This window comes from Manihot esculenta, chromosome 1 (genome assembly GCF_001659605.2).
Source record: "Manihot esculenta cultivar AM560-2 chromosome 1, M.esculenta_v8, whole genome shotgun sequence".
NCBI classification, from domain to species: domain Eukaryota; kingdom Viridiplantae; phylum Streptophyta; class Magnoliopsida; order Malpighiales; family Euphorbiaceae; genus Manihot; species Manihot esculenta.
The window spans coordinates 515632-587720 of NC_035161.2; positions in this window are offsets into that span (position 1 = coordinate 515632).

Here is a 72089-nt window from a genome sequence, read left to right on the forward strand (position 1 = left end):
CAGAGTTCAGATTTGACAGTGAGGGGATTCTTCATCACGGGAAGAGACTGTGTGTACCAGATGACAGCAGTTTAAAGGAGGACATTATGAGAGAAGCTCATAATGCTAGATATAGCATTCACCCTAGAGCCACCAAGATGTATCAAGATTTGAGAAGAGTGTATTGGTGGCCGGCCATGAAGAGAGAAATAGCACAGTTTGTGTCAGCCTGCGAGGTTTGTCAAAGGGTGAAGCTAGAGCATCAGAAGCCGGCTGGAATGCTTAACCCGCTACCGATTCCAGAGTGGAAATGGGAGAATATAGCTATGGATTTTGTAGTGGGGTTACCGGCGACGTCCAACAGGCTAGACTCCATCTGGGTGATTGTGGATAGACTCACTAAATCTGCTCACTTCATTCCAGTCAGGAGTAACTACTCTGTGGACAAGTTAGCGCAGGTGTATGTGGAGGAGATAGTAAGGTTGCATGGAGTTCCTGTGTCGATAGTATCAGATAGAGGACCCCAGTTCACCTCCAGATTTTGGCGGAGTCTGCAAGAAGCTATGGGCACAAGGTTAGATTTTAGCACTGCTTTCCATCCACAAACGGACGGACAGTCAGAGAGGACCATCCAGACCATAGAGGATATGCTCAGAATGTGTGTTTTGGACTTTGGCGGTTCTTGGAGGCAGCATCTACCTCTGGTGGAGTTTGCCTACAATAATAGCCATCATGCCAGTATAGGGATGGCTCCTTATGAAGCTCTGTATGGGAGGAAGTGCAGAACGCCAGTTTGCTGGGAAGAAGTAGGAGAGAAGGCTCTTGCAGGGCCAGAGCTAATAGAGGTTACCAACAAACTAGTGCCTATTATCAGAGAAAGGATCAGAACAGCTGTTAGCAGACAAAAGAGTTATGCAGATATCCGCAGGAAGCAGATAGAGTTCCAGGAGGGGGATATGGTATTGTTGAAGGTGTCTCCGATGAAGGGGGTGGTTCGCTTTGGGAAGAAGGGTAAACTAGCTCCGCGATACATCGGTCCCTTTGAGATATTGCAGAGAATCGGGAATGTGTCGTATAAGCTGGATTTACCTACTTCTATGGAAAGAATCCATCCGGTTTTCCATATTTCTATGCTACGGAAGTTCGTGTCAGATCCGGAAAAGGTTCTTAGTGAGCCTGATGTAGAGATCCTAGGAGATCTCACTTATGTGGAGCAGCCAGTGCGGATTCTTGACACTCAGATCAGAAGGTTAAGAAACAAGGAGATTTCGATGGTAAAAGTCTTGTGGAACCACCATAACCTGGAAGAGTGCACCTGGGAGACACGGGAGTCTATGCTCCAGTAGTATCCATATCTGTTTTAAGGTTAGTTTTCCCCTTTCTTTGTGTTTTTATGTGCTATTGTTTGAGGAACATTCGGGGACGAATGTTCTTAAGGGGGGAGAATGTAATACCCGGCTAGAGTTCAGCATCGGAATTCCTACCGTCCGGCGGAATTCGAGGTGTCGAAATTTTCTAGAAGGGTTGGGGTTATGTTTGCTACATGTTGTTTGAGAGTTTTGATGTTTTTAAGTGAAAAGGAAATGAGTTTTTGAAGGAAATGCACCAAGGCAGAAAAGCCAGGTTCGGCCGCCGAAGGTGGACTTTCGGCCGCCGAACTTGCATGGCTTTCGGTTTCACGTTTGGCCGCCGATGGTGGTCTGGCCAACCACCTATAAAGGGCCCTAGGTCGGTCAAAATGGATAGTTTGCTTTTCATTTTCCAGATCTAGGTGAGACCATGATCTTCCTTGGGTGAGTTTTGATGTTTTCTTAAATCTTTCATGGTTTTGATGGATTTTATGTGTTTTTGAAGTTTTTGAGCAAAAAGAGCAAAGTTTGGAAGTTTGGAGATTTTTGAGGAGATTTCTCTATAACTCCACGTTGGGATTGTTATTTCTCTTGTTTGGGAGAGGTAAGTGAAGATCCTAAACTTTCTTACTTGAGTTTTGAAGGTTTTATGGGAGTTTATGTTTAGATATGCATGTTTAGGGTTAGTGGAGATTTTTGATGATTTTGATGTTCAGGCATGTTTAAGTGTTATATATTATGTTTGTTGGAGTTTTAGGAGAGTTTTAGACCTCCTTATGCATAATATATGGTATGTGCTAGTTGGGAGTAGTTGCTATGCATGTTGGGTAAGTTTGGGGGAGATTTGCATGAAGCAGAGCAGGGTTCTGCCCTTCGGGCAAAAGCAGGTTTGGCCGCCGAAGGAAGTTTCGGCCGCCGAAGGAAGTTTCGGCCGCCGAACCCCTTGTGGAGGCAGTTTCAGCTGCCAAAACTTGCCCCTGAAAATTTGGACTTTCGTCTTTGGAGGCAAGGTTCGGCCGGCGAAAGTGCCGCCGAAGGTTGAGTTTCGTCTCTGGACGAGACTTTCAGCTGCCGAAGCTGCCGCTGAACATGCATGAGTTTCGTCTCTGGAGGGGACTTTCGGCCGCCGAACCTGCCGCCGAAAGTGCCCTGTCCAGCCTTCTTTTGCATGCTTTATGTGATTGTTTTAGGATCCTTTAGAGGGCTTTTGGGGGAGTTTTGTAGAGTTGCTCTAGAGTTAATTGAGTCCCTCATATGCGTCCACCTGTGTAGGAACGGACCAGAGGAATCAGAGAGATCAGCAGTGAGCACTGCTTCAGGACCTGCAGAGTCAGTATAGAGTCTATCAGAGGTGAGTGGAACTGAACTTAAATTTTTGATAAAGGATTATACATTTTTAGCATGTTTCATGCATCACGATATATATAGGACTGTTGCTGTAATACCCGGCTAGAGTCCGGCATCGGAATTCCTACCGTTCAGTGGAATTCGGGACGTTGGAATTATCTAGAAGGGTTAGGGTTATGTTTGCTACATGTATTTTTAAGAGTTTTAATGTTTTAAAGTGTTAAGGAAATGAGTTTTTGAAGGAAATGCACCAAGGCAGAAATGCCAGGTTCAGCCGTCGAAGGTAGACTTTCGGCCGCCGAACTTGCATGATATTCGGTTTCACGTTTGGCCGCCGAAGGTGGTTTGGCCAACCACCTATAAGAGGCCCTAGGTCCGTCAAATGGATAAGTTTTGCTTTCCATTTCTCCAGACCAGGTGAGACCATGATCTTCCTTGGATGAGTTTTTATGTTTTCTCAAATCTTTCAAGTTTTGATGGATTTTTTGTGTGTTTTTGAAGTTTTCGAGCAAAAAGAGCAAAGTTGGGAAGTTTGGACTTTGAGTGAGGATTTCCTCATAACTCCACGTTAGGATCGCCTAATCTCTTGTTTGGAAGAGGTAAGTGAAGATCCTGAACTTCCTTTCTTGAGTTTTGATGGATTTATGGGAGTTTATGTTTAGATATGCATGCTTAGGTTTAGTGGAGATTTTTGATGATTTTGATGTTCAGGCATGTTTGAGTGTTATATGTTATGTTTGTTGGAGTTTTAGGTGAGTTTTAGACTTCCTTATGCATGATATATGGTATGTGCTAGTTGGGAGTAGTTGCTATGCATGTTGAGTAAGTTTGGGGGGAGATTTGCATGAAGCAGAGCAGGGTTCTGCCCTTCGGGCAAAACCAGGTTCGGCCGCCGAAGGGAGTTTCGACCGTCGAACCCCCTTGTGGAGGCAGTTTTGGCTGCCAAAGCTTGCCCCTGAAAATTTGGACTTTCGTCTCTGGAGGCAAGGTTCGGTCGCCGAAAGTGCCGCCGAAGGTTGAGTTTCGTCTCTGGACGAGACTTTCGGCTGCCGAAGGTGCCGCCGAACATGCATGAGTTTCGTCTCTGGAGGGGACTTTCGGTCGCCGAACCTGTCGCCGAAAGTGCCCTGTCCAGCCTTCTTTTGCATGCTTTATGTGATTGTTTTAGGATCCTTTAGAGGGCTTTTGGGGGAGTTTTGTAGAGTTGTTCTAGAGTTAATTGAGTCCCTCATATGCGTCCACCTGTGTAGGAACGGACCAGAGGAATCAGAGAGATCAGCAGTGAGCACTGCTTCAGGACCTGCATAGTCAGTACAGAGTCTACCAGAGGTGAGTGGAACTAAACTTAAACTTTTGATAAAGGATTATACATTTTTAGCATGTTTCATGCATCACGATATATATAGGACTGTTGCATTAGTGTACACAAATGTGTTGCATTGCATTATCCTTGTACTTGGCATGGCTCCTTGTACATTGCGTATGTGCTGAATGGACATAGTAGGGATTCATTAGCCCTCCAGGAATGTTCTGGAACAGCCCTGCGGGGACCAGATACCTGGTACTACGGTACCCAGATGATGTGGAGTTCTGGAATAGCCCTGAGGGGACCAGACTCAGTTCGAGGGATTTCTGATCCGGCCATTCTGAGATGATGTGATTTACCTGTGGATGATGCATTTCATGAGATCATGTTTTATTGACATGTTTATTATGTTCTACTCACTGGGCTAGTATAGCTCACCCCCTCCACCACCACAGTTTTGCTGGTTCAGAGTCCAGAGAGAGACCACCTGGATACAAGAAGAGTTTAAGATTGTAATAGTGTAGTGTGGACATGTAAATATAAAGAGATAGTTAATATTGTACAGTGTATAGAGTTGTGCTTGACTTATTAGTTGTAATCCCTTTTATTTATACATGGTCAGTTTGTTTAAATGTTTTTTTCTATGAGATTTGAAAACCAAGCTTAACATTTTTTTATGAGTTGACCCGCCTAGAGATGTATGAGAACTCTAGTAGGGGTTTTATAGTACAGAGATAGTGTATGCACAGGTTGAGCCTTGGAGCAGAGAATAGTTTCAAATTTTTACAGAAAATGTATGATCATGTATGGGATTTCACAGGTACACAGACAGTATAGTAGGCTTACTACGGGTCCCGGCGACCTTAAGTCGATCTGGATCCTAGTGCCGGTAACAGTTCGGTTTCCGGGCTGTTATAGTTGCATTAGTGTACACAAATGTGTTGCATTGCATTATCCTTGTACTTGGCATGGCTCCTTGTACATTGCGTATGTGCTGAATGGACATAGTAGGGATTCATTAGCCCTCCAGGAAGGTTCTGGAACAGCCCTGCGGGGACCAGATACCTGGTACTACGGTACCCAGATGATGTGGAGTTCTGGAATAGCCTTGAGGGGACCAGACTCAATTCGAGGGATTTCTGATCCGTCCATTCTGAGATGATGTGATTTACCTGTGGATGATGCATTTCATGAGATCATGTTTTATTGACATGTTTATTATGTTCTACTCACTGGGCTACTATAGCTCACCCCCTCCACCACCACAGTTTTGCAGGTTCAGAGTCCAGAGAGAGACCACCTGGATACAAGAAGAGTTTAAGATTGTAATAGTGTAGTGTGGACATGTAAATATAAAGAGATAGTTAATATTGTACAGTGTATAGAATTGTGCTTGACTTATTAGTTGTAATCCCTTTTATTTATACATAGTCAGTTTGTTTAAATGTTTTTCTATGAGATTTGAAAACAAGGCTTAACATTTTTTTTATGAGTTGACCCGCCTAGAGATGTATGAGAACTCTTGTAGGGGTTTTATAGTACAGAGATAGTGTATGCACAGGTTGAGCCTTGGAGCAGAGAACAGTTTTAAATTTTTACAGAAAATGTATGATCATGTATGAGATTTCACAGGTACACAGACAGTATAGTAGGCTTACTACGGGTCCCGGCGACCTTAAGTCGATCTGGATCCTAGTGCCGGTAACAGTTCAGTTTCCGGGCTGTTACAACTCCAGTCAATCGTGCAGATCGACGAGTTCCTCTCATCCTATCTTCTGAAAAACAGCACACAATCACATAGAACATTAGCAACATATGGTTCATGTGGAAACATGTGAACCTGTATCACATACATAACATAAATATCATAGCATTTATGCACATGCATATCATCATGGCATATCACATCATCATTCAAGACAGGACTCTACATCCTATCCTAGTGGAGATGACTTTCCTATTGTGCTTGACCTTCTAGAACATCTATGAGCCCGACACTCTAGGTCCAATCATATGAACCTAGGGCTCTGATACCACTCTGTAACGACCCGGAAACCGGACCGCTACCGGCGCTAGGATCCAGGTCGGCTTAAGGCCGCCGGGACCCGTAGCAAGCTTAACATACATCCTGTATACCTGTTGAATCTCATACATGATCAAGCACAAATATAACCTGTAAAAATTTTTCATTTTCTCTTTCCAAGCATAACCTGTGCATGCATGTAATACCCGGCTAGACTCCGGTATCGGAATCCCTACCGTCCGGTGGGATCTCGGATGTCGGAGGCCTCTAGAAGGGTAAAATTATGTTTTTCTAAAATGTTTTCATGTATTTCATGTTTTAAGTAAGAAATTAAATGAGTTTTTGCATGAAATCAACCTAGGAGGAAGACCCAGGTTCGGCCGCCGAACCTTGAGATTCGGCCACCGAACATGTATGCCTTCGGGAGCACTTTAGGCCCCCGAAAACTTATGTGAGGGAAGTGAAGGTTCGGCCGCCGAACTTCATGTTCGGCCGCCGAACATTGCATGCATGCGGAGGCACGTTCGGCTCCTGAAAGTGGCCTGGCCAGCCGCTATAAAGGGGCCCCCATGTCCGAACGGGCGAGGTTTTCTCCCATTTTCGGTCAAGGTGAGCTCTCCGCCGTCCCTCAATGATTTTGAGCTTCTTCCTACTAGTTTTATTGATTTTAATAAGTTTTACAACTTGGTTTTGAAGATTTTAAGTTAAAAGAGCAAGTTTTGGAACTTGGAGATTTTGGAGCTCGATCTCTCCGTTCTCCAAGCTAGGATCGTTCTTCCTCTCGATCTTCAAGAGGTAAGCCCCAATCTACACTCCTTTTATGTTTTATGAAAGTTTTATGCTAGATTTGGGGTAGAAATGCATGTTTAAGTTCATGAGAAAGTTTATGTGTTTTTTTAGCAATGTATGTTGATTTGCTTGTGTTTAATGCCATGTGGCTGGGGTTTAGGATAGTTTGAGACCCCTATTTGCCTGTATGCTTGCTTGGGAGTGTTGTAGAATAGGTTTGTGGTTGATGTTTTGGATTTGGAGGCAAAAATGCGTGAGGAGCCGAGTTTCTGCCCTTTGGCAGAAACTCAGGTTCGGCCGCCGAACCCCCTTGTGGAGGCAGTTTCGGCTGCCGAAGCCTGCCCCCGAAAGAGGACTTTCGTCTCTGGAGGGCATTTTCGGCCGCCGAAAGTGCCGCCGAACCTGCATGACTTTCGGCTCTGGAGGCACTTTCGGCCGCCGAACCTGCCGCCGAAAGTGCCCTGTCCAGCCACTTCTTGCATGACTTCTATGATGTGTTTGAGGTGTTTTAGGGGGTTTTTGGAGAGTATTTTAGAGTCTTGTTTATGTTTGTTGGTCCCTCATTTGAGTCCACCTGTGTAGGTTCGGACTCGAGGAACCGAGACCCCCAGCAGTGAGTCAGCTGCTTCAGAGTCTCTTTAGAGCTAGCCAGAGGTGAGTGGAATAACCCTTTAATTTTTAAAGCAAATTAATGAAAGTTTTAGCATTATTCATGCATCATGAATGCCATGAGATATAATAGGTTGTTTGCATTAGAATTCACGAATATGTTGCATTGCATAAATTGCTGTTGTTGTGGATGAATGTTGAGTGATCCATTTAGCCCTTGTATATCATGATGACCCATGTAAGTCCAGGTGTGCCTGCTACGGCTCTACGCCCCTGGCACTATGACAGCCTATGGAAGTCCAGGTGTGCCTGCTACGGCTCTACGCCCCTGGCATAACTATGTAGTATAGGGGGCTAAATGGTGACAAGTTCATCCGTGTTGTGGAATGTTTGTGTTATGGCGCATACATGAAAGCATAAGTTTTAAATTAATGTTTATATTATTCTGCTCACTGGGCTCTAGTAGCTCACCCCACTCCCTTTATCCCCCAGGGTTGCAGGTACAGGATAGATCAGGAGGTCGGCTAGAGTGAAGCTATGTTATGTTGTAATAGATAGTAGTGGACATGAGATTAATGTCAAAGCATGTTTTATGGTTCATGTAATGTATAAAATGATGTAATGTTATATTGAGGATTAGAGTAGTGCTTGACCTATTATGTGGAGAATCCCTTTAATGTATGATTTTCAATGAGTAATGATGTTAATGATTATGTTTATCCAAGCTTTTTATGTATGATGATGATACCCCATTGGAGCATTTGATGAGGGCTCCAATGTGCGGTTTATGTATAGTAATGTGCATGCACAGGTTTTTCTTGGATAAAAGAAAGAAAATTTTTAAAGGTTTTGAATATATTGTTCATGTATGGGATTCCACAGGTTTTCAGGATGTATGTTGGCTTGCTACGGGTCCCGGCGGCCTTATGCCGATCTGGATCCTAGCGCCGGTAACGGGTCGGATTTCCGGATCGTTACAGAGTGGTATCAGAGCCCTAGGTTCATATGGTCGGACCTAGAGTGTTGGGCTCATAGATGTTCTAGAAGGTCAAGCACAATAGGAAAATCATGTCCACTAGGATAGGATATAGAGTCCTGTCTATATGATGATGCGATATGCCATGATGATATGCATGTGCATAAATGCTATGATGTGATGATATGTATGAGATGAGGGTTCATGTGTTTCCACATGAACCATATGATTGCTAATGATTTGTATGTGTTATGTGCTGTTTTTCAGAAGATAGAATGAGAGGAACTCGTCGATCTGCACGATTGACTGGAGTGCCACCTCAGGACGAGGGCATTGATGCCCGTCCTCCAGCATTGCCTAGGGCAATGTCCAGTAGGTCCAACAGAGACAGAGTAGCTAGAGACCCTAGAAGGTCTTTGGATCTGGGTAGAAGCAGATCAGTAAGGGGAACAGTGCAGGGAGGAATGTCTGAGGATATGGAAGTAGACCAGAGGATGGATGGCGGTCTTGGTGTGAGCATGCCAGAAGAGGGCATGGGAGAGTCTGAAGGAGGCACTCAGGCCTCGGGGTTTGTTCAGCCGCCCCACTACCCACCTTATTCACACCATCCAGGGTATTTGATGGGAGGTACGTCGGATTACCCTAGTTTTAGCCCTTACCCTTCACATATGCCATACCCACCTTACTACCCACCATACTCTCAGTACCCTATGTACCCACCTCCACCTCCCTATCCAGGTACAGCAAACCCTACCCCAGGGGATGTTGCACCTCCACCACCACCAGAACCCACTGTTCTAGAAACCCAAGTACCCAAACCTACCTCATCTGAAAGGAGTAAGGCCAAGATGACAGACTATATGAAGTTGGGTGCTCCTCAGTATGACACAGGTGATGACCCATTTGAATATCTGAGCAGGGTCAAGATGATCACAGATGAGATAGGGGCTGATGACAGCAGAGCCATTCAGATGGCTGGGTTTACATTAAAGTGCAAGAAGGCTCGGGACTGGTACAAGAACTATGTGAACCCGAGGGTGGATGGCATGTCCTGGGAAGAGTAAGCTCTAGGGAGCAGAAGATGATAGAATTTGAGCAGTTGAGGCAGACTGATGAGATGACTGTGGATGAGTACACAGACAGATTCCTGGAGTTGTTGCCATATTCTGGGCAGAACTTAGACACAGAGCAGAAGAAATCCAGAAGGTACATCATGAGGCTTCACTTCAGGTATTCCTCTTTGATACAGTCAGCAGAGAGGGAGAGCTTCCACACCATAGTGGATATGGCTCGGAGAATGGAGGCTAGTGCAATTATTGAGGGGAAGGTCAGACAGTCAGTGGCACAGCCTTCTGGTTCCAAGACCCCAGGTGGGGGAAAGATAGATCCCTCTTCTGTAGGTTCTGCAGCTTCTGGCAGTAAGAAGTGGGATAGAGGCCACAGGAAGTCCAAGAAGAATAAGTTCTGGAACAAGATCAAGTCAGGTCTGGGTTTAGGCAGTGGCTCGAGCTCAGGTGCAGAGGTTACAGCATGTATGAGGTGTGGGAGACCACACAAGGGAGTATGTCTGGCTGGGACAAACACATGTTTCAGATGCGGACAGTCAGGGCATTTGGCTCGGGATTGTCCTAAGGCAGTTTTTATGGCACCATCCCAGCAGACAGCTTTAGGTAGTGTGGCACAGCCAGCAGCTCCAGCCGCAACACAGGCCAGTGGCAGAGGCAGAGGGAGAGGGTCAGCCTCTTCATCAGCAGGATACATAGGTGAAGGTCCATCAGCCCCGGCAAGGATCTTCACTATGACTCAGCAGGAGGCCAACACATCCAACACCGTGGTGTCAGGTAATCTCATCATTGGTTGTTCTGATGTGTATGCCTTAATGGACCCGAGTGCATCTCATTCTTTTATTGCACCGAGAGCCGTGGAGAGGGTAGGATTGATGGTCTCTGGGTTAGAGTGTCCCCTATGGGTCAGTGGACCCAAGTGTGACCCGTCAGTGGCAGAGTCAGTTTGCCAGTGCAGTCCAGTCTTTATAGAGGGAAGATGCCTTTCCGCCGACCTTGTGGTTCTAGATTTGACAGATTTTGACGTCATTCTAGGGATGGATTGGTTATCTGCCCATGGTGCTACCTTGGACTGCAGAGACAAGGTAGTCAGGTTCAGAGATCAGGATGGGTCAGAGGTCGTCTTCAGAGGAGACAAGAGGGGTACACCTAGAGGTCTGATCTCAGCTCTTCAGGCTCGTAGGTTGCTTAGGAGGGGATGTCAGGGGTTTCTAGCTCATGTGAGGGAGCTAGATAGTCATGTCAGAGAGCCCGCCTCAGTGCCTGTGGTTAGGGAGTTTCCAGATGTCTTCCCAGATGAGCTGCCAGGTTTACCACCTGCTAGGGAGATAGAGTTCGAGATTGAGTTAATGCCCGGTACCAGACCGATCTCTATCCCTCCCTACAGGATGGCACCAGCTGAATTGAAAGAGTTGAAGGAACAGTTACAAGAGCTGGTAGATAAGGGTTTCATCCGACCGAGTACTTCACCTTGGGGTGCTCCGGTTTTGTTTGTGAGGAAGAAGGATGGATCCCTCAGACTTTGTATCGACTACAGACAGTTGAACAAGGTCACTACCAAGAACAAGTACCCATTGCCAAGGATCGATGATCTATTTGACCAGCTAGCAGGAGCAGGTTGTTTCTCCAAAATAGATCTGAGATCTGGGTACCATCAGTTGAGGATAAGGAATGAAGATGTGCCAAAGACAGCTTTCAGGACCAGGTATGGGCACTATGAGTTCCTTGTGATGCCATTCGGGTTGACCAACGCCCCTGCAGCATTCATGGACCTCATGAACAAAGTTTTCAGCCAGTATCTGGATCACTTCATTATTGTCTTCATAGACGATATCCTAGTGTATTCCAGGAATGCAGAGGAGCATGCCCATCACCTGAGGACAGTTTTGCAGACCTTGAGGGAGCATGGCTTATATGCCAAGTTCTCCAAGTGTGATTTTTGGCTTAGGAGCATTTCATTCTTGGGGCACGTGGTGTCAGAACAAGGTATTGAGGTAGACCCCAATAAGGTTGAGGCTGTAGCTAACTGGCCTAGACCCACTACTGTGACAGAGATCAAGAGCTTTCTGGGTTTGGCAGGTTACTACAGGAGGTTCGTTCAGGACTTCTCAAAGATTGCTGCTCCTATGACCAAGCTGACCAAGAAGAATCAGAAGTTTGTATGGACTGACCAGTGTGAGGAAAGTTTTGAGGAGCTTAAGAGGAGGTTGACTTCAGCACCGGTGTTAGCTCTGCCAAACAGTGATGATGACTTCTCAGTGTATTGTGATGCGTCCCGTGTGGGACTGGGTTGTGTGCTGATGCAGAATGAGAGGGTGATCGCTTATGCTTCTAGACAGCTGAAGAAGCATGAGTTAAATTACCCCACACATGACCTAGAGATGGCAGCGGTTATCTTTGCACTCAAGATATGGAGGCATTACCTTTATGGGGTAAGGTGTGAGATCTTCACAGATCATAAGAGCCTGCAGTACATCCTGAGTCAGAGAGAACTGAACTTGAGGCAGAGGAGATGGGTAGAACTGTTGAGTGACTATGATTGCAAGATTCAGTACCATCCGGGTAAGGCGAATGTGGTGGCAGACGCCTTAAGCCGGAAATCACTTGGCAGTTTATCCCACATTTCAGCAGAGAGGAGGCCGGTGGTGAAAGAATTCCATAGACTTATGAATGAGGGGTTACAGTTGGAGTTATCTGGCACAGGTGCTTTAGTGGCCCAGATGAGAGTGACACCCGTGTTTCTGGAGCAGGTGGCTCAGAAACAGCATGAGGACCCAGAGTTGGTCAAGATTGCCAGGACTGTTCAGTCAGGCCAGAGTGATGAGTTCAGTTTGATGATAAGGGGATCCTCCGCTACGGGAACAGATTGTGTGTGCCAGATGACATCGGTCTGAAGGGAGATATTATGGGAGAAGCCCATAATACTAGGTATAGTGTTCACCCTGGAGCCACCAAGATGTATCAGGATCTGAAGAGAGTGTATTGGTGGCCAGCTATGAAGAAGAATGTGGCACTGTTCGTGTCAGCATGCGATGTGTGTCAGAGGGTGAAACTAGAGCATCAGAAGCCGGCTGGAATGTTGAATCCACTACCGATTCCAGAGTGGAAATGGGAGAACATTGCTATGGACTTTGTAGTGGGACTACCGGCGACATACAACAGATTGGACTCAATATGGGTGATTGTGGACAGACTCACCAAATCTGCTCACTTCATCCCTGTTAGGAGTGGCTATTATGTGGATAAGTTGGCGCAGGTGTATGTGGATGAGATTGTAAGACTGCATGGGGTTCCTATTTCTATAGTGTCTGATAGAGGGCCCCAGTTCACCTCCAGGTTTTGGCGGAGTCTGCAGAACGCTATGGGTACCAGATTGGATTTCAGTACTGCCTTCCACCCACAGACAGATGGACAGTCAGAGAGGACCATCCAGACCATAGAGGATATGCTCAGAATGTATGTGCTAGATTTTAGCGGTTCTTGGAGGCAACATCTACCTTTGGTGGAGTTTGCCTACAATAACAGCTATCATGCTAGCATAGGGATGGCTCCATATGAGGCTTTCTATGGGAGGAAGTGCAGGTCACCTATCTGCTGGGAAGAAGTAGGAGAGAGGACCCTTGCAGGTCCAGAGTTATTAGAGCTTACCAGCAGGGTAGTGCCCATAATCAGAGAGAGAATCAAGACTGCTGCTAGCCGGCAGAAGAGTTATGCAGATATCCGCAGAAGGCAGCTAGAGTTTCAGGAGGGGGACTTGGTTTTGCTTAAGGTGTCTCCTATGAAAGGGGTGGTTCGGTTCGGGAAGAAGGGTAAGTTAGCTCCACGGTACATCGGTCCTTTTGAGGTCCTTCAGAAGGTCGGAAATGTGTCGTACAAGCTAGACTTGCCTGCTTCAATGGAGAGAATCCATCTGATTTTCCATGTTTCTCTATTACGAAAGTTCGTGTCAGATCCAAGAAAGGTTCTTAGTGAGCCTGATGTAGAGATCCATGAGGATCTCACCTATGTAGAGCAGCTAGTGCGGATCCTAGACACTCATATCAGAAAGCTGAGGAACAAGGAAATCCCGATGGTGAAAGTCCTTTGGAACCACCACAATATCGAAGAATGCACCTGGGAGACACGGGAGTCTATGCTCCAGCAATATCCCCATCTGTTCTGAGGTGAGTGTTAGTTGTTTCATGTGTTTGTATGTATGCTATGTTGTAAGTTATGATTGATGCCATGCTTTGTATGTTAGTTGAGGAACATTCGGGGATGAATGTTCTTAAGGGGGGGAGAATGTAATACCCGGCTAGACTCCGGTATCGGAATCCCTACCGTCCGGTGGGATCTCGGATGTCGGAGGCCTCTAGAAGGGTAAAATTATGTTTTTCTAAAATGTTTTCATGTATTTCATGTTTTAAGTAAGAAATTAAATGAGTTTTTGCATGAAATCAAACTAGGAGGAAGACCCAGGTTCGGCCGCCGAACCTTGAGATTCGGCCGCCGAACATGTATGCCTTCGGGAGCACTTTAGGCCCCCGAAAACTTATGTGAGGGAAGTGCAGGTTCGGCCGCCGAACTTCATGTTCGGCCGCCGAACATTGCATGCATGCGGAGGCACGTTCAGCTCCCGAAAGTGGTCTGGCCAGCCGCTATAAAGGGGCCCCCATGTCCGAACGGGCGAGGTTTTCTCCCATTTTCGGTCAAGGTGAGCTCTCCGCCGTCCCTCAATGGTTTTGAGCTTCTTCCTACTAGTTTTCTTGATTTTAATAAGTTTTACAACTTGGTTTTTGTAATACCCGGCTAGAGTCCGGCATCGGAATTCCTGTAGTCCGGTGGAATCTCGGGTGTTGAAACTCTCTAGAAGGGTAATACATATGTTTTCTAAGATGTTTTAAGTGTTTTAATGTTTTAAAAATTGTTAAAGAAATGAGTTTTTGAAAGAAAAGCACCTAAGGAGAAATAGCAAGTTCGGCCGCCGAAGGTGACTTTCGGCCGCCGAACCTTGCATGGTTTCGGCTTCACGTTTGGCCGCCGAAGGTGGTCTGGCCAGCCACCTTTAAATGGTCAAAGGTCGGTGATTTTGGATAAAGTTTCCATTTTCTCCACCAGAGGTGAGGCTCTGATTCTCTTTAGGAGATTTTCATGTTCTTCCTTAAATCTCTCAAAGTTTTGAAGAGTTTATGTTGGTTTTGAAGGTTTTGGCAAAGTTTTGAAGTTTGGAGCTTGGAGAGCTAGATCTTCACATCTCCACGTTAGGATCACTTGTCCTCAAGTTCTTTAGGAGGTAAGAGTTGATCCTAAGCTTCTTGGTTGATTTTTGAAGGTTTTATGGAAGTTGTATGGTTAGTATGCATGATTAGGTTTAGATGGGGTTTTTGGGAGATGTTGTGTTTAAGCAAGTTTGAGTGTTTTTTGATGTGTATGTTTAAGCTTTTAGGAGAGTTTTAGACCTCTTTATGCATGTTATATGGCATGTGATAGTTGGGAGTAGTTGATATGCATGTTGAGGATTTTTTTTGGGGGAAGTTTACATGAAGCAGAGTAAGTCTCTGCCCTTTGGAAAAGCCAGGTTCGGCCGCCGAAGCAAGGTTCGGCCGCCGAACCCCTTAGGGAGGCAGTTTCGGCTGCCAAAGCTTGCCTCCGAAAATTTGGACTTTCGTCTCTGGAGGCAAGGTTCGGCCGCCGAAAGTGCCGCCGAAGGTTGAGTTTCGTCTCTGGATGAGACTTTCGGCTGCCAAAGGTGCCCCCGAAGGACTTTCGGCCGCCGAAGCATGAAGTTCGGCAGCCGAAAGTAGGCGACTTTCGTCTCTGGACAGGACTTTCGGCCGCCGAACCTGCCGCCGAAGGTGCCCTGTCCAGCCTTCTTTTGCATGTTTTATGTGAATGTTCTGTGATCTTTTAGGGGGGTTTTTGGGGAGTTCTTAAGAGATGTTTTATGTTAGTTTAGTCCCTCATCTGGAGTCCACCTGTGTAGGTTCGGACTAGAGGAACCCAGGAGATCAGCAGAGATAGCTGCTAGTAGTTGTTCAGAGTCTTTCTGAGGTGAGTGGAAATGGATTTAAACGTATATTTAAATTCTTATAGCATAACCATGCATCATGAGCATTTATAGTAGGTTGATTGCACTAGTCTCATGAATCTTGTGCATTGCATAAAGAAAATGTAAAGGAGGTCATGACCTTTCCGTGAGAGGAAGGACGCTTGCGTGAACTCTTGGGGGAAGGACGCTTGCGTGAACCCCATACGGATAAAAGCCAAAGATAAGAAATGAATATGTTATGATACATGGCATGAAGCATGTTTTAATTTTCTACTCACTGGGCTAGTTTAGCTCACCCCTCTCCCCTCATCCCAGTCTTTGCAGGTTAGTCTCAGAGTTTAAAGAGAAAGCTACCAGGGTATGGAAGAACCATGTACACATGTAATAGTTAGAGTGGGCATGTAATCTTAAAGAGATTATTGTGGTTATATAATGTATAGACTTGTGCTTGACCAATGTAAGAATTGTAATCTTTAGTATACATGATCACTTGATGTAAATGTTTACTCTATGTATTGAAAATCAGGCTTAATATAGAATGAGATAGCCCACCTAGAGCATTGATGAGAGCTCTAGTAGGGGTTTACTGACCAGATATAGCATATGCACAGGTTAAGCCTCAGAACTAAGGAAAAGATTTTAATTTTTGCAGAAAATGTATGATCATGTATAAGTTTTCACAGGTACACAGACAGTATGACAGGCTTACTACGGGTCCCGGCGGCCTTAAGCCGATCTGGATCCTAGTGCCGGTAGCAGTTCGGTTTCCGGTCTGTTACAGTTTTGAAGATTTTAAGTTAAAAGAGCAAGTTTTGGAACTTGGAGATTTTGGAGCTCGATCTCTCCGTTCTCCAAGCTAGGATCGTTCTTCCTCTCGATCTTCAAGAGGTAAGCCCCGATCTACACTCCTTTTATGTTTTATGAAAGTTTTATGCTAGATTTGGGGTAGAAATGCATGTTTAAGTTCATGAGAAAGTTTATGTGTTTTTTGAGCAATGTATGTTGATTTGCTTGTGTTTAATGCCATGTGGCTGGGGTTTAGGATAGTTTGAGACTCCTATTTGCCTGTATGCTTGCTTGGGAGTGTTGTAGAACAGGTTTGTGGTTGATGTTTTGGATTTGGAGGCAAAAATGCGTGACGAGCCGAGTTTCTGCCCTTTGGCAGAAACTCAGGTTCGGCCGCCGAACCCCCTTGTGGAGGCAGTTTCGGCTACCGAAGCCTGCCCCCGAAAGAGGACTTTCGTCTCTGGAGGGCAGTTTCGGCCGTCGAAAGTGCCGCCGAACCTGCATGACTTTCGGCTCTGGAGGCACTTTCGGCTGCCGAACCTGCCGCCGAAAGTGCCCTGTCCAGCCACTTCTTGCATGACTTCTATGATGTGTTTGAGGTGTTTTAGGGGGTTTTTGGGGAGTATTTTAGAGTCTTGTTTATGTTTGTTGGTCCCTCATTTGAGTCCACCTGTGTAGGTTCGGACCCAAGGAACCGAGACCCCCAGCAGTGAGTCAGCTGCTTCAGAGTCTCTTCAGAGCTAGCCAGAGGTGAGTGGAATAACCCTTTAATTTTTAAAGCAAATTAATGAAAGTTTTAGCATGATTCATGCATCATGAATGCCATGAGATATAATAGGTTGTTTGCATTAGAATTCATGAATATGTTGCATTGCATAAATTGCTGTTGTTGTGGATGAATGTTGAGTGATTCATTTAGCCCTTGTATATCATGATGACCCATGTAAGTCGAGGTGTGCCTGCTACGGCTCTACGCCCCTGGCATAACTATGTAGTATAGGGGGCTAAATGGTGACAAGTTCATCCGTGTTGTGGAATGTTTGTGTTATGGCGCATACATGAAAGCATAAGTTTTAAATTAATGTCTATATTATTCTGCTCACTGGGCTCTAGTAGCTCACCCCACTCCCTTTATCCCCCAGGGTTGCAGGTACAGGATAGATCAGGAAGTCGGCTAGAGTGAAGCTATGTTATGTTGTAATAGATAGTAGTGGACATGAGATTAATGTCAAAGCATGTTTTATGGTTCATGTAATGTATAAAATGATGTAATGTTATATTGAGGATTAGAGTAGTGCTTGACCTATTATGTGGAGAATCCCTTTAATGTATGATTTTCAATGAGTAATGATGTTAATGATTATGTTTATCCAAGCTTTTTATGTATGATGATGATACCCCATTGGAGCATTTGATGAGGGCTCCAGTGTGCGGTTTATGTATAGTAATGTGCATGCACAGGTTTTGCTTGGATAAAAGAAAGAAAATTTTTACAGGTTTTGAATATATTGTTCATGTATGGGATTCCATAGGTTTTCAGGATGTATGTTGGCTTGCTACGGGTCCCGGCGGCCTTATGCCGATTTGGATCCTAGCGCCGGTAACGGGTCGGATTTCCGGGTCGTTACAATGCACAACTCATAACATAAACCACACACTGGAGCCCTCATCAAATGCTCTAATGGGGTATCATAATCATACAATATGCTTGGATAACATAAAACATCATTAAATTATTTACTAAAAGGGATCAACTCAACATACTAGGGTCAAGCACAACTCTATCCTCAATACATCATTACATTACTGTTCAAGACTAAATATTACATCAACATTATTCTCATGTCCACTTACTAACTATTACATACATAAACTTTACTCTTCTTGACTTCCTGGTCTAGCCCGAACCTGCAAACCTGGGGGTTAAGGGAGAGGGGTGAGCTACTAGAGCCCAGTGAGCAGAATAATACAAACATCATTTTAATATTCATGCTTTCATGAAATGCATCACATCATAACTATATCACATCAAGGATGAACTTGTCACCTATAGCCCTTGAAACTTTCCAATAATGCCAGGGGGCGTAGAATGGGCCTCCCTGGTCTTTCTCTTACTTAATATACATAACATAACTCTTTCCAATAGTGCCAGGGGGGCGTAAAATGGGCCTCCCTGGTCTTCCATACCATATACTCATAACTCATCATAGTGAGGGCTAAAGGATCATTCAACATTCATCCACAACAACAACATAGAATGCAATGCAACATATTCGTGATTTCTAATGCAAACACCCTAAATAACTCATGGCATTCATGATGCGTGGATCATGCTATTACTTTTATTATTTTACTTATAAATCATAAGGAATTATTCCACTCACCTCTGGCTAGCTTTGACCAAACACTGAAGCAGCTGACTCACTACTGGGGGCCTCGGTTCCTCGGGTCCGAACCTACACAGGTGGACTGAAATGAGGGACCAGACATACATAGACATGACTCTAAAATACTCCCCAAAAACCCCCTAAAACACCTTAGAACAATCCTAGAAATCATGCAAAGAAAGGCTGGACAGGGCACCTTCGGCGGCAGGTTCGGCGGCCGAAAGTCCCTCAAGAGCCGAAACTCATGCATGTTCGACGGCACCTTCGGCGGCCGAAATTGCCCTCCAGAGATGAAAGTCATCTTTTGGGGGCAGGCTTCGGCAGCCGAAAGCTGCCTCCATAAGAGGGTTCGGCAGCCGAAAGTCCCTTCGGCGGCTGAACCTGAGTTTCTGCCAAAGGGTAGAAACACAGCTTCCTTATGCACAAATGCCTCCCAAATCTCACAAACATGCACAAACCTATGCTACAACATGCATAAACACATACATTGGTTCATAGGGGTCTCAAACTATCCTAAACCCCAAATAAAACACATAAAACATATTCACACAACATACATTGTCCAAAAACACATAAACCTCCACATACCTCCTAACATGCATTTCTACCCATAAACTTGCATAAAAAACTTATTTAAAACACATAATGAGCTAAAGATCGACTCTTACCTCTTGAAGATCTAGAGTAGAGACGATCCTAACTCGGAGATGGGAGAAATCCACTCTTTGGTCTCCAAGCTCCAAAACTTGCTCTTTTGTTCAAAAATCTTCAAATCAACATAAAGCTTATTAAAACAAGAAAGATCGGGGGAAAATCATCAAAAACGAACCATGGAAGAGCAGGAACTCACCGTGGCCGAAAATGGGGAGAAAACTCGCCCGTTTCGGCCATGGAGCTCTTATATAGGGGCTGGCCAGACCACCTTCGGAGGCCTAAAGTGCCTCCTAAACTCATGCAAGTTCGGCGGCCGAACATGAGGATTCGGCGGCCCAACCTGAGCCAACTTTCGGAAGCCTAACTAGCCTCCCAAACTATCCAACGTTCGACAGCCGAACATGAGGTTCGGCGGCCGAACCTGGAAATACCTCCATGGTATTTTTCATTCAAAAACTCAATTTGATTCTTACTTAAAAACATGAAATACATTAAAACATTTTACAAAAACATGATTTTACCCTTCTAGAGGTTTTCGACATCCGAGATTCCACCGGACAGTAGGAATTCCGATACCGAAGTCTAGCCGGGTGACTCGCGGTTGTCGAGGCCGGTCAAAAATAACCTTTCTGGTTATCAACAATTTACAACTGCAGATAGTGGTGAAAGGATCGAATCCACAGGGAATTGAAGACTTACCTATTTTCCTTATCAAGACCAATAAAATAAACGGAAATAAAAATAAACTACAAAAGAAGAAAACTGAAAACGAGATACACTGAAAACGAGATAAACTCAAATGAGATATAAACGGAAAGCAAAATAAACTGAAACGAGATAAAACTGAAAGCGGAATAAAAATAAATTGCAGTAAAAGTAAAATGGGGGGGTTTGAGATTGATTGTAGTAACTAATAATGAGAGTAATAATAGAAAGCAAATAATTAAAATAAAAAGAGTAAATCAATATGAGAAAAGCCTAGTTGAAGATATGGATCCACTTTGGTTGTTTGGGTTGATCATTGAAACTTAAATTATCTTGATTGGTTCAATAGATTAGTTATGGGGGTGGAAGACGCTTCTCACCACCATGTCTCTCCTTATGATTAAATTAATTAGGGAACGTCCTCTAATTAATTACTAATTAACAAATTGCCAAGGAACGTCCTTGGGCCATAGGCATCAAAACAATTGTCAATTGCATAAAGAAATAGAGAGATCCAATCCTAGCTACCCAAACGTATGGAGATAACGCTAGATCATGCAATTTTCTTGGGTTTTATCCCAAGTGTTCTAAGGTCAGAATATTTCCAGCAATTACGGACTAAAAATAATCCCAACTAACAATCAATTAACTTTGCAATTAAAATCAAGTGGCCAATTTGATCAAAACAACAAAGTAATCATGTAATTAAAGCATCAATTGCATAAATATTGAACAAAACCAAAGACAATAATTTATGTTCAGATCTCACAACCCATTAAACAACCTTAGTTTCAACCAATCCTCAACTAGGATAAAAGATTTCAGCCTCTCATGGCTGAAACAAAACTAAAAATAAAATAAAAGGAGAAAGGTAGAAGAAGATATGTGAATTTCGTAGGTGTCTCCCAAGGGGAGCTTAAAGACCCTGTAGAGGCTTCCTATGTGGCTTTTTATAGTTCAAAAGTGTTGCCCTAGGTCATACTTACTGCCCAAGAGGTATTTTCTGCCCAAGATGTGTCTGAAAAGGAAAGAATCGCGCTTTTCGGCTTCAGAAGGAAGGCTGCGCGAAAATGCACTGCGGAAGGAAGTTGGTGCGCGCGGTTTGGTCTCAGAAAGGGAAGGAGGCGTAGATTATGCTTCCTAAATAAGTTTAGATGCTTATCTTACTTCCTAATTAGTGTAGAGGCTGCCCAAGGTGCTGCCCATGTGCAACTTGCTGCCCAAGTTGTTGCAGAAAAGGAAGGTGGCGCGCAGATGGCTCTCAGAAGAGGAAATCGCGCAGATTGTTTCTGAATAGGAAGGATGCACGAATTTTGATCTTCAAAGGGGAAGATATGCTTGTCCATACATTCCTTTTTAGGTGGAGCCTCTTTTGAAATTTGAATATTGAATGCAGAAGAGGAAGAGCATCTCTTTGAGATCTTGCTGCCTAAATAAGAAGATATGACTGCTGCAGTGTGTGCACATCTTTGAACAAGGAAAGAAAGATCTGCGATTTGAATTTCAAATGATCTTCTGACTGAGCTTTCCTTGTTTGCTTTTGCTTTTGCACTTTCCTCATTTGAAAACTTTCCTTTTCTGAAAACTTTTCTTATTTGGAAACTTTCCTTTTTTGGCACTTTCCATATTTGGCACTTTTTAGCAGTTTTAAGAGCATTTTCTACAGATTGTCTCTTTACACCTAATATCTGCAAAACATAATTAAAACCACAAAATTAAGTAGAAAAGATGTAAATAAACATCAAGAACATAATGATAAAATGGACTAAAATATGCTCTATCACCGGGTATTACACAGCTGATCAGTGAGATTGAGAGGGTGATCAAGAGGGGGCATCTCCAAAACTTTGTGAAGAAACCAGAAGAAGAGAGGCTCAAGCAGAACCCCATAGTAGAGAGGCCCTATAGACAGGGGGCAGGGCTCATTAATGACAGCTCCAGCGGAACCATCAACATGATTGTCGGAGGGACTGGTGGCCGAATAAGCAGGAGAGGGAGGAAGAGAAGCTGAGATGGGGAGGGGAGCAACATCGAAGTCCCGCAAGTAGTAGAACACTCCCCAGCAATCATCTCCTTCTCCCCTGAGGACGCTCATGGCATTCAAATGCCCCATGATGACGCTCTTGTCATTGAGGCCGTCATTCACAATTATAGGGTCCGGAAGATCCTAGTCGATGAGGGGAGCAAGGTGAACTTGCTGCCTTACAGGGTTTTCCAGCAGATAGGGATACTAAAGGAGCAACTAGTAAGGGATCAAGCCTCGGTGAAAGGGGTTGGAGGAACTCCGATGGCCGTAGAGGGAAAGGTGAAGGAAGCCCTGACTCTGGGTGAACCGACCCTATCTCGAACTCATTACGTAGTGTTCCTGATGGTGAGGCTCCCGTTACGCTACAATGCAATCCTGGGAAGGCCTATGCTGTACGAATTTGAAGTGGTGACCAGCATCAGATACCTAACCATGAAGTTCCCAATTGAGGTAGGGGTGGGAGTAGTCCAGGGATGATAGGAGGAAGCAAGAGCAGTGTATCTAGTCACAGTGGCAGAACCGAGTGCAATAGCTGAGGGGATAAACTCGGAGGTCATTGAGGTCTAGGATGAAAAGAAGGAAGCTAGGACGGAGCCCGTTGGAGAACTGGAGACCTTCCCACTGTTAGAAGAAAAGTCAAACAAGGTCTTCACCCTCAACGCGAGCCTGAGCGAAGAATAGAAAGCGGTTGCAATGGCCCTGATTTGAGGACATGCCTCAAGCTTCGCCTGGAAGCCCTCTGACATGCCAGGAATTGACCTCGAGGTGATGACTCACAAGCTCAATGTCCTCCCAATAGCAAAACCAATAAAATAGAAGAAAAGGGTGTTTGGGAAGGAGAAGCAGCAAGCTACCAGAGAGGAAGTGCAAAAATTAGAGGCAGAGTTCATTAGAGAAGTCATGTACCCACAGTGGTTAGCAAATCCTATACTAGTCAAAAAACCCAATGGCAAATACAGAATGTGTATAGATTTTACCAACTTGAACCAAGCTTGCTCCAAAGACTGTTATCCCCTCTCAGACATTAATAAAATAGTCGATTCTATGGCCGGCTTTGATTATATGTTGTCCCTTGATGTGATGTCTGGTTATCACCAAATTCCAATGGACAGGTCGGATGAGGAGAAGACCTCGTTCATAACTGAAGTAGGGACTTATTGTTACAGGGCCATGCCCTTCGGGCTGAAAAAACGCAGGGGGGACATATCAAAACTGATGAATAAGATCTTTAAAGGTCAAACAGGGAGGAATGTGGAGGTGTATATGGACGACATGGTGGTGAAGAGTCAGACCTTCCAGCAGCACTTGGCAGATCTAAAAGAAGTATTTTGGAGTACTGGAATAGAACAGAATGAGGCTGAACCTGGCAAAGTGTGCCTTCTTCATCAGAGGAGGAAAGTTCCTAGGCTACATGGTCAGTGGAAAGGGCATTGAGCCAAATCATGAGAAAGTAGAAGCCATAGTGAAGATGCCTGAGCCGACCTGTGTAAGGGATGTGCAGAGACTCACAGAAAGGGTGGTAGCACTTAACCATTTCATGTCAAAGCCTACAGAAAGGTGCCTACCATTCTTCAAGAAGCTGAGAAAAGTTTCAAACTTCGAATGGACAGAGGATTGCTAGCAAACCTTCAAGAGCCTCAAGCAATACCTCAGCTCACCACATGTGCTCAGCAATCCATTAGCCGGGGAAGAACTCCTGATCCACCTAGCGGCCTTAGAACAAGCCATAAGTGTTGTGCTGGTAAGGGAAGAAGAGGGAGAGTAGAAGTCAGTCTTCTATGTCAGCGAGGTGCTCAAAGACGCCGAGGTCAGATACTTGAGCATAGAGAAGTTAGCATACTCCCAACTGTTGGTAGTGAAGAAGTCGGGGTCTACCTTGAAAGCCATCAGGAAGTGGTGATGACTGATCACTCCTTGAAGAAAATACTTCATAGACTGGAGACATCAGGCCAAATGCTCGCTTGGTCTGTTGAAATCGGCCCCTACTGTCTTGAATACCGAACTCAGACAGCCATCAAAGCTCAAGCCCTTGCTGATTTAATAGCAGAATATTCCTTCAATGACGAGCAGACAGAGCTCAATAGAGAACCATCAGGTGTGGCAGGAGGAGAGAGTGAAGAACAGCCCTCGCTGGAATTCAACTGGAGATTGTTTGTAGATGGGGCATCCAGTGCTGAAGGCAGTGGCGTTGGGATACTATTGAAAGGCCCACAATGATTCAAGGTCTGTTACGCCCTATGATTGGAGTTTACTGCTTCCAATAACATGGCAGAATATGAAGTCTTAATAAATGAGATGCTGATAACAATGGAAATAGGGGAAATCGATCTCAAAATAAGCAGCGACTCCCAGCTGATGATCAATCAAATAACGGGGGCATACTAAGCAAGGGACCCCACTATGCAGAAGTACTTGGCAAAGGTGAAAGCTATAGAAGCTGAGCTCGACGAGTAGGGAATTATTGTACAATATTAGATAATACCTTGAGAAGAGAACGAAGAAGTGAACCTGCTTAGTTGCTTATCCGAAGAAGAGTTAGAACAATTTTCAGATGAAGTGTACATATAGGACATCAGCATCCCCGCCTTTGAGAGGCCTGTTACAATGACGCAGATCGAAGAAGGGCAGAACTAGATGATCCCGTACCTGGAATACTTAGAAAATGGGAAGCTCCCTGAAGACAAAGCTGAAGCAAGAAAAATTGTAGCCCGAGCTGCCAATTATCAAGCAGTAAGGGGGACTCTATACTGAAGGGGGAAATCCAGTCCATGTCTTCCATGTGTAAGCCCTGAAGAAGAAGCTAGGGTAATTGAGGAGATACACCAGGGGATCTATGGAGCACAAGAAGGAGCAGGCACGTTGGCAAACAAAATTTTCAAGCAGGGCTACTACTGGCCCACAGTTAAAAAAGAAGTAGAGGAATTTATCAAAAGATGCGACGTATGTCAAAGGTTTGCCAACGCCATCAACATTCTAGCCACACCCCAATCCAGTATATCCAGCCTATGGCCATTCTCACAGTGGGGCATTGACATCTAGGGCCCTTTCCCTAAGACCATAGGGCAAAAGAAGTTTGTGATAGTAGCCGTGGAGTACTTCTCAAAGTGGCCCGAAGCTGAGGCCGTCCCCACCATCACGGCACGAAAAGTGATAGACTTTGTCTGGGGCAACATCATCTGCAGATTTGGGATACCGAGGATGCTTATATCAGACAACGATAAGCATTTTGACTACAAGACCTTTAAAGATTTCACAAGGAACATGGACATCTGGCACAAGTTCTCTTCGGTAGCCCATCATCAAACCAATAGCTAGATGGGTCATGAACCGAGCTATCCTCCAAGGATTGAAAAAGCGACTGGATGGGGCAAAGAAGAATTGGGCAACTGAACTTAATAGCATCCTGTGGGCATTCAGGACTACCCCTCGGACACTAATAAAGGAAACACCGTTTGCACTAGCATTTGGCACCAAGGCCGTGGTCCCTATTGAGCTACAAATCCTTTCTCATCAGGTGCAGTTCAACAATGAAGACACCAACGGTGAAAAGCTGAGGAGTAATTTGGATGCCCTAGAGGAGATCAGAGAAGAGGCCCAAGTTTGCACAGCTTCTTTTCAATAAAAAGCAGCTCGCTACTATAATCAGAAGGTTAAGGAAAGAAGCCTGAAGGTGGGAGATCTAACACTGAGAAAATTAGAAGCCATGGGAAATAGAGCGGCAGTGGAAAAATTAGCACCGACCTGGGATAGCCCCTTCAGAATAACTAAAGTTGTCAAGCCTGGAGTATATCGGATTGAAGACCTACAGGGAAATTCGGAACCCCATGCTTGGAATATTCAGCATCTGAAGAGGTACTTTCCTTAAAATACATGCAATGTAATGTAAACATTTGTACTCTGAAAAATATGAATGAAATAAGCAATGCTATTTCTATCATTATGTGTCTCAATTGTCTATTTAAAAAAAAGAACAGGCACTAGAAGCCCTCAGTGAGGTAGGTGACTGGCCTTGGAAAATGACTGCCAACACCAAAAAATCGAGCTGAGAGGGAGTGAAGCCCTCAGTGAGGTGGGTGATTGGCATCGAAAAATGACCCCCAGCACCACAAAACCGAGCAGAGAGGATGAAGCAACAGTAAGGCCAAAGAGCCTGAATCCCAAACGAAGCCCTCAGTGAGGTGGGTGATTGGCATCGGAAAATGACCCCCAGCATTACAAAACCGAGTTGAGAGGATGAAGCAACAGTAAGGCCAAAGAGCCTGAATCCCAAACGAAGCCCTCAGTAAGGTGGGTGAATGGCATCGGAAAATAACTCCCAGCACCACAAAACCGAGCTGAGAGGATGAAGCAATAGTAAGACCAAAGAGCCTCAACCCTAAGTGAAGCCCTCAGTGAGGTGGGTGACTGCCCTCGGAAAAATGACCCCAGCACTACAAAACCGAGCTGAGAGGATGAAGCGACAGTAAGGCCAAAGAACCTGAATCCTAAGTGAAGCCCTTAGTGAGGTGGGTGGCTGGTCTCGAAAAAATGACCCCCAGCACTATAAAATCGAGCTGATAGGATGAAGCAACAGTAAGACCAAAGAGTCTGAATCCCGTGTAAGGCCAAAGAGTCTGGAAGTGACAGTAAGGCCAACGAGCTTAAATCCCAAGTAAGGCCAAAGAGCCTGGAAGCGACAGTAAGGCCAAAGAGCCTGAACCCTGAGTTGAGCTAAGCAAGACCGAGCTCAAAAGGAGATAAAATCCCAGGGAGGAAGGTGACTGGACTCGAACAATAAATATCAGCATCATCCGACCAAGCTGGAAGGAGAAAGATCAATGAAGAAAAATAGCGACCCCAAGTCTCCCCTCACCAGAAAAGACTAAGGCAAAACGAAAAGCATGAGCAAACAAGCTGAAGCACAACCTGTATTACGCTCAGCATAGAAGCAAGGAAACAAGTCCGACCTCAAAGCTCGAGACATTTAAAAATCGAAAACAAAAATCCGAGCTCACGAACATGTTAAGCAGACGAGCTCACTAGCTAGACGGACTCGCAGCATATGGACAACCCAGCTGAATAAAGCCAAAATGTGAAAGAAATAGTAAAGAGCCGAACTCCCCCTATGAAGGGACCCACAAACGCAGAATGCATAAAAAATGAATGAGAGCAAAGAGTCGTGCTCCCAGCCCGAATCAGCTCACGATAAATAAATACTTAGCAAAGATGAGCCAAGTAAAGGAAAACACCAAAAGGCCGAGCTCCCCCTCCCAGCAGGGTATACAGCCTAGACCGCCTTGACTGTCAAAGGGTTACATCTCTAAGTATAATATGTTTGAGCTCATAGCAAACGCAAGATTTAAAAATTGCCTAATGCGAGTAACCTATGCGAGCAACCTATGCGAGCAAGTTATTTCTCTAAGTATTATATGTCCGAGCTCGCAACGCCGAAGAGGTTGTAAGCCAAAAGACGGAAATGCCCTTATCAAAATAAGAAAAACTCGCGAATAAGGAGTCCAGCTCGATGCCGAGCTCTTAGACCGGGTTAGTTCGATTGGCAAAGTCCCAGAAGAGACAGCCTAGTTCATTGATTATGCAAAGTTAAGTGAGTTGAAATATTGATTAAGCGCGCATGTAGTTTAAGGCCTTTAATGTTAAGTTAAGCTGGGAGAAATTCACAAGTAAAGATGGAGAAAATTAGGATTTTGAATTTGAAAAGAGTAAAGGTAAGGACTCGGGCCGCGCGGTCATAATGGGTTCTAAGGATTTACCCCATCAATCATGTAATAATTATTAAGGAGGTAAAGGGCACTTGATGACCGCCGGACCTTCTGCACTTAGGGGCAAACATGCATGTCCAAGCGAAGTGAACCTTAATGAGGAATACAAGCCCAAAGCCCACCAGGTCCTTCTTGAAGTGAACCAGCCTAGATTGTGCATCTGAGCCTAGTCGGGGAATCAAACTGGATAGACCTCACACGCGAACCCTTTTAAAGGAAATCTAGCCTGATGATATGACCAGAGGAAGAGAGTAGGTACGGTCACTTCGCAGCCCTGCCCGTATGCGCGTCGCGGGGAATTAAATGGCTGTTTGGCGTGGAGAGGGGCTCTGACACATCCGTACGTACGGACCTGAGTGACAGAGACAGGTGGCACTGTAGCAGATAGGCAATTAAACGTCACTATCAGACAAAAGAAAAAGGGATAAAAGAGGAGGAATGTCTTCCACTCCATCTAAACTTACACAATTACTGTAAACTCTATTTTCTGGATCTCAGAACATCACTAACATTTAAACTATAAAATACTAATTATATTATGTACAATTCTCGATAAGAGTATTGTATTATTTTTTTTTATAATTATTCATTATATAATTTTAATTAAAAGATATATATATATATATATATATATATAATATTAATATGTAAGGATATAGTATATTATTACTATTTGATTAGTATATCTGTAACTGAAATAGTAAATACATACACATATATTGATAGAGTAAACTATAACTAACTATCTAATTACAATTAAGGGTTCCCCTGAGAATTAACTTAGTAACAAAGACAATTTGGGTCTCGGACATGCTCTCTAAGAACATAGTCTCTCTTCAGTTTTTTTTTTCATCCTTCCTTTTCTTTTCTTTTTCCTTAATCATTGATTTTGCTTTCCCCTTTATTTCCTCCTGCATTCTCACCAACCTACCCTTCTCCTTATGTCAAACTCTGAGAAACATATAAATGAATTAATGGCTCTAACTAAGATCTTTAATTGCAATGACCTTATCTTATCCCTATAAGAAGACGACAGCCATAGCAAGCTCTTACAACAAAAATGTCTAGTAGGCAGCTCATTACAACAAAAATATCTAGTGGGCAAGCCCATTACAATAAGGTTTTTTAGTGCCACTACTATCAAAACTTTTTTGTTCACATAGTGGTCTTTGAAGAAGGATTTTTATGTGACTTCCAAATGCAATAATATATTTCTTTTTTCTTTTAAAGATGAAGGATATCTTTAGTATATCTTACGATTTTGCATGTGCTCAATCTGAAATAATTTCCTCATTATCAATGAATGGCCTCATTAGGTTTCTTTTGATGAAATCAAGTTTCATGATTGTCCCTTCTGAGTACAAGTTTTAAGTTCTATCTCCTAGTAAGATGTCACCACGAGATTATTACAATATCAAAAAAAATTTAGGTCAATTTATTGAACTAGATGTCGAATTCATGGCCAAACTTGGAATTGCCATACAAATGCGTATTAGAGCTCTTATTTCTATTCAGAAGCCATTCATAATGGGTTTCCATTCCAAAAGCTTATATAGTCCCATTTAATGGTTTTCACTCAAATATGAACCCAAGGCTCTTTAATTACTTGTTATGTTTCTCAACTAGAGTCTTCGAGCCTTGTGTCATCCTTTAACTTTGCTAGAGAAACTAATGATTTTCCCTCTAGATCATAAATTCCGTAGCTTTTCAAACAATATTTTTCTTCAATTCACAAAAGAGATATTGATACAGAGTTGCTTTTGTAATAGCCCAGAAACCGAACTGTTATCGGCACTAGGATCCAGATCGACTTAAGGTCGCCGGGACCCGTAGTAAGCCTACTATACTGTCTGTGTACCTGTGAAATCCCATACATGATCATACATTTTCTGTAAAAATTTAAAACTGTTCTCTGCTCCAAGGCTCAACCTGTGCATACACTATCTCTGTACTATAAAACCCCTACTAGAGTTCTCATACATCTCTAGGCAGCTCAACTCATACAAAAAAAATGTTAAGCTAGGTTTTCAAATCTCATAGAAAAACATTTAAACAAACTGACCATGTATAAATAAAAGGGATTACAACTCATAAGTCAAGCACAATTCTATACACTGTACAACATAAACTATCTCTTTATATTTACATGTCCACACTACACTATTACAATCTTAAACTCTTCTTGTACCTAGCTAACTCTCCTCTGGACTCTGAACCTGCAAAACTGTGGTGGTGGAGGGGGTGAGCTATACTAGCCCAGTGAGTAGAACATAATAAACATGTCAATAAAACATGATCTCATGAAATGCATCATCCACAGGTAAATCACATCATCTTAGAATGGACGGATCAGAAATCCCTCGAAATGAGTCTGGTCCCCTCAGGACTGTTCCAGAACTCCACATCATCTGGGTACCGTAGTACCAGGTATCTGGTCCCCGCAGGGCTGTTCCAGAATGTAATACTCGGCTAGAGTCCGGCATTGGAATTTCTATTGTCCGGTGGAATTCGGGATGTCGGAATTCTCTAGAGGGTTTAGGATTATGTTTGCTACATGTTGTTTTAAGTGATTGATGTTTTTAAGTATAAAGGAATGAGTTTTTGGAAGAAAATGCACCAAGGCAGAGAAGCCAGTTTCGGCCGCCGAAGGAGGACTTTCGGCCGCCGAAACTGCATGACATGCGGGAGCACTTTTGGCCGCCGAAGATGGTCTGGCCAATCATCTATAAAGGGGGGTCAAAGGTCGGTGAAAGGATAAGATTTTCCTTTCTTCCCACTCACAGAGGTGAGATCATGATCTTCCTTGGGTGATCTTTGTGTTTTCTTCAATTATTTCAAAGTTTTAAGAGTTTTTATATGTTTTTAGAGTTTTTGAGCAAAAGAGCAAGTTTGGAGATTTGTGAGGAGATTTCTCCATAAACTCCACGTTGGGATCGTTCAATCTCTTGTTTAGAAGAGGTAAGTGAAGATCCTAATCCTTTTTACTTGAGTTTTGATGGTTATATGGGAGTTTGTAGGGTTATATGCATGGTTAGGTTAAGTTGAGAGTTTTGTTGATTTTGGTGTATAAGCATGTTTTGATGTTATTTGTGATATTTGTTGAGGTTGTAAGTGAGTTTTAGACCTCTTAATGCATGTTTTATGGTATGTGCTAGTTGGGAGTAGTTGATATGCATGTTGAGTAGGTTTGGGGGGAGTTTTGCATGAAGCAGGGGAGGTTCTGCCCATTCGGACAAAACCAGGTTCGGCCACCGAAGCTTGAGTTTCGGCCGCCGAACTCCTTGTGGAGGCAATTTCGGCTGCCGAAGCCTGCCTCCGAAAATTGAGTTTCGTCTCTGGAGGCAAGGTTCTGCCGCCGAAGGTGCCGCCGAACATGCATGAGTTTCGTCTCTAGAGGGGTGTTTCGGCCGCCGAACCTGCCGCCGAAAGTGCCCTGTCCAGCCTTCTTTTGCATGTTTTATGTGATTATTTTGGAGTCTTTTAGGGGGCTTTTGGGGGAGTTTTATAGAGTTGTTCTAGAGTTAATTGAGTCCCTCATATGTGTCCACCTGTGTAGGTGCGGACCAGAGGAATCAGAGAGAACAGCAGTGAGCACTGCTTCAGGACCTGCAGAGTCAGTTCAGAGTCAGACCAGAGGTGAGTGGAACTGAACTTAAATTTTGATAAAGGATTTTACATCTTTAGCATGCTTCATGCATCATGATGATTATAGGCTTGTTTGCATTAGTACACACTATTATGTGGCATTGCATTATCCTTGTACTTGGCATGGCTCCTTGTACATTGCGTATGTGTTGAATGGACATAGCAGGGATTCACTAGCCCGCCAGGAAGGTTCTGGAATAGCCTTACGAGGACCAGATACCTTGTACTACGGTACCTAGATGATGTGGAGTTCTGGAACAGCCCTACGGGGACCAGGCACAATTTGAGGGAATTTTTGTAATGACCCGGAAATCCGACCCGTTACCGGCGCTAGGATCCAGATCGGCTTAAGGCCGCCGGGACCCGTAGCAAGCCTACATACCTCCTGTAAACCTGTGGAATCCCATATATAACAACATATACATGATCTGTAAAAAATTTTCTTTTCTCTTATCCAAGCAAAACCTGTGCATGCACAAAATCATACATAAACCCCACACTGGAGTCCTCATCAAATACTCCAATGGGGTATCATCATCATACATATCAGCTTGGATAATCATGGTCATTAACATCATTACTCATTAGACACTCTGTACATAATGGGGATTCACACACCTCTAGGTCAAGCACTACTATAATCCTCAATACATCATCAAATCATTCATTACATTACATGGTCATAAATACTCATTACATCATGTTCATGTCCACTACTATCTATTACAACATGTATGACTTAACTTCACTCTAGCCGACTTCCTGGTCTATCCTGTACCTGCAACTCTGGGGATAAAGGGAGTGGGGTGAGCTACTAGAGCCCAGTGAGCAGAATAATAAAACATCAATTTAAATCATGCTTTCATGTATGCGCCATAACACAAACATTTCACAACAAGGATGAACTTGTCACCATTTAGCCCCTATCTTTCTTACTTATACATGCCGGGGGCGTAGAGCCGTAGCAGGCACACCCGGACTTCCATAATCTGTCATAGTGCCAGGGGCGTAGAGCCGTAGCAGGCACACCTGGACTCACATAGGCTATCATGACATACAAGGGCTAATGGATCATTCAACATTCATCCACATCAACAACAAAGTATGCAATGCAACATATTCGTGAATTCTAATGCAAACAACCTAATATATCTCATGGAATTCATGATGCGTGAATCATGCTAAAACATTTCATTAATTTGCTTTAAAACTTAAAGTTTATTCCACTCACCTCTGGCTAGCTCTGAAGAGACTCTGAAGCAGCTGGCTCACTGCTGGGGGTCTCGGTTCCTCGGGTTCGAACCTACACAGGTGGACTCAAATGAGGGACCAAACATACATGAATATGACTCTAAAATACTCCCCAAAAACCCCCTAAAACATCCTGAAACATCACCTGAAAACATGCAAGAAATGGCTGAACAGGGCACTTTCGGCGGCAGGTTCGGCGGCCGAAAGTCCTTCTGCAGCCGAAAGTCATGCAGGTTCGGCGGCACTTTCGGCGGCCGAACCTCCCAGACAGAGACGAAACTTGAGTTTCGGGGGCAGGCTTCGGCAGCCGAAACTGCCTCCACAAGGGGGTTCGGCGGCCGAAAGTCACTTCGGCGGCCGAACCTGAGTTTCTGCCGAAGGGCAGAAACTTGGCTCCCTTGTGTCCACAGCCTCCAAAACGCCTCAAAACATGCATAAACTTGTTTCTACACATGCATACACATCATACATCACACCTAGGGGTCTCAAACTATAATATACCCCAACTACAACACTTCAAACAACACATTTCCAACATACATTGTTCAATCACAACATAAACCTAACAACAAGCCTAAACATGCATTCTACCCATAGATCTTGCATAAAACTTATTTAAAACACATAAGGAGCTTAAGATCGGCTCTTACCTCTTGAAGATCGAGAGGGAGACGACCTAAACTTGGAGATCCACGAAAATGAGCTCCTGAGTTCCCAAAGCTCCAAAACTTGTTTCAAAAGCTTAAATCTTCAAAACCAAGTGAAAACAAGTGAAAATCTTGAAAGATTTAGAGGAAGAACATCAAAAATGGGTGAGAGACGGCGGAAAGCTCACCTTGGCCGAAAATGGGGAAAAAGCTCGCCCGTTTTCAGCTAAGGGACCCTTTTATAGTGGCTGGCCAGACCACGTTCGGGGGCCGAATGTGCCTCCGCATCCATGAAATGTTCGGCGGCCGAACTTGACTTTCGGCGGCCGAACCTGGGTTTTCCTCCAAAGATTTTTCATGCAAAAACTCATTTAATTTCTTACTTAAAAACATGAAATACATGAAAACATTTCATAAAATCATAGTTTTACCCTTCTAGAGGTTTCCGACATCCGAGGTCCCACCGGACGGTAGGGATTCCGATACCGGAGTCTAGCCGGGTATTACAATTTTGATCCGTCCATTCCGAGATATGTGATTACTTGTGGATGATGCATTTCATGAGATCATGTTTTATTAACATGTTTTATATGTTCTACTCACTGGGCTAGTATAGCTCACCCCCTCTGTAACGACTCGAAAATCGAACCGCTACCAGCGCTAGGATCCAGGCCGACTTAAGGTCGTCGGGACCCGTAGCAAGCCTACTAGACTCTCTGTGTACCTGCCAAAACTCATACCTGATCATGGGTAAAAATTTTTCTTAAAAACCAAGGCTCAACCTGTGTATACACATCATCTGAAAACAACTCATAAATCATATGCTAGAGCACTCATCACAGCCCTAGACAAATCACAACTGTAGATGTTAAGCCTGGTTATTCTCATAACAAACATAAGCAGATAAAAACTCAGACCATGTATAGAAAATTTATAAATACATATGGGTCAAGCACAAGTTTACGTTCTATACAATGTTTTGAAACTTTATTTGTACATTTATTTACAACACTATCCATGTCCACATCTAAACTGTACAACTCTTCTACCCTTACTAAAGTCCTGCTACCTTCCCATTCCACCTGAACCTGCAAAATCTGGGATGACGGGAGAGGAATGAGCTATACTAGCCCAGTGAGTAGAACAATAAAACAAAACATCAAGTCATGCTTTCATGAAATGCATCACTGCACAAGTAATCACAGCAAGGAATGGACAGAGTCGAAAAACCCACTGTACTATGCTTGGCCCGAAGGCTCGCAGGACTTCAGTTCACACATAAACTATGCCCGGCCCAAAGGCTCGCAGGACTTCAGTGCACACAATAAAGCTGTTGGGTTATCGAATCCGTGCAATGTCCATTCCATAACATCACAGATCAAACAAATGCAACATATTCGTGATTTCTAATGCATACACCCTATATACATCATGATGCATGAATCATGTAATGAACATTAGTTAAAAAGTCATAAAGTCTAGTTCCACTCACCTCAGAATGACTCTGATCAAACTCTGGGCAACTATCCCTGCGGGTCTACGGGGTTCCTCCGGTCCGATCCTACACAGGTGGACTCAAAATGAGGGACCAAACTCACTCAAAATATCTCTAAAAACTCCCCAAGAACCCCCCCTGAACATCCTCAAAAGATCACAAAAAGCATGCAAAGGAAGGCTGGACAGGGCACTTTCGGGGGCAAGTTCGGCGGCCGAAAGTCCCTTCCAGAGACGAAACTCATGCATGTTCGGCGGCACCTTCGGCGGCCGAACCTTGCCTCCAGAGACGAAACTCAATTTTCGGAGGCAGGCTTCGGCAGCCGAAACTGCCTCCACAAAGGGGTTCGGCGGCCGAACTTGGTTTTGCCCGAAGGGCAGAACCAGCTCTGTTCTTATACACACAGCCTCCCATCCAACTCGAACATGCATAACAACAAGCCACAACTTGCATATCCTCAAAAACATGCATAAAGGGGTCCTAAACTAGCTTTAATACTTCACCAAAACAACCTTATATCCTCAAATAACATGCCATCAACATAAACACCCTAAAAAACCTAACATGCAACTTTCCCTCAAAACTCCCTAATTCCTTTACAAAACATGAAAGGGTGCTTAAAATCATTACTCACCTCTTAATAACAAAGGAATAAAGGATTCTATCGTGGCAAAACTGAAGAAAACAATCCAAGTTGCAATTTCTTGATCTTTTTGTTCAAAACTTCAAAAAAACCATAAAACTCATTAAAACTCCAAAGAATTTGAAGAAAATCATGAAAAATCACCTTAGGTAGATTTGAAGCTCACCTCTGGCAGTAGATGGAGAGAAAAATCTATCCATCAACCGACTTTGACTCCCTTTTTATAGGTGGATGGCCAGACCACCTTCGGCAGCCGCTTGGTGCCTCCAAAACCATGCAAGGTTCGGCGGCCGAAACTCACTTTCGGCGGCCGAACCTGGCTGTTTTCCCTTGGTGCTTTTCTTTCAAAACTCACTTCATTTATATACTTAAAATTTAAAAAAAAACTTAAAAAAAAACTTTAAAACATACCTAATACCCTTCCTAAGAATTTCACCATCTGGAATTCCACCGGACAGTGGAAATTCCGATACCGGACTCTAGCCGGGTATTACATTCTCTCCCCCTTAAGAACATTCGTCCTCGAATGTTCCTCAAACAAACAATACAAAAGAGGAGAACCCTCACAAAACACATAAAATTAACCTCAAACAGGTATGGATATTGCTGAAGCATAGATTCCCTTGTCTCCCAAGTGCATTCTTCTAAATTGTGGTGGTTCCATAAAACTTTCACCATTGCGATTTCCTTGTTCCTCAGCTTTCTAATCTGCGTGTCTAAGATCCTCACTGTAACAGAAGAAAATCATGAAAAATCACCTTAGGTAGATTTGAAGCTCACCTCTGGCAGTAGATGGAGAGAAAAATCTATCCATCAACCGACTTTGACTCCCTTTTTATAGGTGGATGGCCAGACCACCTTCGGCAGCCGCTTGGTGCCTCCAAAACCATGCAAGGTTCGGCGGCCGAAACTCACTTTCGGCGGCCGAACCTGGCTGTTTTCCCTTGGTGCTTTTCTTTCAAAACTCACTTCATTTATATACTTAAAATTTAAAAAAAAAACTTAAAAAAAAACTTTAAAACATACCTAATACCCTTCCTAAGAATTCCACCATCTGGAATTCCACCGGACAGTGGAAATTCCGATACCGGACTCTAGCCGGGTATTACATTCTCTCCCCCTTAAGAACATTCGTCCTCGAATGTTCCTCAAACAAACAATACAAAAGAGGAGAACCCTCACAAAACACATAAAATTAACCTCAAACAGGTATGGATATTGCTGAAGCATAGATTCCCTTGTCTCCCAAGTGCATTCTTCTAAATTGTGGTGGTTCCATAAAACTTTCACCATTGCGATTTCCTTGTTCCTCAGCTTTCTAATCTGCGTGTCTAAGATCCTCACTGTAACAGCCCGGACGTGATCCCCGGCACTGTTACCGCTCACGGCCCAGGGCTATCCCTCGCCTGGCCTCTTGCCACCTCGGGCTTTCCACTGGCGTCGTGAACAGCTCTTAACATCCATTCACCCTCACGGGTTCCTGGCAGGATTTGTCCCCTTGGGTTCTTGCATCGAATGCATCCTTCCCCAAGTGGATTTGGCCCAAATTTCCCTTTGGAAATTAGGTCGCCTCCCCCACTACTCGAACCCTTGACCTCCCACTTTAAGGGAATAGTCTGGTGAGAGTGAGTACCAATTGTTCCAAACAATTGGTACTCACTCTCACCAGACTATTCCCTTAAAGTGGGAGGTCAAGGGTTCGAGCAGTGGGGGAGGCGACCTAATTTCCCAAGGGAAATTTGGGCCAAATCCACTTGGGGAAGGATGCGTTTGACGAGAACCCAAGGGGACAAATCCTGCCCGGAACCCGTGAGGGTGAAGGGATGTTAAGAGCTGCTCACGACGCCAGTGGAAAGCCCGAGGTGGCAAGAGGCCAGGCGAGGGATAGCCCTGGGCCGTGAGTGGTAATAGTGCCGTGCGTACGGGCCGGGCTGTTACACTCACTGGCTGCTTTATATAAGTGAGATCTCCAAGGATCTCCACATCAGGCTCCTGAAGAACCTTACTCGGATCAGACACAAATTTCCGTAGCAGAGAAACATGGAAAACTGGATGAATCCTTTCCATGGAAGCAGGTAAATCCAGCTTATACGACACATTCCCAATCTTTTGCAAAATCTCAAAGGGTCCGATGTATAGTGGAGCTAGTTTACCATTTTTCCCAAAACGAACCACCCCTTTCATTGGAGACACTTTCAGCAACACCATATCACCTTTCTGAAACTCTATTTGTTTTCTGCGGATGTCTGCATAGCTCTTCTGCCTACTAACAGCAGTCTTGATTCGTTCTCTGATAATGGGCACCACTCTGCTGGTAATCTCTACTAGTTCAGGCCCTGCAAGAGCCTTTTCTCCCACTTCTTCCCAGCATACCGGTGATCTGCACTTCCTTCCATAGAGAGCTTCATAAGGAGCCATCCCAATGCTAGCATGATGACTGTTATTGTAGGCGAACTCCACCAAAGGTAGATGTTGCTTCCAAGAACCGCCAAAGTCTAGCATACACATTCTGAGCATATCCTCTATCGTCTAGATGGTCCTCTCTGACTGTCCGTCCGTCTGAGGATGAAATGCAGTGCTAAAATTCAACCTTGTGCCCAAAGCATCCTGCAGACTCCGCCAGAACCTGGAGGTGAACTGAGGTCCCCTATCTGACACAATAGACACTGGAACTCCATGCAGTCTCACTATCTCTTCTACATAAATCTGTGCTAGTTTGTCCACAGAATAGTCGCTCCTGACAGGAATAAAATGAGCAGATTTGGTTAATCTGTCCACGACCACCCAAATGGAGTCTATCCTGTTGGATACTGCCGGTAATCCCACCACGAAATCCATAGCTATACTTTCCCATTTCCACTCTGGAATAGGTAGTGGGTTAAGCATTTCAGCCGGCTTCTGATGCTCTAGTTTCACCCTCTGACAAACTTCACAAGCTGATACAAACTGTGCTATCTCTCTTTTCATAGCTGGCCACCAATACAGCTTCTTCAAGTCTTGATACATCTTGGTGGCTCCAGGGTGAACACTGTATCTTGCACTATGTGCTTCCCTCAAAATGTCTTCTTTCAAACTTTCATTACCTGGTACACACAATCTATTCCCGTAGCGGAGAATCCCTGAGCTATCAAATCTGAATTTTGCACTGTTGCCTGACTGAACAGTCCTGACAATTTTCATTAATTCAAGATCCTCATGCTGTTTTTGAGCCACCTGCTCAAGAAATATGGGCGTTACTCTCATCTGGGCTACCAGTGCACCTGTACCAGGCAATTCTAACTGAAGACCTTCATCTAAGAGTCTGTAAAACTCTGCCACCACTGGTCTCCTTACTGCTGCTATATGAGACAAACTGTCAAGAGATTTCCGGCTAAGAGCGTCTGCTACTACATTTGCTTTACCCGGATGGTACTGAATTTTGCAATCATAGTCACTGAGCAGTTCAACTCATCTCCTCTGCCTCAGGTTTAACTCCCTTTGACTCAAGATGTACTGTAAGCTTTTATGATCTGTGAAAATTTCGCATTTTACCCCATAAAGGTAATGTCTCCACATCTTAAGTGCAAAAATCACCGCTGCCATCTCCAGGTCGTGTGTAGGGTAATTTAACTCATGTTTCTTCAGCTGTCTAGAAGCATAGGCAATCACCTTGTCGTTCTGCATTAACACACAACCCAGTCCCACTCGGGACGCATCACAGAATACTGTGAAGTCCTCTCCACTAGCAGGCAGTGCTAAAACCGGGGCTGTCGTCAATCTCTTCTTTAACTCCTCAAAACTCTCTTCGCACTGATCTGCCCATATAAACTTTTGATTCTTCCTTGTCAACCTGGTCAAAGGAGCTGCTATTTTGGAAAAATCCTGTACAAACCTTTTGTAATAACCCGCTAAACCCAAGAAACTCTTGATCTCTGTCACTATAGTGGGTCTAGGCCAGTTAGCTACAGCCTCTATCTTTTTGGGGTCTACTGCTATGCCCTCTGCTGAAACTACATGCCCCAGAAAAGATACGCTCCTTAACCAGAACTCACACTTGGAGAACTTAGCATATAAGCCATGTTCTCTCAGGGTCTGCAGAACTATTCTCAAATGTTGGGCATGCTCAACTTCATTTCTGGAGTACACTAGGATGTCATCAATGAAGACGATAATGAAGTGATCCAGATACTGCCTGAATACTCTGTTCATGAGGTCCATAAATGCTGCTGGGGCATTAGTTAACCCAAACGGCATTACCAGGAATTCATAATGCCCATATCTAGTTCTGAAGGTTGTCTTTGGCACATCTACTCCCCTGACTTTCAACTGATGATATCCGGATCTCAGATCTATCTTGGAAAAGCAACCTGCTCCAGCTAACTGGTCAAATAGATCATCAATCCGAGGTAGGGGATACTTATTCTTAGTAGTGACCTTGTTCAACTGTCTGTAGTCGATACAAAGTCTAAAGGATCCATCCTTCTTTCTGACAAATAACACTGGAGCACCCCAAGGTGAGGTACTAGGGCGGATGAAACCCTTATCTACCAAGTCCTGAAGTTGCTCTTTCAACTCTTTAAGTTCTGCTGTTGCCATCCTGTAGGGAGGAATAGAGATAGGTCTAGTACCTGGTAGCAGTTTGATCTCAAACTCTATCTCCCTATCAGGTGGTAACCCTGGAAGTTCATCTGGAAAAACATCTAGAAACTCATTAACTACTGGCATAGATGCTGGTTCCTTAACTTGATTATCCGGCTCCCTCACGTGAGCTAGAAATCCCTGACACCCTCTCCTCAACAATCTACGAGCCTGGAGGGCTGATATCAAGCCTCTAGGCGTGCCCCTCCTGTCTCCTCTGAAGACACACTCATACCCATCCTGATCTCTAAACACAACTACCTTATTCCTACAGTCCAAAGTGGCACCGTGTATAGATAGCCAGTCCATCCCTAGAATGACATCAAAATCCGTCAACTCTAGAACCACCAGGTCAGCTGGAAGGCATCTATCCTCAATGAACACTGGACTGAAACGACAGACTGTCTCTGTCAAAGATGGGTCACACTTGGGTCCACTGACCCAGAGAGGACACTCCAAACTAGAGACCATCAAACCCAACCTCTCGACGGCCCTTGAAGCAATAAAAGAGTGAGAAGCACCAGGGTCCATCAAAGCATACACATCCATACACCCAATGATGAGATTACCTGACACCACAGTGTTGGAAGTGTCGGCCTCCTATTGCGTCAAAGTAAAAATCCGTGCTGGGGCCACTGGACCTGCACCTCGGGAACCTGCTATAGAAGAAGAGGCTGTCCCTCTCCCTCTACCTCTGCCACTTGCCTGAGGCATAGCTGGAGCGGCTGACTGTGCCACACTTTCAGATGTCGTCTGCTGAAATGATGCCACCGAGGTCATGCTAGGACACTGCTTTGCCATATGCCCTTCTTGCCCGCATCTGAAACAAACTGAAGACCCCATCAAACACAATCCTCCATGCTGTCTCCCACATTTGGGACATACTGGTCTACCAGTGCCAGAACCTGAGCCTCTACCCATTCCCTGGCCGGGTTTCACTTTACTCTAGAATCTGCTCTTCTTCCCTTTACCTTTCTCTCCCTTCCTGTCCCCTGGAGTAGCTGTATCAGGAGCTTTAGGACCTGAGGACTGTGCCGGCTGTGGCTTAACTGTTTCTTGGAACTTGGCACTCGCCTCCATCATCCTTGCTACATCCACAATAGAGTGAAAACTCTCCTTTTCAGCTGCTAAAATCAGTGAAGAATACCTAGGATGCAACCTCATGGTATAACTTCTTGCTTTCTTCTTGTCGGTGTCGTATGCCTGCCCCACATATTGAAACAGATCCAGAAACTTGTCTGTGTATTCATCTACACTCATTCCCTCTGTTTGTCTCAATTGTTCAAATTCCACCATCTTCATCTCTCGGGAACTGTCAGGAAAAGCCCACCCTGCAAATTCATTGGCAAACTCTTCCCATGACATACTACTTATTCTGGATTCCACATAATTTCTGAACCACTCCCTAGCTTTCTTGCATTTCAATGTGAATCCTGCCATTTCAATGGCTCTACTGTCATCAGCTCCCAGTTCATCAGTTATCATCTTAACTGACCTAAGATATTCAAATAGGTCATCTCCCGTATTGAATTTGGGAGCATCCAGCTTCAAATATTCTGTCATCTTCACCTTACTCCCCTCAGCTGGACTGGATCTGGGTACTTGGACAACAGGAGCTACTGGTTCAGGTTCTGGGGGTGAGGGTGCTGCTGTACTTTTAGATTCAGGAACTGCACCTGGGTAAAAAAGGTGGGGGTGGATACATGGGATATGGAGGATATAAGGGATAGTAAGGAGGATATGGCGTATAAGTAGGATATGGGGGAAAGCTAGAGTAATCCGACGTACTCCCTATCGGATACTCTGTACCTGGCGGGAAGGGTGGGTAGCGGGGTGGATAATCAAACCCTGAAGCCTGAGCTCTTCCCACAGATTCTCCCATACCTTCCTCAGATCTGCCCATACCCAGACTAGCATCTCCGCTCTGATCTCCAGCCTCGGCCTCCCTCACTTCCGCTGTCCTCCTTTCCCTGCTTTCGCCAAAAGACCTTCTAGGGCCCCTTGACGTACCTTCTCTACTTGATCTTTGAGATCCTGCCCTTGGCAATGCAGGAGGACGGGCATCAACACCCTCATTCTCCGGTGGGACTCCAGTCAATCTCGCGGATCGACGAGTTCCTCTCATCCTATCTTTCTGAAAGAAAACATGACATAACATAACATATCAGTATCGTATGGTCCATGCTCAACACATAAACCCTCAAAGCATTCATCTCAAAACATGAAATATCATAGCATCATAGCATAAACAAAACAGGACTCGACATCCTATCCTAGTGGACATGGTTTTCTTTATTGTGCTTGCCCAACACTGACATCTATGAGCCCGACATACTCTAGGTCCGACCATATGAACCTAGGGCTCTGATACCAATCTGTAACGATCCGAAAATCGGACCGCTACCGGCGCTAGGATCCAGGCCGACTTAAGGTCGCCGGGACCCGTAGCAAGCCTACTAGACTCTCTGTGTACCTGCCAAAACTCATACCTGATCATGGGTAAAAAATTTTCTTAAAAACCAAGGCTCAACCTGTGTATACACATCATCTGAAAACAACTCATAAATCATATGCTAGAGCACTCATCACAGCCCTAGACAAATCACAACTGTAGATGTTAAGCCTGGTTATTCTCATAACAAACATAAGCATATAAAAACTCAGACCATGTATAGAAAATTTATAAATACATATGGGTCAAGCACAAGTTTACGTTCTATACAATGTTTTGAAACTTTATTTGTACATTTATTTACAACACTATCCATGTCAACATCTAAACTGTACAACTCTTCTACCCTTACTAAAGTCCTGCTACCTTCCCATTCCACCTGAACCTGCAAAATCTGGGATGAGGGGAGAGGAATGAGCTATACTAGCCCAGTGAGTAGAACAATAAAACAAAACATCAAGTCATGCTTTCATGAAATGCGTCACTGCACAAGTAATCATAGCAAGGAATGGACAGAATAGAAAAACCCACTGTACTATGCCTGGCCCGAAGGCTCGCAGGACTTCAGTTCACACATAAACTATGCCCGGCGCAAAGGCTCGCAGGACTTCAGTGCACACAATAAAGCTGTTGGGTTATCGAATCCGTGCAATGTCCATTCCATAACATCACAGATCAAACAAATGCAACATATTCATGATTTCTAATGCATACACCCTATATACATCATGATGCATGAATCATGTAATGAACATTAGTTAAAAAGTCATAAAGTCTAGTTCCACTCACCTCAGAATGACTCTGATCAAACTCTGGGCAACTATCCCTGCGGGTCTACGGGGTTCCTCCGGTCCGATCCTACACAGGTGGACTCAAAATGAGGGACCAAACTCACTCAAAATATCTCTAAAAACTCCCAAAGAACCCCCCTGAACATCCTCAAAAGATCACAAAAAGCATGCAAAGGAAGGCTGGACAGGGCACTTTCGGGGGCAAGTTCGGCGGCCGAAAGTCCCTTCCAGAGACGAAACTCATGCATGTTCGGCGGCACCTTCGGCAGCCGAACCTTGCCTCCAGAGACGAAACTCAATTTTCGGAGGCAGGTTTCGGCAGCCGAAACTGCCTCCACAAAGGGGTTCGGCGGCCGAACCTGGTTTTGCCCGAAGGGCAGAACCAGCTCTGTTCTTATACACACAGCCTCCCATCCAACTCGAACATGCATAACAACAAGCCACAACTTGCATATCCTCAAAAACATGCATAAAGGGGTCCTAAACTAGCTTTAATACTTCACCAAAACAACCTTATATCCTCAAATAACATGCCATCAACATAAACACCCTAAAAAACCTAACATGCAACTTTCCCTCAAAACTCCCTAAATCCTTTACAAAACATGAAAGGGTGCTTAAAATCATTACTCACCTCTTAATAACAAAGGAATAAAGGATTCTATCGTGGCAAAACTGAAGAAAACAATCCAAGTTGCAATTTCTTGATCTTTTTGTTCAAAACTTCAAAAAAACCATAAAACTCATTAAAACTCCAAAGAATTTGAAGAAAATCATGAAAAATCACCTTAGGTAGATTTGAAGCTCACCTCTGGCAGCAGATGGAGAGAAAAATCTATCCATCAACCGACTTTGACTCCCTTTTTATAGGTGGATGGCCAGACCACCTTCGGCAGCCGCTTGGTGCCTCCAAAACCATGCAAGGTTCGGCGGCCGAAACTCACTTTCGGCGGCCGAACCTGGCTGTTTTCCCTTGGTGCTTTTCTTTCAAAACTCACTTCATTTATATACTTAAAATTTAAAAAAAAAACTTAAAAAAAAACTTTAAAACATACCTAATACCCTTCATAAGAATTCCACCATCTGGAATTCCACTGGACAGTGGAAATTCCGATACCGGACTCTAGCCGGGTATTACACCCTCCACCACCACAGTTTTGCAGGTTCAAAGTCCAGAGGGGAACTAGTTGGGTACAAGAAGAGTTAAGGTTTTGTGATAGTGCTAGTATGGACATGTAATTAAAGAGATAGTTTGTATTGTACAGTGTATAGAATTGTGCTTGACATAGTTGAGTTGTAATCTTTTGTATGCACATGATCAGTTTGTTTTATGTATTTTATTACATTTAAAAATCAGGCTTAACATACAGATGAGGTAACCTGCCTAGAGCATGGATGAGAGCTCTGGTAGGGATTGTTTTAGAACAAAGATTGCACATGCACAGATTGAGCCTTGGAACAGAGAAAAGTTTTAATTTTTACAGTAAATGTATGATCATGTATGGGATTTCACAGGTACACAGACAGTATAGTAGGCTTACTACGGGTCCCGGCGACCTTATGTCGATCTGGATCCTAGTGCCAGTAGCAGTTCGGTTTCCGGGCTGTTACACAGAACCTTCCTGGAGGGCTAATGAATCCCTACTATGTCCATTCAGCACATACGCAATGTACAAGGAGCCATGCCAAGTACAAGGATAATGCAATGCAACACATTTGTGTACACTAATGCAACAATCCTATATATGTCGTGATGCATGAAACATGCTAAAAATGTATAATCCTTTATCAAAAGTTTAAGTTCAGTTCCACTCACCTCTGGTAGACTCTGTACTGACTCTACAGGTCCTGAAGCAGTGTTCAGTGCTGATCTCTCTGATTCCTCTGGTCCGTTCCTACACAGGTGGACGCATATGAGGGACTCAATTAACTCTAGAACAACTCTATAAAACTCCCCCAAAAGCCCTCTAAAGGATCCTAAAACAATCACATAAAACATGCAAAAGAAGGCTGGACAGGGCACTTTTGGCGGCAGGTTCGGCAGCCGAAAGTCCCCTCCAGAGACGAAACTCATGCATGTTCGGCGGCACCTTCGGCAGCCGAAAGTCTCGTCCAGAGATGAAACTCAACCTTCGGCGGCACTTTCGGCGGTCGAACCTTGCCTCCAGAGATGAAAGTCTAAATTTTTGGGGGCAAGCTTTGGCAGCCGAAACTGCCTCCACAAGGGGTTCGGCGGCCGAAAGTCCACCTTCGGCGGCCGAACCTGGCTTTGCCCGAAGGGCAGAACCTTGCTCTGCTTCATGCAAATCTCCCCCCAAACCTACTCAACATGCATAGCAACTACTCCCAACTAGCACATACCACATATTATGCATAAGGAGGTCTAAAACTCCAAACAAACATAACATATAACACCTAAACATGCCTGAACATCAAAATCATCAAAAAAAAATCTCCACTAACCCTAAACATGCATATTAAAACATAACTCCCAAAAACCCTTCAAAACTCAAGTAAGAAAGTTTAGGATCTTCACTTACCTCTCCCAAACAAGAGGAATAACAATCCCAACGTGGAGTTATAGAGAAATCTCCTCAAAAATCTCCAAACTTCCAAACTTTGCTCTTTTTCCTCAAAAACTTCAAAAACACATAAAATCCATCAAAACCATGAAAGATTTAAGAAAACATCAAAACTCACCCAAGGAAGATCATGGTCTCACCTAGATCTATAAATGGAAAGCAAACTATCCATTTTGACCGACCTAGGGCCCTTTATAGGTGGTTGGCCAGACCACCTTCGGTGGCCAAACGTGAAACCAAAAGCCATGCAAGTTCGGCGGCCGAAAGTCCATCTTCGGCGGCCGAACCTGCCTTTTCTGCCTTGGTGCATTTTCTTCAAAATCTCATTTCCTTTTTACTTAAAGCATCAAAACTCTCAAACAACATGTAGCAAACATAACCCCAACCCTTCTAGAAAATTCCGACACCCCGAATTCCATCGGACGGTAGGAATTCCGATGCCGGACTCTAGCCGGGTATTACATTCTCCCCCCCTCAAGAACATTCGTCCCCGAATGTTCCTCAAACAATAACACAAAGAAAGGGGAAAACTAACCTTAAAACAGATAGGGATACTACTGGAGCATAGACTCCCGTGTCTCCCAGGTGCACTCTTCCAGATTATGGTGATTCCATAAGACTTTTACCATCGGGATCTCCTTGTTCCTTAACCTTCTGATCTGAGTGTCAAGAATCCGCACTGGCTGCTCTACATAGGTGAGATCCCCTAGGATCTCTACATCAGGCTCACTAAGAATCTTACCTGGATCTGACACAAATTTTCGTAGCATAGAAACATGGAAAATCGGATGGATTCTTTCCATAAAAGTAGGTAAATCCAGCTTGTACGACACATTCCCGATTCTCTGTAGTATCTCAAAGGGACCTATGTATCGTGGAGCTAGTTTACCCTTCCTCCCAAAGCGAACCACCCCTTTCATCGGAGACACTTTCAGCAATACCATATCCCCCTCCTGAAATTCTATCTGTTTCCTGCGGATATCTGCATAACTCTTCTGTCTACTAACAGCTGTCCTGATCCTTTCTCTGATAATAGGCACTAGTCTGCTGGTAACCTCTACTAGCTCTGGCCCTGCAAGAGCCTTCTCTCCTACTTCTTCCCAGCAAACCGGTGTTCTACACTTTCTCCCATACAGAGCTTCATAAGGAGCCATCCCTATGTTGGCATGATGGCTGTTATTGTAGGCAAACTCCACCAGAGGTAGATGCTGCCTCCAAGAACCGCCAAAGTCCAAAACACACATTCTGAGCATATCCTCTATGGTTTGGATGGTCCTCTCTGACTGTCCGTCCGTCTGTGGATGGAAAGCAGTGCTAAAATCTAACCTTGTGCCCATAGCTTCTTGCAGACTCTGCCAAAATCTAGAGGTGAACTGGGATCCTCTATCTGATACTATCGACACAGAAACTCCATGCAACCTTACTATCTCCTCCACATACACCTGCGCTAGCTTGTCCACAGAGTAGTTACTCCTAACTGGAATGAAATGAGCAGATTTCGTGAGTCTATCCACAATCACCCAGATGAAGTCTAACCTGTTGGACGTCGCCGGTAACCCCACTACAAAATCCATAGCTATATTCTCCCATTTCCACTCTGGGATCGGTAGCGAGTTAAGCTTTGCAGCCGGCTTCTGATGCTCTAGCTTTACCCTTTGACAAACCTCGCAGGCTGACACAAACTGTGCCACTTCTCTCTTCATGGCTGGCCACCAATACACTCTTCTCAAATCTTGATACATCTTGGTGGCTCCAGGGTGAATGCTATATCTAGCATTATGAGCTTCTCTCATAATGTCCTCCTTTAAACTGCTGTCATCTGGTACACAGAGTCTCTTCCCGTGACGAAGAATCCCCTCACTGTCGAATCTGAACTCTGCACTGTTGCCTGACTGAACAGTCCTGGCAATCTTCACCAATTCAGGGTCTTCGTGCTGTTTCAGAGCCACTCGCTCTAGAAACACAGGTGTAACTCTCATCTGTGCAATTAAAGCACCTGTACCAGATAACTCTAACTGTAACCCTTCCTCTATGAGCCTGTAAAAGTCCTTCACCACTGGCCTCCTCTCTGCTGAAATGTGGGATAAGCTGCCAAGTGACTTCCGGCTTAAGGCATCTGCTACAACATTAGCCTTATCCGGATGGTACTGGATCTTGCAATCATAATCACTCAGCAACTCTACCCACCGTCTCTACCTCAAGTTAAGCTCTCTTTGACTCAAGATGTGTTGCAGACTCTTATGATCCGTGAAGATCTCGCATTTAACCCCATAGAGGTAATGCCTCCACATCTTAAGTGCAAAGATAACAGCTGCCATCTCCAGATCGTGTGTAGGGTAGTTCAGCTCGTGCTTCTTCAGCTGTCTAGAAGCATAAGCTATCACTCTATCGTTCTGCATCAACACACAACCCAATCCCACTCGGGATGCATCACATAAAACTGTGAAATCCTCATCACTAGTCGGCAGAGCTAATACCAGTGCTGAAGTCAACCGTCTCTTCAACTCCTCAAAACTCTCTTCACATTCTTCTGACCACACAAACTTCTGGTTCTTCCTGGCCAGTTTGGTCATGAGAGCTGCAATTCTAGAAAAGTCTTGTACAAACCTCTTATAATAGCCTGCCAAGCCCAGAAAACTCTTGATCTCTGACACTGTAGTGGGTGTAGGCCAATTGGCGACTGCCTTTACTTTCTTGGGGTCTACTGCTATGCTTTCATCTGTTACTACATGACCCAAGAAAGAAATGCTCCTCAGCCAGAACTCACACTTGGAGAACTTGGCATACAAGCCATGCTCTCTCAAAGTCTGCAAGACTATCCTCAGATGCTGGGCATGGTCCTCTGCATTCCTGGAATACACCAAAATATCATCTATAAAGACAATAACAAAGCGGTCCAGGTATTCTCTGAAAACTCGGTTCATGAGATCCATAAATGCTGCAGGGGTGTTAGTCAACCCAAACGGCATTACCAGGAACTCATAATGCCCATATCTGGTTCTAAAAGCGGTCTTTGGCACATCCTCTTCCCTGATTCTCAACTGGTGGTATCCGGATCTCAGATCTATCTTCGAAAAACAACCTGCTCTTGCCAACTGATCAAATAGATCATCGATCCTGGGTAGAGGATACTTGTTCTTGATAGTGACTTTGTTCAACTGTCTGTAGTCGATACAAAGTCTAAGGGATCCATCCTTCTTTCTGACAAATAGTACTGGAGCACCCCAAGGCGAGGTACTTGGACGGATGAAACCCTAGTCTACCAATTCCTGCAAGTGATCTTTCAACTCTCTCAGCTCTGCTGGTGCCATCCTGTAGGGAGGAATAGAGATCGGTCTGATACCAGGCAATAACTCTATCTCGAACTCTATTTCCCTAACAGGTGGTAATCCTGGAAGCTCTTCTGGAAACACATCTGGGAATTCTCTGACAACTGGTACTGAAGGACGGTTCCCTAACCTGACTGTCTAGCTCTCTCACGTGAGCTAAGAACCCCTGACAACCCCTCCTCAACAACCTACGAGCCTGAAGGGCTGATATCAAACCCTTAGGTGTCCCCCTCCTGTCTCCTCTGAAGACACACTCCGACCATCCTGGTCTCTGAGACTGACTACCTTGTCTCTGCAGTTCAAGGTAGCATTATGTGTAGATAACCAATCCATCCCTAGAATGACATCAAAGTCTGTCAACTCTAGAACCACCAGGTCAGCTGGAAGGTATCTACCCTCTATACACACTGGACTGAACCGACAGACTGACTCTACCAATGATGGGTCGCACTTGGGTCCACTGACCCAGAGAGGACACTCTAACTCGGAGACTATCAGACCCAATCTCTCTGCGGCTCTAGAAGCAATAAAAGAGTGAGAAGCACCGGGGTCCATCAAAGCATACACCTCTGAACACCCAATGAGGAGATTACCTGACACCACAGTGTTAGAAGTGTCTGCTTCTTGCTGAGTCATGGTGAAAATCCGCGCCGGAGCTGACGGACCTGCACCTCGGGAACCCATCCCTGATGAAGAGGCTGTCCCTCTTCCTCTTCCTCTGCTTGTACTCTGAGGTACTGCTGAAGCTGCTGACTGGACCACACTACCAGAGGTCACCTGCTGGGATGGTGCCACCAATGTTGCCTGAGGGCATTCTCGTGAGAAATGACCCTCCTGCCCACATCTATAGCAGGCTGAAGATCCCCATTGACAAGATCCTCCGTGTGATCTCCCACATCTCTTACATACTGATCTGCCTATGCCAGCACTAGAGCCACTACTCATTCCCAGACCTGACTTGACTCTACTCCAGAACTTTCCTCTCTTGAACTTGGACTTCTCTCCCTTTTTGCTGCTAGAAACTGCTGCACTGGGGGCCTTAGTACCTGATGGCTGAGCCACCTGCTGCTTTACTGTTCCCTGTAAAAGGGCACTTGCCTCCATCTTTCTGGCTGCATCCACAATAGAGTGAAAACTCTCTTTCTCTGCTGGAAGAATCAGGGAGAAATACCTGGGATGGAGTCTGGTGGTATATCTCCTTGCCTTCTTCTGGTCAGTGTCATACGTCTGACCCATAAACGGTAACAATTCCAGGAACCTGTCTGTTTATTCGTCAATACTCATTCCTTCTGTCTGCCTTAGCTGCTCAAATTCTACAACTTTCATTTCCCTGGAACTGTCAGGAAAAGCCCACCCAGCAAACTCATTGGCGAACTCTTCCCATGACATGCTGTCTATCCTGGGGGCCACATAGTTCTTGAACCAGTCTCTAGCCTTCTTACACTTCAATATGAACCCTGCCATCTCAATGGCCCTGCTATCATCCGCTCCCAACTCACTGGTTATCATCCTAACTGATCTGAGGTATTCAAATGGATCATCTCCCGTGTTAAACTTGGGAGCATCCAATTTCAGGTACTCCGTCATCTTTACTTTACCTCCCTTAGACGAGCTAGGTTGAGGTGGTTGTACCACAGGAAATGCTGGTTCTGGTGGTGGTGGTGGAGGTACTGTTTCTCTGGGTTCTGAATATACTGGACTTGAGTGGTAAGGTGGAGGTGGATACATGTGGTATGGGGGGTAAAAAGATGGATAAGGCATATAAGGCATATAGGGTGGCTGTGGAGTAAAAGCAGAGTAATCCGACGTACCTCCCATCGGATACCCTGAACCTGGTGGAAAGGGTGGATAGCCCAATCCCGAGGCCTGGGCGCCTCCTTGGGACTCCCCCATGCCTTCTGCAGACATTCCCATACTCATACTTCCATCTCCTCCCTGCTCAACATCTCTGGCCTCTCTCATCTCTTCTGAACTTCCTCCTCTGTCCAAGCCCCTTCTGCTCTAATCAGAAGACCTTTTAGGGTCTCTTAATGTTCCCTCCCTGCTGGACCTGTGAGATCTTGCCCTTGGCAATGCAGGAGGAGGAGCACTTGTACCCTCACTTTCTAGTGGGACTCCAGTCAATCTGGCTGATCGACGAGTTCCTCGCATCTTAACTCTCTGGAAAACAGCACATAACACTGCACATCAGCATATGTAGTCCATGGGTAAAACATGAACCTACAAACATGCAATCACATAAAAGCAATGCACATGCATGAATCATGGCATTCCACACCATCACATAGATAAAACTCACATCCTATCCTAGTGGACATGCTTTCCTATTGTGCTTGACCAACTATGACCTCTATGAGCCCAACTCTAACTCCATAGGTCCGACCATATGAACCCAGGTGCTCTGATACCAATCTGTAACAGCCCGAAAACCAAACTGTTACCGGCACTAGGATCCAGATCGACTTAAGGACGCCGGGACCCGTAGTAAGCCTACTATACTGTCTGTGTACCTATGAAATCCCATACATGATCATACATTTTCTGTAAAAATTTAAAACTGTTCTCTGCTCCAAGGCTCAACCTGTGCATACACTATCTCTGTACTATAAAACCCCTACTAGAGTTCTCATACATCTCTAGGCAGCTCAACTCATACAAAAAAAATGTTAAGCCAGGTTTTCAAATCTCATAGAGAAACATTTAAACAAACTGACCATGTATAAATAAAAGGGATTAAAACTCATAAGTCAAGCACAATTCTATACACTGTACAACATAAACTATCTCTTTATATTTACATGTCTACACTACACTATTACAATCTTAAACTCTTCTTGTACCCAGCTAACTCTCCTCTGGACTCTGAACCTGCAAAACTGTGGTGGTGGAGGGGGTGAGCTATACTAGCCCAGTGAGTAGAACGTAATAAACATGTCAATAAAACATGATCTCATGAAATGCATCATCCACAAGTAAATCACATCATCTCAAAATGGACGGATCAAAAATCCCTCGAAATGAGTCTGGTCCCCTCAGGGCTGTTCCAGAACTCCACATCATCTGGGTACCCTAGTACCAGGTATTTGGTCCCCGCAGGGCTGTTCCAGAACCTTCCTGGAGGGCTAATGAATCCCTACTATGTCCATTCAGCACATACGCAATGTACAAGGAGCCATGCCAAGTACAAGGATAATGCAATGCAACACATTTGTGTACACTAATGCAACAATCCTATATATATCGTGATGCATGAAACATGCTAAAAATGTATAATCCTTTATCAAAAGTTTAAGTTCAGTTCCACTCACCTCTGGTAGACTCTGTACTGACTCTGCAGGTCCTGAAGCAGTGTTCACTGCTGATCTCTCTGATTCCTCTGGTTCGTTCCTACACAGGTGGACGCATATGAGGGACTCAATTAACTCTAGAACAACTCTATAAAACTCCCCCAAAAGCCCTCTAAAGGATCCTAAAACAATCACATAAAACATGCAAAAGAAGGCTGGACAGGGCACTTTCGGTGGCAGGTTCGGCGGCCGAAAGTCCCCTCTAGAGACGAAACTTATGCATGTTCGGCGGCACCTTCGGCAGCCGAAAGTCTCGTCCAGAGACAAAACTCAACCTTCGACGGCACTTTCGGCGGCCGAACCTTGCATCCAGAGACGAAAGTCCAAATTTTGGGGGGCAAGCTTTGGCAGTCGAAACTGCCTCCACAAGGGGTTCGGCGGCCGAACCTGGCTTTGCCCGAAGGGTAGAACCTTGTTCTGCTTCATGCAAATCTCCCCCCAAACCTACTCAACATGCATAGCAACTACTCCCAACTAGCACATACCACATATTATGCATAAGGAGGTCTAAAACTCCAACAAACATAACATATAACACCTAAACATGCCTGAACATCAAAATCATCAAAAAAAAAATCTCCACTAACCCTAAACATGCATATCAAAACATAACTCCCAAAAACCCTTCAAAACTCAAGTAAGAAAGTTTAGGATCTTCACTTACCTCTCCCAAACAAGAGGAATAACAATCCCAACGTGGAGTTATAGAGAAATCTCCTAAAAAATCTCCAAACTTCCAAACTTTGCTCTTTTTGCTCAAAAACTTAAAAAACACATAAAATCCATCAAAACCATGAAAGATTTAAGAAAACATCAAAACTCACCCAAGAAAGATCATGGTCTCACCTAGATCTAGAAAATGGAAGGCAAACTATCCATTTTGACCAACCTAGGGCCCTTTATAGATGGTTGGCCAGACCACTTTCGGCGGCCAAACGTGAAACCGAAAGCCATGCAAGTTCGGCGGCCGAACCTGGCTTTTCTGCCTTGGTACATTTTCTTCAAAAACTCATTTCCTTTTTACTTAAAAACATCAAAACTCTCAAACAATATGTAGCAAACATAACCCCAACCCTTCTAGAAAATTCTGACACCCCGAATTCCACCGGACGGTAGGAATTCTGATGCCAGACTCTAGCCAGGTATTACAGCTTTTTAAGAAATTTCCATTCTTGATTGAACATCTACAATTGAGTATAATAAATAATCTGGGCACCTTGGAATAGAGGGAGATGAAAGTGACGCTTCAAGAGGGAGAAGAGGTTGGTTTCATGGACCAAATTACAATGAACCATGGTCCAAGAAATATCATGGCCCAACACCCACAAGTAGGCCTTACTCTCGCATCCTGGATTGAGAAACAACAAACCATCGACCTTTTTCACCAATACATATGGATCGAGCGTTTGAGAAGTCAGGTAAAGAACTAAGACTTGATTTCTTTTATTTTTCTTTTGGCCCAAACACTAAGGACCCACCTATTCCTCTCTCATTCGAAGTCAACCTTCCTTCTTAATCGAAAGCCCATAAACCGGAAGGAAACCTGTAACAACAATTTTTAGAACTATCACAGGGATCCTGAAACAACAGAAAATGAAAACTAAAAGCTCATCTCTTGCTCTCCAAATTGAAAGAAAGACCCTAAGTTTGAGGATTTTCTTTCTATGGAAGATTTAATTGAGATAGCCTCATGAAAAAAAAAACATGGTGAGCATAAAAAGTAAAAAAAATAACTTTAAATTAGTGTAAATTACTGTCTCAGCAGGTGCAATACACATCCAGCTACAATTGGAAGCGTTGAGCAAAGTCATAAGTTTTTACTCAAAACCGTGTTACTATTTATTTCTAGGCCTATTTAGATGAAATTACTTAAAGAAAAAGACATCACCTATCTTCAAAGAATTTTTTGAGGTGGGGGAGGCCGGTCAGGAGTTTCCCAGTATGACTGATGAAACTTCTTCGTTAGAAGGGTTGGGTAATCCCCGAACAATTTGTCACTTGAGAAGGATGTGTGCATCCATTCCTATGATTTTACTTCTGTTATGAAGATCAAGAATACTAATAATTTTGTGGTTATGTAGATATGCTTATTGTTAGCCCCATAGGCTTTTTTTGGAGGACTAATGTCGGTCCAGAGAGATCATCTCAATATTATTGTTGAAAAATACACCTTTTTTGGTCAATGTATCAATTTTTTATCAGTCAATTAATAAAACTTGGTTTGTTGTTTTTGATTACTTTAGTTGCACTAATGATATTCGTAAGCAATTCAAATTTGTTCTAGATTATCATCCCAACTTCCATGAAGTTATTTTGTTGGTTGAGGACTTGAATTATGTTTTAAATTCTTTGGAGAAAAAGGAAGGAATGTTGTTTCACCTTTTTGGCAATTTATGAATTTTTTTATCTCTCAATGACTTGAGTTTCAGAGGTCTTTTTTTCACATGGAATAGCCATCAAGATGATATCTTTAGCATCCAAGAGTGTTTGAATCAATCTCTCTCTATCGGTTGGATTCATCTATATCCTAATGCAGCAATAGCGTATTTTGATGAAAGGAGTCGCCACCTTGATGTAAGTAGGAGAAAAATAGAAGGACATAGTTATGCAACCTACCCTTAGCAGGGAACTACTATCCTTCTTAATCCATAACACAATAGTTTAGGTTTGAGATAGTGGATACGAGAAAAGGAAGATGTTAGGCACCCTTCTCTCTTGGACTTACTTGAGAACTAGTACCAACTCCCTATTTGACTCTTATATCTTATCTTTAAGTATTTATTGAGAAATTTGTTTTAGGCCGTATGCAATCTAATTAGTACATACACATGGATCACACAAAAGCACTAATTTCATACGCATTTTTAAAGGTCTCACAAAAAAGCATTCAAGTTTAGACACCTAGCAAAAAAAAACTCTCACTAGATTTCTAGCATGCATCTTTATTTACTTAAATTGGATTTTCTAATGGTTCATAATTCATATAAACTTGTGATAATTTACTTATGCATTTTTAAAGGTCTCACAAAAAAGCACTCAAGTTTAGACACCTAGCAAAAAAAGGTCTCACTAAATTTTTAGCATGCACCTTTGTTTACTTAAATTGGATTTTCTAATGGTTCATAACTCATATAAACTTGTGATAATTTACTTGGAAGGTATTTGGTTAAGCAAATGCAACAGTAAGTAATGTATCACCTCAATACATAATGAACAGGTTAGCTTGTACTTTGCCCTTACCTATACATTCATTAAATCAGATGCCAAAATGAATTAATAGCAATAAAACTTTGGGTTCTACTCCTTTATCTCAAGAGCTTCTAACTCATTCAATATATATTGGATTTTTATATTGATATATAAATATAAACTAAAGACGTATAATGTAATAAGGCTAAATTCATATACATATTTATCCTATACAATAATTAATTAGTGTAGTACTTCTTTCATATTAGATCTAGAATCAAAACTTTACTAAGTTTTTAATTATTATTTAAGATTCTAATATATAGTAATTTTAACATAATTAATTATGTAGAAGAACCACAATTTTAAATTATTAATTATGTAGAAGAACCACAATTTTAAATTACTCAAAATTAATATTGATATTGTGAATGCTCTTATTTTGCAATTATTACATGAAATTATGGATATGTTTTAAATCCAATTATTTCTGCCTCATTACATATATATATATATATTTTTTGATGTAGTGAAATTTTGTATATTTACTCATATAGTTTTAGAACAACATCTACCTATTTTATTAGATTTTTATATTTAATTTTAGAATTTTTAATTTTAGTCTATAACTTGATATTTTCCCTTAATTTATATTGTTTTTACAAGTTAAAATAAGTCAATGAATAAATGAGATACTTTGGAGAGAAATTTGAAAAATTTTGGAGAGATTTCGAAGAAACAGACAAAAATAGATACCTATATTCTTATCTCTGCCTCGTGTTTTAACATTCTACCTATGTTACTCTCTAGAGAAAAATTTGAAACCGAATCACACAGTATAAATCATGAGATAGACCTGTATTTTCATGGTCTACCCCGTGTTTCGCTCTTTTCCACACGCTTCTGCTCTATATTTTTGCCGGAAGTCCTAATTCTTTGAGTTTTTCCCTATGGCCACGAATTAGGAATCTCAAATAAATACATCATAATTGAGAGACGGAAGGAATTTTTGCCCACTTTTGAATAACGAAATATTACAAAAATCGCAAAAAACTCAAGTAGGAAGATTTTAAAGATCTAGAATGATAAATCCACAAATCTAGAGTTTTTCTTTCTTCTCTTATTCTTTTGATTTGTTATTCACAATTATTTTAGGATGATTTTGGATAATTTCTTAATAGAGTTTATTTTTGAATTCTTGAACACGAGCAACTAAATTTTTGAGACTTGATGTAGTTGGATTATTGATTCTCCTTAATTTATTGGAGTTGATTTTCTTTACCAATCTATTATTCAATTCTTGAAATTAATACTTTTGAATACCTACATAATATTTGAATGATTTTATCCTAAGATTAATACTGCGAGGGAATGTTGTAAGATCGAATTGAAAATTGAATATCACATTAATATTAATTGGATTGAGAATAAAGATTTGACCTATAGAGTATTGAACAAAATAATAACCGTGTTTGAGAAATTAATTAAGATATTTTTAGTTAATTAATTTAGTCTTACAAGTGAGGATAATTATTTTAAAATTATTTACTCTAAATTTAGTAATTAAAATTGAATTATTAACCAAATGAATTAATAAATCAGATTCAAGGGAAATCAAAACACCGTATCAAAGTATCGTAATACCTAGTATCAATTGTTTTACAAATTATGATTTGTTAAAGTTGTTTAATTTTATTCTCTTATTTCATTTTAATTTTATAATATTTTTCATAATTGGTAGTCTAAATAATTGAATTCTATATACATGTAGATATCACATTCTTATCAAGGTTTTAATATATATATATATATTATTAAGATTATATAAGTGAAAAATTCTTGAATTATCAACTCATCTAATAAAGATGGCAAAATCTTTATATACAACTTGTTATTTAAATTCATTATCTGGATAATCATTTGTTATCAATTAATCAAATTTTAAACTTATTATTTAATACTCACTTAAAAATTGTGAATTTGTTATTTTAAAATTTATTATTTTTATAATATTTTTCATACCACTTAATATTAATTTTAAATAATAAAATTTATAAATCACTTCAAAATTAGATAATTTAAAAACAATAAATAATTCATAGATTATAAATTTCTATTTAAATTTAAAATAAAATTTTAATTTTAATACATTATAAATATTACTCAATATAATGATAAAATTTATTTTTTATCTTTTATATATATAATTTCAAAAATGGGTTAAGTTTACATCAAGGTATATATTTTAATATTTTGGAAAAAAAAAGGTACATATTTTAATTTTAAATTTTACAAAAAGAAAACTTTTTTAATTTATTTCAAAAATTATTTCAAATAAAAACTTTTTTTGAAAAAACTTTTTGAATAATCTACGAAGGGAAAGTTAACTAAAAGAATTTAAGCATGCTTCAATTAAAAATTTTAGACTCATATAAACTTTATAATTCATTTAAATAATAAATGAAAATATGAAATAATTTAACCACCAATTAAATTTAGCCCTTTATGGTAATAAAACAAATTTTAGTGGACATATTCCCCTTCCCATAAAAGCATATTTCCAAATATAGGTTATAAATTATATTTTTTTTGTTAATTCTTTTTTCTTTATTTTACCTTATTCTTGCATGTTAATTTTTTTTTATTTTTAAATATTTTTTCTATTTTTATTTTTTAATTAATAGGATTACTACTTTGACACTGTATACTAATAAATACATGAATACACACAATGCATTCTTAGACTTAAAACAATAACGTAATTATCTAATTTAATTAAAGTCATTTAAAGTAATCCTAATACTCTCCCTCTTCACATTTTATATGTAGCATAAATTATAATTTGGTAATAAATTTTTTTTTTTTGAAATAAGGATTTAGTATCGGGAGAGTAGAACTGAAATCTCTCAAATTTACTCAGATACAATTACCATCAGATACAATTACCATCAAATGAAATCCGTGAGTGATATTATGCTAAATCAATTAAAATAATAAATAATTTGATAAAATATAATTTGAATTGAAATAGAAAATCAATATAACCCATTAAATTAATTTTTTTTTTAAGAGTAATGGTAACTTGTAATATTAATGAATATACCTTAATTTTTTTTAATAAATAATATATTTATATTTATTAATAATTTATTTCTACCAGACGGTCACTAATACTGTCAATGGTTAATAGTAAGATAAATAAGTTAAAATATAAAAATACAATTATTTTAAGTATAATTTTGAACTATCTTCTATTTTTTTTAAAATTATTATTTAATTATAACTTTTGTACTTTATTTAAATAAAAATAGTAATAAGTATTTTAACTTTATATAAACTCTAAACTATTTTAAACATGTAAAGTTAATATACACGTTATTATATTCGTTAATTTTTATATATGTAATATTATATTATATATTATTATAATATTAAAAGTTTTTTTAAAAATAATATAATTAATAATATATTTTTACTCTAAATATGTATAGTAAAGCATACTTGTCATAAGTGTAATTTCAATTTAATTAAAAAAATTATTAAGCTAAAATAGAAATTCTACTATCCCTATAGTTTTCTGCCGATTTAGTTTCATACCGTATGTACATGGCTCATTTAATATTTACTTATTAAATTTTATTTTTTTAAAATTAAAATTATAATATAGAATAATTGTAATAAAAATTCATAGTAATCAATTATATTTATTTATGAAATTTGGTGTTGAATATATTTATTACACTAAATAAAGGCAAACAACATATAATAATATAATAAAGATTAATTATTTCATAAAATCTCTCAAACAACTTAAGAATTTTAGCAATTATTATGTCATATCAGAGATTTCCTCACTGGTCTTCGATTTTTCAGATTTGAAGTTTACAGTTGTGTTCACAATCTTAGGCACGTAACATGTCTGGATTGACTCTTCATGCTTGCGTCGCTTCACCTGTTTCTGATCATAAATAATAATTACGTTGTTTTTTGAGTCACACTTATGCTAGTCGTCAACATAATCTGTATATAAACACTTATTCTTCTTGTCCGATTACCACTTTTGCTCACATCTTCTTTCTAACTTTCTCAAAAGACTCAACCTATTTAGTCTTAAAGCTCCCCTCCCCTTTTCTGACGGTAACTCCTGCTCCATTTTTTTCTTTCCAAAAAAATGAATGTGCATACTTCATCGTCTTCTTCCGATGGAAGTTCTCTCTTGAGCTCTTTCTCAAGCATCCATGGTCCTCTGGTAAATGATATTCCTTATGTGTTGACTGAGAAGGATGTGGATTGCTTTTACAACCTCTACCAGATCCCTAGAGACCTTTTTCTAGTTTATGCTCCAAGCTCGAACGTTCATGTGGACAATCAGATTGTAATACCCGGCTAGACTCCAGCACCAGAATTCCTACCGTCCGGCGGAATCTCGAATGTCGGGACTCTCTAGAAGGGTAAAATGTGCTTTCTAAAAATGTTTTCAAGTGATTTTAATGGTTTTAATATGAAAGAAAATTGAATTTTTAAAAAGAAAAGTCCAAGGAGGAGGAACCCAGGTTCGGCCGCCGAACCTCTAGTTTGGCCGCCGAACATGGGGCAGCTTCGAGAGTGCCTTTGGCCTCCGAAAGCTCTGAAGACAGAAACCAGGTTCGGCCGCCGAACCTCAAGTTCGGCTGCCGAACATGGGGGAGTTTAGGGTGCTGGTTTGACCGCCGAAGGTGGTTCAGCCGGCCACCTATAAAAGGCCCCCAGACTGAAAATGGGCGAGTTTTCTCCCCATTCTCGGGCTAAGGTGAGTTCATGCCCTCATTTGGTTGATTTCATGTCTTTCCTTCAATCTTCTATGGTTTTTATGAGTTTTATGGTTGTTTTAAAGCTTGGTTGAGTTTTTGGAGCTTGGAGACCCCGGAGCTCGATTTCTCCACATCTCCGAGTTCGGGTCACGCCAACCTTTGATCTTCAAGAGGTAAGTGTAGATCCACACTCCTTTCCATGTTTTAATGAGTTTTAAGTAAGTTTTAAGGAGTTTTAATGCTTGAGTATGGGTAGATGTGCATGTTAGAGTTTATGTGGGTTTATGTGATGTTTTTGTTGGGGTTTAAGTTAGTTTTCAGGCCCCTTATGCTTGTGGGAGTATGTATGCATGATTGGGGGAGAGCTTGTGAGGATTTGAGTTGTTTTTCGGGTTGGTTGTGCTTGAGCAGATTCGGACCTGTCGTTCTGAGGGGACAAAGTTCGGCCGCCGAAGGTAGTTTTGGCCGCCGAACTTGCATTGGAGGCAGTCTTTCGGCTGCCGGACGTGCCCCCGAAGGAGGACTTTCGGATCTGTCTTGGGGTTTCGGCCGCCGAAAGTGCCTGACTTTCGGAAGCTGGGAGAACCTTCGGCCGCCGAACCTGCTTGAGTTTCGGATCTGGAGGGGGACTTCGGCCGCCGAAGGTGCCGCCGAAGGTGCCCTGTCCAGCCATTTCTTGCATGTTTTCTATGGATGTTTTGAGGAGGTTTTAGAGGGTTTTTGGAGAGTTGTTTATGAGTTGTTTAGAGTGTGTTTGGTGCCTTATTTGAGTCCACCTGTGTAGGATCGGACCCGAGGGATCGAGGAGGCCAGCAGTGTTAGCTGTTGCAGAGTCAGTCGGCGTCTGCCAGAGGTGAGCAGGACTAAACCTAATCTTTTATTTTAAGAAATCAAATGCCTAAAGCATGTTCATGCATCATGATTATATGCAGTAGGTTGATTGCACTAGTTTCACGAATGTGACGCATTCCATGAAAGCATGTAAATAATGAACTGTTTTTCATTGTTCCTACTCATTGGGCTTTTAGCTCACCCCTCTCCCCTAACCCCCAGGTTTGCAGGTCAGAGGTAGTACGAGAAGTCAGCTTGGGTAAAGGTTAAGATTATATTTATGTAATAGATTAGTATATTAGAATGGACATGTATTGTAATTTGAGATAATGTACTGTAAGATAATTGGATGTAATGTAACGTAAAGTAGAATTTATGATTATGGATTAGTATTGTGCTTTGCCCTAAGACTTGGTTAATCCCTTTCTAGTACATGATATATGTAATGTTTTTATGATGAGATATGTGGTTAATCCCTTTCTAGTACATGATATATGTAATGTTTTTATGATGAGATATGTGTAACAGCCCGGACGTGATCCCCGGCACTGTTACCGCTCACGGCCCAGGGCTATCCCTCGCCTGGCCTCTTGCCACCTCGGGCTTTCCACTGGCGTCGTGAGCAGCTCTTAACATCCCTTCACCCTCACGGGTTCCAGGCAGGATTTGTCCCCTTGGGTTCTCGTCAAACGCATCCTTCCCCAAGTGGATTTGGCCCAAATTTCCCTTAGGAAATTAGGTCGCCTCCCCCACTGCTCGAACCCTTGACCTCCCACTTTAAGGGAATAGTCTGGTGAGAGTGAGTACCAATTGTTCCAAATGGCACAATTGGTACTCACTCTTACCAGACTATTCCCTTAAAGTGGGAGGTCAAGGGTTCGAGCAGTGGGGGAGGCGACCTAATTTCCTAAGGGAAATTTGGGCCAAATCCACTTGGGGAAGGATGCGTTTGACGAGAACCCAAGGGGACAAATCCTGCCTGGAACCCGTGAGGGTGAAGGGATGTTAAGAGCTGCTCACGACGCCAGTGGAAAGCCCGAGGTGGCAAGAGGCCAGGCGAGGGATAGCCCTGGGCCGTGAGCGGTAACAGTGCCGGGGATCACGTCCGGGCTGTTACATAAAAAGGTGGCACAATTGGTACTCACTCTCACCAGACTATTCCCTTAAAGTGGGAGGTCAAGGGTTCGAGCAGTGGGGGAGGCGACCTAATTTCCTAAGGGAAATTTGGGCCAAATCCACTTGGGGAAGGATGCGTTTGACGAGAACCCAAGGGGACAAATCCTGCCTGGAACCCGTGAGGGTGAAGGGATGTTAAGAGCTGCTCGCGACGCCAGTGGAAAGCCCGAGGTGGCAAGAGGCCAGGCGAGGGATAGCCCTGGGCCGTGAGGGGTAACAGTGCCGGGGATCACGTCCGGGCTGTTGCATAAAAATGGAACAATTGGTACTCACTCTCACCAGACTATTCCCTTAAAGTGGGAGGTCAAGGGTTCGAGCAGTGGGGGAGGCGACCTAATTTCCTAAGGGAAATTTGGGCCAAATCCACTTGGGGAAGGATGCGTTTGACGAGAACCCAAGGGGACAAATCCTGCCTGGAACCCGTGAGGGTGAAGGGATGTTAAGAGCTGCTCACAGTGGCTGGGCCCAGAGGAAGGTCACGGGCTGTGAGCGGTAACAGGGCCGGTCGAAAGGGGCCGGGCTGTTACATAAAAAAGGCGCCTTTTATTGGAACAATTGGTACTCACTCTCACCAGACTATTCCCTTAAAGTGGGAGGTCAAGGGTTCGAGCAGTGGGGGAGGCGACCTAATTTCCTAAGGGAAAGTTGGGCCAAATCCACTTGGGGAAGGATGCGTTTGACGAGAACCCAAGGGGACAAATCCTGCCTGGAACCCGTGAGGGTGAAGGGATGTTAAGAGCTGCTCACGACGCCAGTGGAAAGCCCGAGGTGGCAAGAGGCCAGGCGAGGGATAGCCCTGGGCCGTGAGCGGTAACAGTGCCGGGGATCACGTCCGGGCTGTTACATAAAAAGGTGGCACAATTGGTACTCACTCTCACCAGACTATTCCCTTAAAGTGGGAGGTCAAGGGTTCGAGCAGTGGGGGAGGCGACCTAATTTCCTAAGGGAAATTTGGGCCAAATCCACTTGGGGAAGGATGCGTTTGACGAGAACCCAAGGGGACAAATCCTGCCTGGAACCCGTGAGGGTGAAGGGATGTTAAGAGCTGCTCACGACGCCAGTGGAAAGCCCGAGGTGGCAAGAGGCCAGGCGAGGGATAGCCCTGGGCCGTGAGCGGTAACAGTGCCGGGGATCACGTCCGGGCTGTTACATAAAAATGGAACAATTGGTACTCACTCTCACCAGACTATTCCCTTAAAGTGGGAGGTCAAGGGTTCGAGCAGTGGGGGAGGCGACCTAATTTCCTAAGGGAAATTTGGGCCAAATCCACTTGGGGAAGGATGCGTTTGACGAGAACCCAAGGGGACAAATCCTGCCTGGAACCCGTGAGGGTGAAGGGATGTTAAGAGCTGCTCACAGTGGCTGGGCCCAGAGGAAGGTCACGGGCTGTGAGCGGTAACAGGGCCGGTCGAAAGGGGCCGGGCTGTTACATAAAAAAGGCGCCTTTTATTGGAACAATTGGTACTCACTCTCACCAGACTATTCCCTTAAAGTGGGAGGTCAAGGGTTCGAGCAGTGGGGGAGGCGACCTAATTTCCTAAGGGAAAGTTGGGCCAAATCCACTTGGGGAAGGATGCGTTTGACGAGAACCCAAGGGGACAAATCCTGCCTGGAACCCGTGAGGGTGAAGGGATGTTAAGAGCTGCTCACGACGCCAGTGGAAAGCCCGAGGTGGCAAGAGGCCAGGCGAGGGATAGCCCTGGGCCGTGAGCGGTAACAGTGCCGGGGATCACGTCCGGGCTGTTACAATATGTATGAACCAAACTGGAGGCATGTAATGTTTACCATGCTAGAGTATTTGATAAGGACTCTAGCGGAGGTTTTATGTTTTTGGTCTTGATGCATGCACAGTTTAGGTTTTGGTTCGTCAGATGTGATCTAAGCTTAATGTATGTAATGTTGATCCAGCTAGAGCATTTGTTGATGACTCTAGCATGGGATTTTTATGTCTATGGTTATGGAGCATACAGGTCAAGCTTGATACACATAAGATGTTTTAAGTTTTTTATGTTAATGTTTTGATCATGTGTGGGATTATACCAGTTGTACAGGATGTATGTTAGGCTTGCTACAGATCCCGGTGGCCTTAAGCCGATCTGGATCCTAGTGCCGGTAGCGGTCCGGTTTTCGGGTCGTTACACAGATCTCCACCGAGGACACAATCATGGTCATGAAGAACAACTAAAAGTGGGTCTTTAGTTCCCTATGGATCCATTCTTTGCCGAGTTCCCACGGTTCCACAAGCTAACAGTCGCCCAACTACATAAGAACAGTTGGAGATTCTTGATGGCCTTCCGAATTCTCTACTTCAACAACAATATCGAGCCGAATGTAGCGCTCTTCTCCCAGATGTATCAACTAGGTACCATCCATATGAACAGCTGCTGTCCAAACAGCACCCGTTGAAGCTTCTACTGTCCAAGAAACAGCAATTACTGTCGTAAACCCAGAAATATACACTGTAGAAACAGCACCTGCTGTCCAAAAACCAGTAACCTCAGAAATTGCCCCATCTGAAGCAGAACTTGCTGAAATTGCCTAAACAACACAGTCCACTGCTGTGTTTGCCCAAACAGCTGTTGATATGGCAGATTACAACATGTAACATGCTGCACCTCACCAAAGACCAGCAGAACCTGTTGTATATGCTGCAATTCAACCAGAAAATCAAGCCATTAGGCCACCAATGCCGAGAGAAAGAACCATGAGAGAATTGGCAGCGCCTATAGGTGATCAAGCACCTCTTTGCATCGCTACCCACCTTTGATTGTTCCCTTTGAACTAAAAACAGGTTTAATCCATCTTCTTCCTAAATTTAGAGATTAGAAAATGAAAATCCACACAAGCACTTGAAAGAGTTTAGCATTATCTGCTCATCTATGAGACCTCAAGGTATTTCTGAAGATCATGTCACGTTAAGAGCTTTTCCTTTTTCACTTGATGATTATGCTAAGGATTGACTGTTTTACTTACCACCTGGTTCTATTACTTCTTGGGATGACATGGTAGTCACCTTCTTAAATAAACATTTCCCAACTTCTAAGGCCATTGGCATAAGAAGAGAAATCAGTAGCATTAGACAAAAACCAACTGAGGATTTATATGACTATTGGGAAAGGTTTAAAAGACTGTGTACAGGTTGTCCTCAAAATGATATTTCAGATAAGGCACTCATAGAATTCTTCTATGGAGGATTGCTATCATCAGAAAGAAGATTCATTGATGTAGCCTGTGGAGGATCCATTGCAGACAAGACACCTAGGGAGATGAGAGAGTTGATCTCAACACTTGCAGCTTCATCTAGGCAATATGGAGAAGAAAAGCAACTGCAGAGAGGAGTCCATGAGGTAAGTTCACCTCCCATTTCTTCTCAGCTTTCTGAACTAACATCTTTTATGAAAAATTTTGCCATAGGACTACTTCAACAAGTTCAAGCATCCCAGCCACCTCGGCCATGTGGGATATGTTCATATGTGGGACACCCGACTGATCAATATCCTACTCTTCAAGAAGACTACCAGCAAGTCAATGCCATGGGAGGATACAACAACCAGGTAAGACGTGATCCATATTCTAACACCTATAATCCAGGTTGGAGAGACCATCCAAATTTCAGCTGTGGGAGAGCTAACAACCATCAGAACTACCAACGAAATCAAGCTCAACCAGCACCTCCAAATTTCCAAGACACTCTTGATGAGGTAATGAAGACTATGCAAATGATGCAACAACAAATGGGACAGATGGCCACCTCCATAAACAGGCTCAAAACTCAAGGAAAGTTGCCATCCCAAACCGAGGCAAATCCCAAGCAAAATATAAATGCTATAATGTTGAGAAGTGGAAAAGAACTTCAAGAAGTCAAGGCTGATGATGCAGGTTCGGAATTGCAAAGACATCTAGTTGAAGAAAAACTGCCAGAAACTGAAACAGACTGCTGTTTGCCCAAACAGACTGGGCAAACAAGCAGACAACATGAAGGCAGAGACAGTCTGCCTAAGCAGAGAGAGCATTGTTACTGGGCAAACAACACTAGCATACCAGCAGTAGAATGCGAAACAACAGCCAAGCTTCAAGATTCCTCCTCCCTTTCCAAAAAGGTTTGAAAAATCACAAAAAGAAAAAGAAGAAAGAGAGATCCTTGAAACCTTTAGGAAGGTGGATATTAACATACCCTTGCTTGATGCGGTTAAACAAATACCAAGGTATGCAAAATTCTTAAAAGAGTTGTGGACCAACCGAAGGTAACTTGCTGAGAAAGAGAAAGTGAGCGTAGAAGAGGTAGTTACTGCTGTCATAAAGAGAAAAATACCAGCTAAGTGCAAAGATCGAGGAATGTTTGCGATATCTTGCAAAATTGGCAATGTTGGCATAAAGAAGGCCATATGCGACTTAGGTGCATCAATTAATGTTATGCCTCTTTCCATTTATAACTCTTTGAATGCAGGTGCACTTAAGGACATGAGAGTGGTTATTCAATTGGCTGATAGATCCGTGGTATATTTCAAAGGCGTTCTCGAAGACGTTCTAGTCCAAGTAGACCAACTTGTCTTTCTAGCTGATTTCTATGTGATTGATATGGAGGAAGACAATAGCAACACCACTTCAGACATATTGCTTGGAAGACCCTTCTTGAGCACGGCCAGAACTAAGATTGACGTGCATGATGGCACATTAACCATGGAATTTGAAGGGGAAGTAATAAAATTCAATGTTTATGATGCTATGAAATACCCCCATGACATGTCCACCGTTTATGGTTTAGACATCATTGATTGCTTGATCTAAGAAATCTTTGACATGGATAAAAAATGATATACTAACCAATGATTTTTGTAGGGAGGACGGCCAAGAAGATGAAAGAAGCCAAGTAGAGCTGAAATGGACAGCAATGGATTGCTGTATTCAGAAGACAGATTGTTGTTTGCCCAAATAGACTGGGCAAACGAGCAAACAGAAGGCAGAACAGGCAGACTGCTGTCTGCCCAAATAGCCAGCAAAAGCAGAACAAGCAAGTCCCTGTTTGCCCAAACAGGTCCAACAACCAATTGAGAATGATGGCAAACTGCCCAAGTCACTCCAGCAAGCAGAAAACAGTTTGCCCAAACCAATTGGGCAAACAGCTTCGACAGAACACTGTTCACCTGAAAAATCAGCAGTAAAGCATCAAGCAGATTGCTGTTTGCCCAAACAGCATGAGAGGGCAGAGTCCAGCACAACCAGATTGCTAGCACAGGTGAGCTGCTGTTTCACCAAACCACCAACAGAGGAAAAGAAGACAGAAGCTTGTTTGCCCAAACAAGCTATGCAGATTGTACAAGAAGATTGTTGTTTGCCCAAACAGCAAAACAAGGCAAAATCCTATTTGCCCATACAGCAACCAGTAGATCAGAACAAAGCAAAACCAAATTTGAAACCCCTACCTGGACACTTGAAATACATGTACCTTGGAGCTGAAAAGACGTATCCAGTAATAGTGTCAAATCAATTAAGTCCACATGAAGAAGAGAGCCTCCTACAAGTACTTAGAAAGCAGAAAGGAGCGATTGGATGGACCATAGATGACATAAAAGGCATTTCACCTGCCACATGTATGCATAGGATACACATGGAAGAAGACTGCAAGCCTGTCCGAGATGCTCAATGGAGGCTGAGTCCCCCCATGATGGAGGTGGTGAAAAAGGAGATAATCTTGATGCAGGAATCATCTACCCAATCTCTGATAGCAAATGGGTAAGTCTTGTACATGTAGTCTCGAAGAAAACTGGGATCACCATTGTTCCAAACTCCAAGGGAGAACTAGTTCCAACTCGTGTTCAGAATGGGTGGAGAGTATGCATGGACTATAGGAAGCTAAATGCAGCAACAAGGAAGGATCACTTCCCTCTACCTTTCATTGATTAGATGCTAGAGAGACTTGCAGGTAAGTCACACTATTGCTGTTGGATGGTTATTCAGGATTTTATCAGATTCTAGTGGCCCCAGAAGACCAAGAGAAGACTACCTTCACTTATCCTTTTGGTACCTTTGCATTTAGAAGAATGCCATTTGGATTATGCAATGCACCTGCCACCTTCCAGCGATGCATGATAAGCATATTTTCTGATTATGTGGAGAAAATCATTGAAGTCTTCATGGATGACTTTACGGTGTACGGTAACTCTTTCGAAGAATGCCTTGCCAATCTAAAAAAGATCCTACAGAGATGCCTTGAATCAAATCTTGTGCTTCACTATGAAAAATGCCACTTCATGGTTAACTAAGGCTTGATCCTAGGCCATGTTGTTTCGGCCAAAGGGATTGAAGTGGACAAAGCCAAAGTGAACATCATAAAAAATCTACCTTACCCCTCAAATGTTAGAGACATCCGCTCCTTCCTTGGCCATGCAGGATTCTACAGAAGATTTATAAAGGATTTCTCCAAAATCACACAACCATTATGCAAATTGCTCTAACAAGATGTACCATTTGATTTTGATGCAGATTGCAAGATAGCGTTTGATTTGATAAAGGAATTACTAGTGACTGCCCCAATCATTCAAGCACCAAATTGGAACTTGCCCTTTGAAATCATGTGTGTTGCAAGCAATTACGCTGTGGGGGCAATCCTAGGACAACGAGTGGGAAACACACCTCATGTGATTCATTATGCATCCCGAACTCTAGACGCTGCCCAAAGCAACTCCTCAACAAAAGAAAAGGAGCTCCTAGCCGTTGTCTTTGCTTTAGAGAAATTCAGACCATACCTCCTGGGGACCAAAGTTATAATCTACTCAGACCATGCTGCCTTGAGATACTTGATCAAGAAAAAGGAGGCGAAACCGAGACTTATTCAGTGGATCTTGCTCTTACAAGAATTTGACCTGGAGATACGAGACAAGAAAGGGAAGGAGAACCTAGTGGCTGATCACCTAAGCCGACTCCTTACTAATACCGAACCTTGTGCAATCAGGGAGGATTTTCCAGACGAACATCTGTTCGCCTCCCAACCAGCTTAGTCGTTAATTTTATGTTAAAAAAAAGTGATCATTTGCCCAAACAGCTAGGGCAAACAAAACCAGTTGTGCAGGAACCAGTGCCTTAACCCATTCCAAATTTTAGTTCTTTTGCAGGTTGAAGCTGCTTGGCGAACCTGTTTGCCCACACAAGCTGGGCAAACAACAGGGATAACTCAGAAAAAGGTTGACATACTGTCTGCCCACATAGCAAGCCACCTGTTCGACTAGCTTGTTTGCCCACGCAGCTGGGCAAACAAAAGGCCTTCACAGCATTCCCGCCTGATCGACCCAGCTCGTTTGCCCGCACAACCTGGGCAAACACTCGAGGCAGATATATTACAAGTCACGAAACAGGGCAGTATCACTATCATTTGAAAACTCAATTTTCATTTATTTTCCCTCGCATAACTCTTCCCCTCCTTTGAAACAATCCCTGTTCTTCCTCTCCCATCAGGAAACCCAGACGCCATGACAAAAACAAAAATGGTCGCCACCTCCGGACCAGGGCAGTGGCGCCGGCTAGGACTCCCCCGACTGACCAGGGACACTAGTAGCAGCAACGAGGAGCCTACCAACCCACTATCCTTAGTTGATGGCTCTACCGCTGACCGCGACTCCACTCCTGTCCGCATCGGGACATACCAACGCCGACAGAGGAGGACGAAATGTTCCTTGGGACCCAATGACGCAGCCATGATCGAGCAAGAACACCCACCGAAATTAATGGAAGTCACAACAGTAGAACCCCCTCTGCACTCCGACCCAGAAACCCATCAGACTACCCAGCCCGATTGCCTGCCTCACCATGTGAGCCAAACCCACGCAGCATTGGCACTGACCTTCCACAAGCGCTCAGAACAGTCCAGGTTTGCATTCATAGCCCATCTGCCCATCAACGCAGGTAAGTTCATCCACACTGACGCTCTAGAGGTTCTGGGTATTTAAGCAGAAACTTCTAAGCTCATCAATAACATAGGCTGGTCTTGTTTCTTTAATGTGAGAATGCCTATTTTTTCTGAATTAACACAAGAGTTTTACTGCACATTCTTCTTTGATAAACTTGCCATGCAATCACTAGATACACATGATATAATCTCCTATAGATTGCTGGGACAACGTTTCTGTATGTCCATGAATGAATTCAACATTGCCCTTGGTTTTGCACATCTTGATTCAGCTTGTGATCCCCTTGACAATTTTGATGCTAATGCTGCTTATCTAGAGCTATGCCCCAACCCCCCAGAAGCCTATTTCTCGAAATCTAAGGATGTGTATTTAAGCAACCCATGCTTAAAATACCTCCACAGATTTTTGGCCTACACCTTGGCTGGGAGAAAAGATGCCTCCAGCATCCTCGCCAGAGCTAAATTATTTATACTTTGGAGCATGGTGCACCAGATATCCAACACATTGGCACACCACCGTTCACTTGTCCTTGGCCACATAATCACCTTGCTAGCTGTAAATCTACAGGTGCTTCAGCCTGAACACACTGACATGACACCTACTTGCGAACCAACCCCCCTTGATTTACCAGCACTAGATTATATGGGGTTGTTACGCAAAATGGGTAGTATTTTCTATATTTCACCTGCAGGCCCTGCTACACCACGGAACGATAGAGTATTTGGGCGACAGCCCAGCGCAAGGGAGGCAGCGCGCATACCAGTCACCAAATCCAGCACTAGCACAACAGACCTACCAGTCAGCAAATCCAACACCAGCACAGCAACCACCAACAACTTAGCCAGCAGAGGCCGACCGCTTGGACAGAATTGAGGCTCGAATTGCCCACATTGAGAGCATGCTGGAGTTGCTGGTGCAGCACATCCTGCCACCTGCACATAGAAATACTTGAAGCATCCAGCTGTTTGCCCAAACAGCCTGGGCAAACAACCACACCAAGAAAGTATCAGTTTTTCACTTGAACTTTAATCTTGCCATACATTTAGGACAATGCATGAGTTAGGTGTGGGGGTGCATATCTCTGAATTTTGATGCTTCATGCATTCTTTTTTATTTCTTTTATGCTTTAAGTTTAATTAGAACACATTAGGAGAATTTTTTTTCATTTTTGCTTTAAATTTACACTCACACACACATAGCCACAATCTTCACACACATGTAGCCACAGTTTTTCTGTTTTGGTTTGCTTTACTCAAATACATAGGCTCTGTTGAATGAGCTTCCTTTCCATGACCCCATTGATTCAATAACTCTTTAAAAGCTTCCTTTCCATGACCCCATTGATGCAATAACTCTTTAAACCTAAGTTGAATCACTTGTAGTGAGTTGTATTCATTTTTGGGAATTTCCTTTTGAATTGAATCTTTGAGCTTGCCATGGTGAAAAATATATTGATGACCTTCATTAGAGAAAATAAATTGAAAAGTTGTGTGAACAAATTAAACATGAATTTTTTTAGCAATTGGTGTTGATTTGCCCCAATCATTGAGAAAAAGAAAAAGAAAAAAAAATTCAGCAAAGGCAAAGACCTCAAAAAGCACAAAATAAAAATT